Source organism: Lissotriton helveticus, chromosome 6, assembly GCF_964261635.1.
Source record: "Lissotriton helveticus chromosome 6, aLisHel1.1, whole genome shotgun sequence".
NCBI lineage: Eukaryota > Metazoa > Chordata > Amphibia > Caudata > Salamandridae > Lissotriton > Lissotriton helveticus.
Window position 1 is genome coordinate 620,024,736 of NC_136067.1, and position 72,089 is coordinate 620,096,824.

Here is a 72,089-nt window from a genome sequence, read left to right on the forward strand (position 1 = left end):
CTCTCCCCACAGGATAGTTCAGGTTTTTGCGCCAGGTACCTGGGAGTCTTGAAGTGGATGGCTTTGTGCGCCAGAACTGCAATCTTTAGCTGAATTTGTGCTTCAAAGGGTAGCCAATTGAGAGATTTTAAGACTGGGGATATGTGCTCGTTTTGTTTGGAACCTGTAACCAGTCTAGCCGGGGTGTTCAGAGAGGCCCTTAGTGGATCCAGGGCGTATTCGGGAAGGCTATTGAGGATAGCACTGCATAGTCTAGCCTCAGCAAGACAAGCGCTTGGACCACCTGCTTAAAATCACTCTGTGGAACAAAAGGTTTGATATTTCTGAAAGTCCTCATCAAGTGGTTTGCTCCTTTACATATATTGCTGATATGAATATTCATATTCATGTGCTTGTCCAAGGTAACTCCGAGAGATTTGGCTGAGTCTATGATGATCGGCATGCAGTTAAAGGCAGTGAGGTGAGTCAACTAGAGATCTAGCTTGGGAGGTGGTTCAGAGGGGAGATGAACAGGAACTCCGTTTTGGAGGAGTTGAGAAGGAGGTGGTTCTCGGTTAACCAATTTTGAGTAGACGTTAGGATAGTGTTGAGTAAGATCATGTTATCCGGGGATGAGATTTTTAAGTATAGCTGTGTGTCGTCAGCATACATGTGGAAGAGAATGTTTGTGGAGTTTAGTGAGTTAGCAAGAGGTTCCAAGAAGAGGTTGAATAGGATAGGAGAAAGGGCGGATCCTTGGGGACCCCCATGAGAACTGAAGAGGGCTGGGAGAGAGAGTGGCTTGCCTTGACTCTTTGTGTTCTGTGATGAAGGAAGGATGAGAACCATTGTAGCACAGATCGGAGAAACCCATTCTCCTTTGCAGGATGAATAGGAGATTGACATGATTAACCGTGTCGAAAGCTGAGGACAGGTCAAGGAGGATAAGAAGACAGGATTCATTTTGGTCGAGCATTTTCAGAATGTCATCCATAATGTGTGAGAGGGCCGATTCAGTACTGTGCCCCTTCCGAAAACCAGATTGATGCTAGTCTAGAAGTTGATAATTCTCTATGTGAGAACATAGGTGGGATTATACACATTTTTCTAGGAGTTTCGCTAGCGTGGGGAAGTTGGAGATGGGATGGAAATTATTGAGATTGGATTTATCGGCATTGTTTCTTTTTAACATAATTGATACCTGCGCTGCTTTTAGGCAGTCAGGGCTCATGCCATGAGATAAGAAAGCATTTACAATCCTAGTCCAGGTGGGGATGAGAGCATCCTTGATCTCTTTGAAGATGGCCGGAGGCAGCGGGTCACCAAAGTGGACGGACGGGTTGATAGTCTGAAGAATTTTGTGAATGTCTTTTTCACTAAATGGGGTAAAGGAGCCCCATGACGCATTGTTTTTGGTGTTCGCGAAGGTCATGTTGCACTTTTCAATGGTTCAGCAAGTGTGGCAGCAATAGAGGAGGGTAATAGGGCCTTCTTGGAAGCAAGGTCAGTGGAGATGAGTCAAGATGTCTCCATGAAGAAAGCATCAAATTCTTCGCAGGAGGGAGTGTTGCCACCCTGTTTTGAGAGGTTTGGACCAATAACTGTTTACTGTTTGACCAATTGGAAAAGTTTCTTGGGGTGGTTTGACGCTTGGTCTTAGTGTAATCTGAAATAGTCCACCTTGGCTTTCTTGATCTGCTTGTTGTAGAGGCTTCTGATATCTCTAAGGAGTTTTAGTTGGTCTGAGGAGAGGTTTGATCGCCAGGAGCGTTCAGCTGCCCTAAGGTTGCGGCGTTCAGTGTTTAAGTTATCAATATACCACGGTTTGGATATTTTTGAAGCAGCATTTTTAAGTTGGAGTGGAGAAATTTCATCCATGATGTTGACTATGGTCACATTGTAGGCGTCAGTGAGTGTTTGCACCTCAACCAAGTCAGTTTGGGAGGAGAGGACAGATTTAAAGTGGGCAGCAAGATCATTGTGGTTTATAGATCTGAGGTCCCTTTTCCATATCTTTGATTTCAGAGATTGAGCCTTCTTCAACTCCACCTTCAACTCCACCTCCCTGTTAATATAAAAGAGGATGCTGTGGTGGTTGAACCAGTCACACAGTGTTATGGACTCCAAGGTGATGGTCTGTTCCTTGGAGATGATGAGGTCTAGAGTTTCTTCTTTAGTATGAATTAGTTGGTCACAGTGTTGAGTCAATTCCAGATCATACAGAAAAGATTTAAGGCAAGAGACCGTGGGGTCATTGGGATTAGACTAGTGCAAGTTGAAGTCATCAAGGAAGATTTGTGGCACAGCTGAGTCGACATTGCTGGAGATGATTTCCATTAATTGCTCAATGAAAGGGAGATTGTCTCCCGGGGGTGGTAAAAGGTGTGTAGTTTGCGGATTGGTAGGTTCTCACTTGAGATGCTAAGGCAAAGGTATTCACAGGAAGAAGGGGAAGAGGACTCCAAGTGAGAGATTAAGAGAGTATTCCTAAAGATACAGGCTAGGCCCCCACCCAACTTCAAGGCTCTGTCTAGCCCGATTATATCATGAGTGAGGGGTACTAGGAGGTCTAGGATAGGAGTGGAAGTGGGATTAAGCCAAGTTTCTGTGAGGATGATAATATCTAAATCATTGTGTTGGATGAGGTTGAAGATATTTGAGGTGTGCTTACTGGTAGATCTGCAATTTAGAAGAACACATTTGAGAGGTAGTATATTAGGGGGAAGGAGTCTGGGTGACGTTCTCCCTGATGAGGTTGACAGTATTGCTGCATCTCAGATTGCTGGAAGGTTCTCTGTAAGGTTTGGAAAGGACAGAATGATTTTGCCTCAACAAGGTTGTGTAATTTTAGACCAGGTAGTGCTAGAGTTGGGACGGTCATGGAGATCAGTGGACGCCGGGTGGGTCCCACTACTTTTGGGGCTGGGTGGGGACTTTAGAGAGGAAAGATATTTCGAGATGGGGTTGGGAGGGAAGATAGGAGAGGGAATCGAATGTTAAAAGGAAGGGGCTAACAACTGACCACTGTGCTCGCTATCACAAGTAGCAGTTCTGGGCCAGTTTGTAGAGGTGAGGAGAGAGCTGATCAAGGGAAAGAGATCATTTGAGAGGGGTTTCAGATCATACAGCTCCAAAGTGAGTTGGCTCAGCTGTAGAGATATATCATCTAGGCACGCCACCAGGTCTGAGTGTTGGACGAGGGGTGTAAGGTGTGAAGGAGAGGCTACCAGCGAAGGGGGGAGTCAGGGAAAGCCTGAGAGGTCTGGGATGGTGGTGGGTAATTCATGAGGGGGAAGATGAGCAGTAAGTATTAGAGGGTCTTGTAATGGTGAGGAAGGAACCTTAGCCAGGGGGGAGAGGTCAATGAGCTGAGGGTTGGTTAGAATAGGGGCTTCATAAGGGGAATTTGTTGCTGCTGGTGCTTTTAATTTTAAAGACATAAAACCTGCCAACTGTTTTCCACTATCTCTCTGCTCGTCCCTGTAAGATATAGCGTCATCACAATTGCCGGGACTATAGATAAACACATTTTTCAGTGCAGGTGTAGATAGAGGCAATTCGGCTTCAAAATTGCCTTCACGTTGGACACTATCTACAGAGATCCAAATTCAAAAGTCTCTGTATTGTGCACAAGGCTGTACATGGCTCAGCTGCGAGCTACATCAATGGCCGTTTGACTAATTACTGCCCGAGTAGGGTCCTCCAGTCGGCTGATGCCGCTTACCTGGCCTGCCCTCGGTACAATCGCTCGTCGGGCAAGCTTTCTCGACGGTTGCGCCTCAGGCATGGAACCGTCTTCCCACTGAACTTCGTAAGGAAACAAACCTCCGCTTTAGGAAGAGTCTGAAAACTGTTTTGTTTTTAGAGGCTTGGGGTCCGCTTTGAACAGTCCACTTTGTTTCAACCAAACCTTTGTTGTCTGATGTCCGCTGATAGCGCTTAGAGACCTCTGGGTGATAATGCGCTCTATAAATCCACAGTAACATAACATAACATAACTATCTTTCTGATTAACCACTTCCATGCTAATGACAAGGTCAGCTCGTCATGCAGTTTACTGGAGCTGTGCTTATGATGAGTTGACCTTGTCATGAACAATGGGAATTCATGAAGTTTAGCACCCAGCGGGAATTGCCTTAGCAGGCAAGGTGTTAAATAAGTCCTTTATACTTGGCTGGGAAAAATGGGCAACACTGCCCCCTTCCCCGGCAGAGGCTTGATTGTAAATTCCCCCCACGTCTCTCTACGCACCCCCTGGACTTGATAAAGGCCCATCTACGGCCGGCAAGTCCTCAAGATCTATATCGTTTGCCTGTGAGGTATCCTTTTGGGAGCGGGTTTGAGTTTTCCTTGCAGCTTTGCGCCTTTTTTGTAGTTGACCTTGGAACGAAAGTTGCACTTGCCCCCTTGTGCAACCTGACCTCATGATGTGGGCCTAGTTACTCCGAGGATGGCACAGGGTACAAGGAGGGTAATATCAGAACAGCAGACTCTTATTAAGGACCAACGCCTCACCTCTAAGTGTTTCTCCAATCCCATTTGCCTCACTATTCTATTGTTCCTCTTGCAGGCGCCCACGCCTTAATGTGGCTCACAGGCAGGCAGGCTTGCTGGTTTGTTGGTTGGCTCGTTGGCAAGTTAGCTGCCCAGATGACTTGCTGATAGTGGGCATGGGACAGAGCCCCCATATGTCATGTCAGGGATATCCACACAGAGGCCACAGCATGTTGAATCTTTGAGTCAAAGAACACTGAGAGACTCTGGGGAACTCAGGGAGCGGTGCTCTCCCAACACACCTGCAAGCCGCACCCGCACCTACACTGACCGCTTCCGCCGGCTGCCAGGGACTTCTTATGTGGCTGACTACGGCCCGCCTTACTCACTCCTACCCGCTCTCCACCGCAACTGCTGCAACAGCCGGCACCCCTGGCGATTTCGGTAGGCGTTGGCCGCATGGTCCCCCTGGATCTCTCCCAAGATATATTTTAATTACCTCCAGTCCTCTTGGTGTGTCTGACTACCTTCTGTGCACCAATGAGGCTGGGCAGCATCAGGCAGTGGAGAAGTCTTGGCTGCCGAGAAATGGCAGGCGGCTGTGGGGGTGGCTGTGGAGACAAGAACCAGAGCAGCTGGGGGCAGACGCAGAAGGAAAAGCTGCTAAACACCCGTTTCCAGGTCCACTTTTGATATGATAAGGTTCTTGGGGTCTATGATTTTCAAAAAGGGATTCGGATTTCAATCATAGTTTAATCTGGCATTTCAGTGCCGGTTGGCGATCTCTAAGCTACTTAGGGATAAGTTGTCTTTTCTGGGACGTTGCTCTCATTTGTGAGCGGGAACAGTGTCCTGTTTGATTTACACTAAGGAAGACTGCTTGTTGCAAAGAAAAAAGTCTTACATGCAATCATGCCATGCCGCATCTGTGGAATTAACTATTTTCGTATGAAAGAACTGTGTATAAGAACTTCTGGGAATGAGGTGGTTTTTTTAGATTTTTCCAGCATGCTTTTCCATTCTATTAGGGATTCTGTTTGATTCTTTTATGATTTTGCTGGTCATTTGGGACTCACAATAATTTCTGATTCTTGGCTACTGTGTAATCATTCTGCATTTTGAGCCTTCCTGGCATTTATTCTGTACCATTTCATTTTGAGATTTCTGTCATAAAACTCTTTATCTTATCTCAATGATCTGTAACTCAGTTATTGAATGCCCCAGTTACCATCTTTAATACTTTGCTAAACTGAGAGTGAGGAGAGTGGCTTTTTACTCTATTGTTTTCTGTGGGAGAGATTTCTGGGTTTCTAAATTATGGGGTGTCCTAAAATATTGGGGTACAGTTTATGCTTCACACAAGCACACTTCAAAGAAATAAGGAAATGCATTTCCTGCAATAAATCCAGCACTCTAGAAACAATTACAATGCAGTTGGCTTGTTGGTTGGGGTCTAAACTGTAATCTACTGCTGCGGTTCAAATGACGCATTGGGATGCGTGCGGTCTGAAGCAGCATACAGAGGGCCCAACTGACGCCTTCTGATGGGCTCATGGAGCCTGCCGGTTGGTCAGAAACTCTTCAAAATCCCTTAAGGATGGCATTTCGGTCATTGAGATTATGAGGTTGGTTTCCGACAGCCTGTCCATGTTGGCCTTTCCAACATGGAAAGGCTGCCAAAAAGCAAGATTGGGGGCACTAGGGGCCCTGCTCCACACTGGCCTTCTGCATCTTGGCATAGCGGGGCACCATAGGTGCCCCCTGTAAATCCCTGCACTGTGTGGTGCCTTGCACAAAGTGCAGGGATTTTCACAAACTCCTATTTCTGAATGGGAGCTTGGGCTGTGGGCAGTGTCTGCCCACCGCACGAGCTCCCCTTGAGAAATGGTAGTTTCTGACCGCACTATGTACGGTTGGATTGTAATTCAGTGTGCGGAACCGCCAATCTATGGTCAGGTGATTCCTCCAACAAAACGGTGTCGGTCGGAGGCAACTCTGACAGACATCGTAATCAGGGCCTTTGTCAAGACATAAACACGTCTGTATTAGGGTATACATAATAAAGCTACTGCAAAGCAGGCACATCGAAGCAGCATGGAGATGTACCACTGCTCATGGGGCAGGTTGAAATTGTACTGTGCATAGGCAGAAGGATATTCTGTTGCACTAGGTGAAGTGTTGACTTGTCTCATTGTTTAAGTTAAAACTTTCATCACAAGAACGTTCCTTTCAAAAAATTATCATCATTGTACATGTTTTTAATTTCTAAAGCTGACAATTGAGGTGTCCGAAAGTGCAATCAATGAAGCAGAATTTGACAGTTGAATGCTCTTGAGGTTGTCAGTAAAATGCAAAACATTGTTCCTTTACATGTTTTCCTGATGCTGAATGTAGATTAACTTGTCTCTACATGTAGAGTTGTTATATTCATTGCCAGTATGTGGGCTTCTTGAATGCATGCTCCAGGGATAATTTAGCTCACAAGACGAAGGATATCCATCCAAGCAGTGTGTAATTTGAGCACCGTGGTTGAAGGCGGGTCTACCAGCAATCATTGTTGGGGCTCAGCTGTTTTTTTCCTCATCAAAATTTGACTTAGAGCAGGAGAGAAGAAAAACACAAAAGAGGGGGAGCAGCAAGAGAATAACAGAAAACAGTGACAGCAAAAGATATGAAGGATGGAAAAGAACCTGGAAGAGTGGGACAAAAGAGCAGATAGTGTCTGGTGGTGGATGAAAGAGGCATGAGGTGAAATCAAGAATATGCACCCTTGGTATTCGGCATTCGATAGTGCGGCCACACTGTCACTGTCACTGCACTGCATAAAAACAGTAAGTTAATATACTGAACGGTTGGCAGTGTTGGAGTTCTAAAGCACAATATCGAGCTGTCTTTGGAAATTAAATCATGAAAGCAGGACTTGCCAGTGAAGTAAACGCTGCATACATTTCTAGTAACTGTGTTCCTTTGTCTTTGTGCCTGATCTTGAAGGTGGAAGAGCACACCTGTATATGATGTTTTTCTACCTTCAACTCTATTTTGTGGTTTTCGTGTAAACTGTTCTCAAAGGGGCTTCTTGCATATATGCGTCCTAGAAAACTTCATCCGAGATAACAGTAGCTGCGTACCTCCTTTCCTGTGCCTCAAATTCCCCCTCAACAGTAGGGTAGGGAAGGGGAAATATAGGATACAAATGGCACATGGCTCACTGAGCTGATGACACCTACTTGAAAACATGCAGTGCACTGTATTTGAGGACTTTGGAACCATTTGAGACAGGTTTAGCAATCCATGTAGGTAAATAAATTGTTACAATAATTTGGGTAGTCTCATTATCTATTATTTAAAACACTATACAAGTGGTGTGTGAAGCCCAATAAAACCACAAGCCATTGCTATTACAAAGTCTAGGGAAGTGACTTATTTTTTCTGATCACAAATTGTATTCATCTGCTCAGTAAGTGATCAAAAACATGATAGACATATTAAACAACCAATGCCTAGAGAGGCCTGACCCAAAAGTGAGGCAATTCCTTAAAAGTTGTGCCAAAGCTCATTTTGTTATTCGAGTCATGAACATAAGATGATACTTGCACTAAAATCCAACAGTTTCGAAAAACAAATGAAACAAAGGGAAAATGAAACTCTGCAACTAAAGGGTTGTGAATACAAAAGGCATACACCATTAGCTGAAAGAACTGATGACGAACAGCGGCGGCTGGTGACATTTGAAGGTGGTGAGGCATGGAGGTCCGGGTTGCCCGGTGGTGGGAGGGGGAGGGGGTTCGGGAGGGTTCTGCCCCTGAAAATGTTTTAAAAATTGCACTGCCACTTACCTGTTGTCGTACGACTCGCACCCCAGCCTGTCAGTAGTCTTCTGCAGAGCTGTCTGCTGTGCTGTGTCTGCTGAGAAGTGGTTCGGCCCGGGCGTAGACAGCATGCCAGCCGGGCAGTGAGTCATGTAGGATGAGTGCTCTGAATGAGCCGCTGTGTGCTACCGGTTTGCTTGAACAGAGTCAGACCCTCCGATGTTAAAAGCATGTGCGCTTAGCCGCTTAGGGACACCAGTTGTCACCTTTCCATAGGCCTTAAGAGAGGCGCCTGAGTCAGAGCTGCATGGCGGTCCGCAGGCTCTTCCGCAATCCGTGGCCCCCTCCCACACCTTCCATTGTAGAATCAGGTGGTCTGGGTCAAGCGCGATTGGCAAGGGAGTGCTCAGGTTGTTCCACCAACTGCCCTGCCCCTTGCCATTCATTTCAGTGGCACGCTGCTGAAGTCGCGTGGGCCTCAGCGTAGGCGCCCAATGTGAAACCAGCCATTTTCCACTTTCTCTGGCCACGCCCTTCGGGATGACATCACTCCTCTCGCATGTGCTTCGAGGGCGAGGAATAGTCCTGGCCCCGGCCAGCACATGCGCAGAAGGTGTCTCTCTGACCCGGTGACCTCATCATAGTCCCTTTATAGTTAAAAACAAAACACACAAAAACAGCAGCAATTTGATTTGTGTTCGATAACATCGAGTCCAACACGGGGCAGCAGTGAGCACTTAGTTTCAGGCTGCTGCATTGCGTGTGGTCATTTCTCTCTCTCTTGTGCAGTCTAGTGAGGCAAAGCCCCTTTCGCCCCTTATGCACCAGCCGCCACTGATGACGCAGGGATTATTTACAAGTGAACAGCAAATTGTGGTTCTTGCACAAATACTTGCTTGTTCAAGTGGTACGATGTTTATTGCACACCAATTATCAAGATAGAATTCACATAATCCATTATATTTTGACAGGTCAAACACGCCTCAGTTAAACAAAGGGGAAAGGGTTGTTATTTAAAGGGACGTGCGGATTTTGGTGAGGTAAACCAAACTCCAAATGGTTATTCACCAAAATGTTGGCATAAACAAGAATTATCACACTTGATAAATTCCCAATACATTAGTGTCAGATTTTATGGCACACAATAATTATTGAATCCAACAAGGCTCGCTTGCGAAATATGCCCAAGTGGGAATGGGCTGTCTTCAACGACACTGGAATCACTCCCTTTATACATGTAAGTATTACAGATAATTGGAAAAGGTATGATTCAATATAGTAATATGGCTCTCAGTGTAATTATATGTGAAATTTGAATGATAACTCCAAATACAGAATCCAATTGCGACCCACTAAAAATCACAGGCATTACTGGGATGGTGGCCTGCTGGGGTCAGCAGACGACTATGCCTGTGATTGCTTTTAAATAAAGCAATTCATTTTTGATGTTTGAATGCAACCTGTGTTTTTAATGGAAACAGAATGTGTTAAGAAAAAACGTTTAGGTAAAAACTTTTAAGGTTCAACAGTGTTCATGGAATCACTGCCTACATGTAAAAAATGGTCTTGTCAACTTTCACAAAGGAGTTCTTGGGGATCCCTTCACATTTGTGAATGGATAACCACTACGTTTGTAGTCAGTACAGAATCCATGTTTTGCGAAGGGATTTCAGTAGCAAGACATTAATACCTACCAATCTGATTCGGTATTTGGAAGGAATGCCCTAAACACGCCTCTTACAAAAACCAAATCTTTATTTGGTCACAAGCTCAAACTGGGATTCAGTAACATGTTACCGAATCATAATTTGGATTCTGTATATCCCTAAATGCCTTTTTTTGCGATCAAAAACGGCCGAACTCTCTGCAAAGCGGGTCATTTGCATGTGCAAAAACACTTGAGGCATCTGGCCCACAGATACTTTCTTCCATTGTGGGCTTGGAGGGTGTTGGGAGAAAAACTTTGGGCTATATTATTTCTTCGATGCTTCAAAGTGTCTTCAGAAAAATCTACTTAAGTGTGTTTCTTTAATTAACTGAAATGTCATATTTTGTGGGTTATTGTCAGTGAAAACCGTTATGCCTTGCCATTGAGCTTATTTAAACGATAATCTTACTTTGATGTGTTTTGGTTTGAGGAACGTTTGCTTAATTATTTAAAGTTTGCTGTAGTTCTATTTATTAAGAATTATATGTCATAGGTTAACTTTCTCAGATTACTTTTGTTTTTTAATCATATTGAAATGGGGACTCTGTTTTTTATTGTTATTGCACGAGGAGTTTATGTGTTCTTTATTTTTTTTAACACATGTTTATTTGTGCTTTTTGTTTATAATATTGTCCTTTTTGGATTACTAGTAAGTCACTGTTTATTGTGATGTTGATTTTTGCTAGTTAGGTGTTCGTAAATGTCGAAAGGGGATGTGTTGTATAACTTAAGTGATAAGGGTCTGATGCTCACGTGACAAGGCCTGAAGGCAACACGACTGGTCCTGAATGTCAGGAGAGGAGCTAGAAAATTACTTTTAGGTGGCTTCCATGTGTAGGCACAGCCGCAATACCAAGAGATTCGTAAGTGGCTACAAGAGGGAAGGCTCCCCTTATATATAAACTTCTTCACTGTGAGTTTTCTACATGGCACCTAATAAGCGTTTATTTGCCAAGGCTAGATCAGAAGTGTGAAATAAGGGCCAGCTTTTGGTTATCAGGGGCCATTGTGGCTCTTCTGAATTACATATTATGCTGTCACTAGAGGACATACTTTCCCTTCAATCCCACCTGAGACCCATAGGTCAGAAAAGAAGGAGAGGGTGGAGAAAAAAGAGAACCCTAGTTTTTAACTTGGATACAGCTAATGGCATCACTTTCAACATCACAGGCCATCACAAAGTTATGCAGCCCTACTACCCGACAATAGCCCCAAGTGTGTAGGATCAAGTTGTTGAAGTCCCAGTGGTGGCATGATATGACCTCTTGAACGATCTGTGGTATAGACCTACGACCTGTTTCTTCAATTTTATATTTGCATTTTTGGTGTTAGATTTCAATTGATCATGATAGGAACAACATCATTTACCACACAGCTCCTGATATATCACCAGTAATGTTCACATTACAGATTTCAGCAATTTATCAATTAACCACAAAGGGCTGACAGTCAGTCTGGCAACGAGCCTTGCATGAAAAATAAGCACCAAACCTGTCTATGTGTGGTCACTATATCAGACACTGAAAAGGTTCTTTCAGCCTTAGGTTGGTCTTCGTCCACTGTTTTGATTTCCTTTTTTATTTTTGCTGATCTCATTTTTGCTGGCTTTAGGATTCTGCACCCTTTACCACTGCTAACCAGTGCCTAAGTTCATATGCTTACTCCTTAAAACATGGTGGCATTGGCTTATCCCAAATTGGCATATTTACTTGTGAGTCCCTAGTGAAGTGGCAATACCTGTCCCCAGGGCCTGTAAATTAAAGGCTACTAGTGGTACTGCAGCACTGATTGTGCAACCCACTTAAGTAGCCTTATAAACAAGTCTCCAGCACGCCTTTACAGCCCATGTCTCCAGTTTTAAACTGCAATTTCAACCTGGCAAAATAAACCTTTAGCCAGGCTCAAACCTGCCTTTATAATACATATTAGTGACCCCTAAGGTAGGCCCCAAACAGCTCACAGGGCAAGGTGCAATGTTCTTAAGAAGTTCGCACATTTAATATTAAGTTTTCAATTTCCTGGTAGTGAAAAACTCCTAATTCGTTTTTCACTACTGCTAGGCCTACCTCTCTTTAGGATAAAATAGGAGTTAACTTCTTACATTTAATAATCTTTCATTTCCAAATTGGAACAGGTAACAAGTTCATGTTTAGTGTCTTTGGAATTGTAATGAAACATCCTCTCTTATGGTAAAGTCATATTATAAATTACAATCTTTAAAATGACACTTTTAGGAAGTTGAAATGTTCTTGCCATAGCCATTTAGGGGCACATGCATCATTCTAAATACTGGTTGCAAAGGTATTTTTGCATTTGGGATGCAGCAATCAAAATGCAAATTCACAATTTAAGTAATCGCACAAATTGTGATTACTTAAATTGCGAATGCATTTAGGGAATAGCGATTCCTTAAATGCAATGCATGATGCAATTTTAAATTGTGATTTAGCAATTAGGAATCGCAAATTACCATCAATTTAAAGTTGATGGTAATTTGCGAAAACTTTGAGAAATGCACTAAAGTGCAATTTTCAAAGTTCCATGTTACACACACACATGCCCTTGGAGCATGTGTGTGCGCAACATGTGGTCACATGGCAATTTCAGGGGTGCATCAGGGTGTGCTTTTAGCATCCTTGAACAATTGACATTGCTTGCTCAATTTGCAAGTACATATTTCCAATTAAGGAATATGTAGGAATCACAATTTTCTTAGAGATCTGCCAAATTTACTTTCACTGCTGCAGAGGCATATCTCAGGCCCCCAAGCAACGAAACAAGTGAGAGAGGGATCATTGGAAAGGGAAAGATCTCCCCTTCCCAATGTTACCTTTCTCTAGGGAATCATTTCTTGGGGATCGCCAAAGGTGGGCAATCTCCAAGTAGGGATCCCCTCCACTAGCCACAGTGAGTTTTCTTTAGTTGGAGGTAGTGGGAAGGGCTACTGCCCAATATTGGGAATTTATTTCGGCCATTTCCTGCACCCCCGTAGTAGACTGGCCATATTTGTAGGCTAATCTTCCCCAAAGCGGGTAGAAAACCACTAGCTAACAGGGATTTGTATTTGAGATATCGAGGTGCAGCTGCTTGGGGAATGTTCGCACCCAATCATTTGAGGCAGTATATTGCCCTTTTTTCCTCCCTGGGAGCAGATCGGCAATAAAACCACTAGCTATCAGGGATTTTTATTTTAGATGTCAGTGAGAGGCCCCTTGACAAGGGTCACTCTCCATCATTGGGGGCAGTGTTTTGGCTGTTTTCTGCCCACGCCGTGGGTAGATCGGCCATAGTTTCAAGCCACCAGCCACCAGGGAGTTATATTTTACATGTTGGGGAGTGGCCCCCTTGGGCAAAGCTCACTCCCCATTATTGGAGGCAGTATTTTGGCAAAAGCCAGGTCTTTTTGTAATAGATAATTTTGATTTCTCCACAATACGTTTGGGCTCTTCCCTGTCGTTGGCTCTTGGCCCACTAACACAAGTCAGGTACTATTTTATCGGAGGACCTGGGAGAACGCTGGGTGGTAGGAAATTTGTGCTGGTCCAGTAATCTCACAACTTTCCGATGCAGAAATGTGATTAAGATGTGAAGTTGTATCCAAATTTGAGGTTTGCAGAGGGTTTTGGGTAAGAAAATGTTGGGGGATCCATGCAAGACACAACTCACTGGACCCTCCGGGTGTCAAGATTTCAGAAATGTCTGAGTTTGGTAGATTTACCTAGATGGACTAAAATTGCAAAGCCCCCCTTGAAAAACCAGGTCATTTTGTAATAGATAATTTTGACGTCTTCAACAAAACGGTTTGGGCCCTTCCCTGTCATGGGCACTTGCCCGACCCACAAAAGTGGAGTAACATTTTTCTCAGAAGAATTGGAGGAATGGTGGGTGCTAGGAAATTGGTAGTTCTATGCAGAGTCCAGGATTTTTCCTGACAGAAATGTCAAGGAAAAGGGTTTTGTAGGCAAAGTTTGACCTTTTAATTGGATTCAGGGTGAAACAACTGGTATGAGCCGTGTAAGTCACCTCACTCTAGACTCCCCCTGGGTGTCTAGTTTTAAAAAATGTGATGGTTCCCTAGGTGCCGGCTGAGCTAGGACCCAAAATCCACAGTGAGGCACATTGTAAGAAATGAGTCAGTTTTCGTTGGAAAAAAGTGTATGCATTTTTAACTGTTTCCTGTCACAGGCACTAGATCAACCCTTAAAAGTGAAGTGACATTTTTATCAGAAGACCTAGGGAAAATCTGGGTGATAAAAGGTTTTTGGAAAGTTTGAGGTTTGCAATTTGTTCTGGGTAAAACAATCTACTGAGAGCCACATAAGTAACACAATACTAGATTTGCCTTGGAGTGTAGTTTAAAAAGATTTACAGGTTTGCTAGGTTTCTCTAGGTGCCAGCTGAACTAGGGCCAAAATTCAACAGAAACACACAAGTGAGGTATCATTTTTATCAGAAGACTTAGGGAAATGCTAGCTGAAAGAAAGTTTATGGTGCCCCACATATTTTAGAACTTTCCATCCCAAAAATATCAGGAAAATGTGTTTCTTTAGTCAATGTTTGAGGTTTTTCAGGGATTCTGGGTAAAACAACCTAATGAGAACCACACAAGTCACCCCAATCTGAATTCCCCATGGTGTGTAGTTTTAAAAAATGTACAGGTTTGCTAGGCATCCCTAGGTGTCGGCTGAACTAGGGCCCGAAATCCACCACTATTCACATTGCAAAAAAGGGTCAGTTTCAGTGTAAAAATGCGATGTGTCCACTCTGCATTTTGGGGTCTTTCCTGTCGTGGGTACAAGCCACACCCACACAAGTGAGGGGCCATTTTATTGGGAGACATAGGGGAATAGAGAATAGTAGAACAGGTGTTGTTACCGATTACATTTCTCTGCATTGATGCATTTCAAATGTAAGTCAGTGTGTAGGAAAGAATTCGCATGATAGTATGGGAACCCACAAATTTGGGGATGTGCAAATAACCACTGCCCCTAAACTCCATATCTTGTGCCCAATTTGGAAATCCATAGTTTTTCTTTTATGCTATGGGAATTGCTCTATACTTACAATACACACATTGCATAGTGCAGCTCAGTTATTGGCCGTGGGTGCCTCGAGTGGTAAATGCCCAAAATATCGGATTCGAAATATCAACAGGGCAGAATATCAACTCCAAAATATAGAGAGGGCAGAATATCGAATTACCAAAATATAATTGGTCAGAATATCGAAATTGAGGTAGGAAATATAAAATTCCATAATATCAAATTTAAAACATCGTTTTCCATAACATCAATTTTTTTTTAGTGTTATGTATGATAGTATATGTGTTAAAATTATTATTTTTGTAATCTATGTTTAATTTTTTTAAAGTAATGAATGGTAGGTAATTTCATTTTTTGCGTAATTTAATTCTGTAGCGGGTTGTGGGTTTATAGGGGATAGGGCGGGAAGTAATTTAGTTAAAGTAAATTAGATATTAATTTTAATGAATCAATAAATATTTTTAATGAGATTTTGTGCTTTAGTTCTGTAGCGGGTTTTGGGTTTATAGGGAAAAAGGGTGGGAAGTAATTTAATTGTAATAAAGTAAAAACAAAAAAATATTTATATATATTTATTACTAATTGATTGATAACTAATTATTAATTGGTAATTTATTTTTATTAATTGATTAATTGACAATTATGTTAATTGTATTAATGTATTATTTGGAGCAGGTTGTGGGTTTATAGGGGAATAGGGTGGGAAGTAATTTAATTGTAATTAAGTAAGTATTTATTTTTATTTCTATTTTGTGATAATTAATTTATTGTTAAATAAATATCAATTGGTAATTAATTTTGATTAATTTATTAATTGATAATTATGTTAATTGTATTAATTTATTTGGAGCAGGTTGTGGGTTTATAGGGGAATAGGGTGGGAAGTAATTTAATTGTAATTAAGTAAATATTTATTTTTATTTCTGTTTATTGATAATTCAATAATTGTTAATTAAATATTAATTGGTAATTAATTTGTATTAATTGGAAAATAATTTATATACATTTTTATTGGTATTGCTAATTAATGTATTCTTATTTTAATATTAAATCATTACTTTCAGTACTGTTGCACTCTCTGGAGTAGGAATAGTAGTTTTTACCCCTACGCTATGCAACGCTTTCCCTACTGTTGCACTCACTGGAGTGGGATGAGTACATTTTAACCACCCACTATCCAACGCTTTCCCTTCTGTTGCACTCTCTGGAGTGGGAATATTAATTTTTACCCTCCCGCTATCCAACGCTTTCCCTACTGTTGCAATCTCTGGAGTGGGAATAGTAATTTTTACCCTCCCGCTATCCAACGCTTTCCCTACTGTTGCACTCACGGGAGTGGGAATAGTCATTTTTACCCAGCCGCTATCCAACGCTTTCCCTACTGTTGCAATCTCTGGAGTGGGAATAGTAATTTTTACCCCTACGCTATCCAACGCTTTCCCTACTGTTGCACTCTTTGGAGTGGGAATAGTAATTTTTACCCTCTCACTATCCATCAAATTCTCTATTTTTGCATTTGTTGGCTAGTGAATACTAATTTTATTTCCTTAGCTATGTAATGTTTTTAATTTTGTTATATTTAATGTAGTGTAAATTATTACTTAATATAAACAGTATTACTTTCATTATTTTAATTATTATATATTATTTATTTTATATTTATATAATAGGTTTATTCATATATATGTAAATATATTTTAATAATGTATGTTTTATTTAATTGTGTATAATATTTAATGACTTTATATTATTTTTAATACATTTAAAAAATTAGATATTTTAGTTAACTATTTTTTAACTATCGATATTTTGTACTCAATATTTTAGTACTTACCTGTTTGTATATAGGGATTCTATATTCTGTACTTCGATATTTTGGAGTCGATATTTTGGGCATTCCATATTATGTCCCTCGATATTTAGTCACTGAACCGCCTCGAGTTATTGGAAAACCCACAAAACATATATATTTCCACAACCAGAAGGATCTAGCACATGTAATGGTATAGTGCTTATGTAAATTTACCACAGTGACAAGAAGTTAGAAATAAAACTGTTGTCACAAATGGTAGTTTTTCCTACTAATTTTCAATTTTGTTTAATTTCAAAAACTTAGGGGCCCATTAGGATGGCGGGCGGACTTTTCCCACCTGCCACCCTCACGGTACTTGGGACCGCCTGCCATAAGGGCGGGGGTCCCGTGGGGGGTATTAGGATGCGCCCGCCACAGTGGCAGGCGCATCCTGCATTTTTAACATTGTGGCGGGCGGTGCTCTCAGCACCGCCTGCCACAATGCTAATAATGCATGTATGCATTTGCATACACAAAGTGGCAGGCACCATGTGCACCCCCACCTCTCCTTTACTCCAGGGGCGTAAAGACTGCATGCCTTTCCGTGGCAGCATCACCGCCACAGAAAGGCATCTGCAGAGGCCCATCCTAATATGGCTGGCGGTGTCTATTAGACACTGCCACCATATTAAACCTTTTCCGCTCCGTTCGCAAGGCGACCAGGGCGGAAAAGCAGTGGACGGTCTTCCTGTCTGCCGCGGTCCCCCCTGCCACACTAATATGGCGGGGGGTCATTTAGGTGAGGATGGCAGGCGGTTTGCACCGCCAGGCTAAAGTCCCCAGGTTGTTAGGAAAAAAGGATGCAAATTTGGTGCAGATAGCTTATGCGGACAAAAAGGTATGGAGGCCTAAACACAATCTGCCCCAAGAAAAGGGTTAGCCCGCTGTGGGGGGGGAGAAGCCTTGCAGCTAAAAGGATACATTTTAGTTGCTGTGTTGTCCTCAGATCCACCACCATATGTGACACCCAGAACCGGTACAACAGGTTTTATAATCACTTGTGCCACAGTGGCTAGATTTCCTGTTGACCTGAATATAAGCCAGATTGAGTGATCCCTTCCAGTACTTTTGATTGCAACTGCACCTGTCCAAGCAGCCCTACAGTGATTGTTCCAGGTATTACTGCTTTCAGCCGTGCTTGGTAGTGGGAGTACCTGCCGGGTGGTGACGTGGGGACGGGAAGGGGCAGGGAGGGGGGGTAGTAAACTATGCATTACGGATATTAACAGGTTACTAAACATATAAATAAATAAAACAAATTTCGTTGCGTGCACTACATCCCGAAATGTGATGCAGTGCGCGCATTAAATTCGGGTAATTTATTTATATCACTAATACTGTAGTGATAAGCAAGAGATGAAGCAGAACAGGCATAAACAAAAATGAATGTTGGCCCAGACTATGCTGGCTCAGAAGCAGTTTCATGATCAATCATATGTAGGGAATGCTGGTGGTTTCGAGAATGGAGAACAAATAGCCCAAGGTGGAGTGGGTGCTTCTCAGGGTAGAGGTCTAGGTGTTTCGGTTGATCCAAATTCAGGGGTAGATATTGCAATAATGAAGAAATTAACTCCTTGTCACTATTGCATCAGGCTTGGGCATTGGAAGAGGGAATATAGACAGATTATTAATCAAGAAGGTAGTGACAGGAAACAAATATAAAGTGTAAACCAAGCACAAATGCAAAATGTTCCAGCTCAGGTTCCAGTCCATCAAATGCAAATGTCAAAACTGTCACTAGTTCCTATGATGCAGGTCCCACAAGCTCCAATGGCTCCAAAGAATATGGTTAACACAGAATCAATATGTATCAAGTACCAAGAGCAAGTTCAAATCTTTGGAAAAATAAGAACCCATTTCAACAGTTTCCCATGTTGGAGAACAAGAGTTTTAATTATTTTCCCAATTCCCAATATTGGTGCCTGAGGGGGAAGGAAGATTGCATACTAGGGGAGTCATTAGGATAGCGGGCGGAAAACCACCCCGACCGCCATGAGGGCGGAAACCAACTGCCCGCCTGCACTGCGGATACACCGGCAGCCACATTAGGATCAACCACCACTGAAGACCGACCGCGGCGGTAGCGGGCCAAGCAAAGCCGTCGGACGTGGGCGGTGATGGTCAAAAACCGACAGCAGCGGTCGGAAAAGCTGCGGAAAAGCAACAACCCGCCTCAAGGACAGCGGACATACCGCACGGGAAATTAGGATATCCCGAGGGTGTCGCGTTCGGAACCGCTGATACCGACCGCCGCGGACGTACACAGGAGTGAATGGGAGAAATAGCGGAAGAGCTGCAGCATAGCCAATGCCGCGGACGGGACATGAAAAACATGGCGGACGATGCCAAAACACCACAGTGATGCCAAACATTGCACAAATAAAATTAGCCATGCCCCCCAAATACATAACACACATAACACACATACAAATAAAACAAATAAATGCAAATAAAAATAAAACAGCACAGGACAACTCCCACAACACAACACACTTGACACCAAAATTCCACTTGGACACACTCACACAGCTGAGTATAAAGCCACCCCTTCACTAACCTTCACTAACCACAATCCTTTGCTACACTCCAGAAGAGAGGGCCATACACCACATCTAACAGGAGAGGCAAAAGAGCACAGCACATACACACAACCACCACTACCAACACCACCACCATTACACCAGCACAAACAACCCCCAGAACACAACACACCGCACACCTCTACACCACACCCCTGCACCCACAAACATCTCAACCACCACACACCATGACAGCACAAAAAATGCCCAAATTCACCGAAAGTGAGTTGACAGTCATGGTCCATGAGATTGCGAGAGTAGAGCCACAACTGTTTGGTAGCCTGGTCCAACAGACACCATTAGCCACGAGGACACAAATGTGGGAAAGGATAGTCCAAAGGGTGAATGCAGTAGGGACCACCCCAAGATCCAAGAAGGAGATGATGAAGCGGTGGCATGATCTCAAGAGGGTTGTCAAGGAGAGGAGGAGCAAGAACTGGACGCTGGTGAACGTGACCGGCAGTGGCCCTCCCATCCCACCAAAAACATTCACACCATGGGAGGAGAAGGTGCTTGCCATACTGCTTCCTGAGAGTCTCACAGGAGTAGCCAGGGGAGCGGAGGCTGGTAAGTACAAACAAATGCCAAACAACACACTGAGAAGTACTTCCTTGCAATACCTAAACACCATTACACTGTCCACCCTCACCCAACAGGTAGCTAGCCATCTTGCTTAGGAGGCCTATATGGGGGAGGGAGGGAGGCCTGAACTACCACTCCCACCATGCCCCCTGGCCTACAGCTGAGCAGGATGCAAGCCTCCCCCACCCAGGAGCAAGTGTCAGCCATTGCACAGTTCAACAAACAGACTTACAAGTAGGTAGCCATCTTGTATTGGAGCACTGTTTGGGGGTGGGAGGCCTGTATCACTACTCCCAGCATGCCCCCTGGTCCACACTCCAGCAGCATGGAGGCCTCACCCACCCAGGAGCTTGTGTCAGCAATTGCACTCTTCATCCTCACCTAACAGGTAGGTAGCTATCTTGCTTGTGATGTCTGTCTGCTGGAGGGAGCCCTGCACTACCACTCCCACCATGCCTCCTGTCCCACAGCTGAGCAGGATACAGGCCTCCCCCACCCAGGAGCAAGTGTCAGCCATTGCACAGTTCAGCAAACAGACGTACAGGTAGGTGACCATCTTGTATTGGAGCACTGTTTGGGGTTGGGAGGCCTGTATCACTACTCCCAGCATGCCCCCTGGCCCACACTCCAGCAGCATGGAGGCCTCCCCCACCCAGGAGCAAGTGTCAGCCATTGCACAGTTCAACAAATAGACTTACAGGTAGGTAGCCATCTTGTATTGGAGCACTGTTTGGGAGTGGGAGGCCTGTATCACTACTCCTAGCATGCCCCCTGGCCCACACTCCAGCAGCATGGAGCCTCCCCTACCCAGGAGCAAGTGTCAGCCATTGCACAGTTCAACAAACAGACTTACAGGTAGGTAGCCATCTTGTCTTAGAGCACTGTTTGGGGGTGGGAGGCCTGCATCACTACTCCCAGCATGCCCCCTGGCCCACACTCCAGCAGCATGGAGGCCTCCCCCACCGAGGAGCAAGTGTCAGCCATTGCACAGTTCAACAAACAGACTTACAGGTAGGTAGCCATCTTGTATTGGAGCACTGTTTGGGGGGTGGGAGGCCTGTATCACTACTCCCAGCATGCCACCTGGCCCACACTCCAGCAGCATGGAGGCCTCCCCCACCCAGGAGCAAGTGTCAGCCATTGCACAGTTCAACAAACAGACATACAGGTAGGTAGCCATCTTGTATTGGAGCACTGTTTGGGGGTGGGAGGCCTGTATCACTATTCCCAGCATGCCCCCTGGCCCACACTCCAGCAGCATGGAGGCCTCCCCCACCCAGGAGCATGTGTCAGCCATTGCACTCTTCACCCTCACCTAACAGGTAGGTAGCTATCTTGCCTGTGATGTCTGTCTGTTGGAGGGAGCCCTGCACTACCACTCCCACCATGCCCCCTGGCCCACAGCTGAGCAGGATACAGGCCACCCCCACCCATGTGCATGTGCCAGCCATTGCACTCTCCACCCTCACCTAAAATGGTAGGTAGCTATCTTAACTCTTCCTCATGTGTGTGTGTGTGGTAGACCTGCATCCCTAAACGCAACAACAATTGCATGCTTTGCATTGACATTGAATATGTATGAGTAAATGATGTTCCTCTGCACTATGATATTACACACAGTGTTGTCATGAATTGTACTACTGGTAACTTCATAATTGTGTAGTGTACAGACAGTCGGTGATACGCAGATGACACAATACTTGCACAGTGCCCAACACTGACCATTCCCCATCTACTCCACAGGTGATGAAGAACTCACTGCTGAGGACCACCCCAATGACCAGCAGAGCCAGTCTCTACCCCCGGCACATGGACTCTCAGATGTGGACTCCCAGGACAGTTTGGATGATGAGCTCCGGCCCATCTGGTGTGCCACAGACCCAGAGGTCCCAGGCCTCCATCCTCCCCACCACCACGTCTGCTGCAACAACAGCGCAGCAGACCCCTGCTGTCACGGCCTCTGCCTTCACCGCAGCCACTACCACCACCACCTCCACCGCCACTACCACTAGTACCACCAGTACCACCTGCAGCACCCTCCCTGTCCCAGGGGATTACCAGCCCACAGCAACAACTGTGGAGGGCAGGGAGAGAGTGCGTGGACCCACAGTGGCGATGCAAGAAGTCGGTGGCAGCAGAGCAGGTGGGAGGGCCAGGGTCACCACCAGACCTCGGGAGGAGTGGACACCATTCCTGGACCACTTCACCAGAGTAGTGCAGGCCTACCAAGAGGTCCAGGGACAAAGTGGCCGGTCCGATGAACTATTAAGGGAGCAGATCCTGCTGATGAGGTCCATCGATAACCGCCTTGGACAGATGGTGGAGCTCATGGGCCAGCAAATGGCGTTGCAGAGGGACAGGCCTGTGTCCCAACCACCACCTCCGTCTCCTCCTGTTGTGACACAGGATGACAGTGCACTATCCTCCCCTGCGCCAACAGAGAGGGGCGAGTCCTCTGACGCCGCTGGCCATTCAGCAGGCCCCCCACCGCCAAAAAGATCTAGGGGGCATCAAAGAAGAGCCTGGGAGTCTCTGGAGGCAAAGCACCTGCCACACGCCAGTCACGGAGCCAGCCGTGAAGACAACCCTCTTCCCCACTGCATTCACTGTTTGGACTGTCTTTCCCCACATTGCCTTGGCAATGGCACCTGTCTGTTGGACTGGGTCACCACATCCATGTGGTGTCTACTCTTGCATCTCATCGACCATGACTGTCAACTCACTGCTCATTCCCCACCTTCATGTAAATATTCCAGCACAACTCACATGTCCACTTTCAAAATAAAATACCTGACGCACCTGATTTTGTGCATTATCGTTTTTAGTGCAATATTTACAGTGTTGACAATGTCCATGATGTGTCCAAATGATGTACAGTATGTAGGGCAGTATTCTTCTGTAGCACCAAGGGAGCCACAACAGAACAACAGTCACTGGTCTCATTGTGGCATCACAGGCAGAACACTACACAAAACATACACAAGACACAACAGGCATACTAGACAATGGGCTGCAGGTGTGAACAAATAGGGTCCAGCATACGTCCCCATATGGAACGTCAATCTCACATTTACCACACACAGGTGACTGAACGTGTGCCTGTCGGTTACATCCGTGCATAGCCCTTCACAACAACAGCAACCACACCAGACAATGTACACGTTGTACCTTGTCACCCACCTTCAAGTGAAGTAGCGGTCGATGAGCTGCTGGCGCAGGTCTACTCCTTCCTCCTCTCCACTGTCCTTATCACTGGACTCAGGTCCTTGAGCAGGTAGTGGACTTGGTTCCACACCATCGTCCAGGAGCAGGGGGTCCCCCTTCTGGATGGCCAGGTTGTGCAGCTTACAGCATGCCACAACGATCTTGCACACCTTCCCAGGTGAGTATGCCAGTGCACCTCCAGTCCTGTAAAGGCAGCGGAATCTTGACTTCAGCAGCCAAAAGTCCGTTCGATTACCTGTCGGGTCCTGCCATGGGCCTCATTGTAGCGTATGTCAGCCAGGGTCCTGGGATTCCTGAGGGGGCTCAACAGCCATGGCCTACTGGGATATGCTGAGTCACCTGTGAATGACAAACACCCATTGCAATGTAGCACAGCCAGAGTGCATCAGGTAACACACAGCACGCCATATCAGTAGGCATACTCACCCACAATCCAAGCATGCTCGGGATGCAGATTCTCCATCATCCGTGGCACCATGCTGTTCCTCATGATGTATGAATCATGCGCTGAGCCTGGATACTTCGCACACACATGAGACATGGTCATGTCCGCAAGGCACACCACCTGCACATTGATGGAATGATAATGTTTGCGGTTCCTATAAATGTGCTCCGTCACCTGTGGTGCCACCAGACCTACATGGGTGCAATCGATGGCACCAAAAACATGTGGGATGCGCCCAAGGGGATAGAAGTCCCCCTTCACGGCAGCCAATTCTCCTACCCTAGGGAAATGGATGTAGCGATTCCGATACAGCATCATGGCTGCAAGAACACCCCTCAGCACCATGCTGAACATGGGCCTCGACATCCCTCCAGCGCTAGCCACGGTCTCCTGGAAGGTACCTGTTGCAAAAAAGTGGAGTGCTGCCATCACCTTTTATGTGGGTGTGAATGCCGTTGGATAGTGACGGCGAGGCTGCAGGTGGGGCTCCAATAGATCACACAGGATCTTCAGTGTTGGTCTATCCAGGCGGAATTTCCGTATTATTGCCTCATTCTCCATGTCCTCCCGCACTGTCAGGTGACGTAGGAGATTTGGCCTCCTCCTAGTTGAGATGTAAAATTGAAAATGTCAGTGACAACCATCATGAGATGGCCACAGCACATACCATTAATGAGGTCATGGGAAAACAAAGACTGCCTGAGAGATGCATGGCACACCAGGTTACATGGGTGGCCTTTTGATACACACAGAGGGCACACCTCTCCACTGACAATACACAAGTGCCACAAACACATCAGGGAATGTGAATGCGCACATACTGGAGAACACAATTCACATCTGCAGGCAAGGTGCTGCAACATCCGCCAATGTCTTTGAAATTACCATGTCTGTATCATACCCATCTGCTGCACCTGTCACACCTCAATGCATCATGTAAACTCTGCACACATCCATCAACACAATGATCCCATTATAAGGAAAACTTTCAGTTGTGTGCATGAGCTGTTGTGAATGCACCAGTCTGATACGATACAATGCAGTGACACAAGCCTTGTCAAGGTCATCACTGACCAACAACAAATTGATTTGTACTACATCATTAACACCAGCTCAAGAGTGTCAAGCATCAGCCATCAAATGCATAACTAACATGGCAGGGACCACAGACCAAAGTGTGTCACACTGAACGTGCGTCAACCTGTGAATGACATGGAAGTATGGCATTGTGTGTACAATGATGTGCCCTTCACAATGTTGTTGCTGTGTACTGATACACTCTTCAGGATTAACATAGCCATTAATGGTCATGAAAATAGCGGTACCTACCGCCTGTCCCCGGCAGTGTGACGCCAGCGCTACCCCCTTCACAAGTGCGGTAGCCATTGGCATATGGGCATGTGTACATGGCGGTGGGCATGCTCTGCCGCATGCCTCGCGGTACCTACCGCCTGTCCCTGGCGGTGTGACGCCAGCACCACCCCCTTCACAAGTGCGGTAGCCTTTGGCATATGGGCATGTGTACATGGCGGTGGGCAGGCTCCGCCGCATGCATCGCGGTACCTACGCCTGTCCCCGGCGGTGTGACGCCAGAACCACCCCCTTCACAAGTGCGGTAGTCATTGGCATATGGGCATGTGTACATGGCAGTCGGCATGCTCCGCCACTGTGAAGGTGGTCATTGGATACTTTTGAATGATGCACCATTGCGGTAGCGCACCCTGGGCACCCGCGGTACATCACCGCCATGGAGCAGTGCCTACAGCCAATGGGAGCGATGATCGCGGTGGCATGATGCAGATTTGAAAGTCGCGGAAGGTGTGCTCCGCCACCGCAGAGGCGGTCATTGGATACTTTTGAATGATGCACCATCGCGGTAGCGCGCCTCGGGCACCCGCGGTGCATCACCACCATGGAGCATTGCCTACAGCCAATGGGAGCGATGAACGCGGTGGCATGATGCAGATTTGAAAGTCGCGGAAGGTGTGCTCCGCCACCGCGGAGGCGGTCATTGGTTACTTTTGAAATAGGCAGACCTAGACAACTAATTGTTGCTGCTTTGCAGCTTCCAAACAACCCCAGGGGGCTATAAATCTGTGGGAGTGAGCCTCATATTTTCACTGCTCACAGAGCCTGCTGCTTGGGACCCTCTACTGCTGCTGTCTGAAGAGCCTGCTGCCTGGGACCCTCTCCTGCTGCTGCCTGAAGAGCCTGCTGCCTGGGACCCTCTCCTGCTGCTGCCTGAAGAGCCTGCTGCCTGGGACCCTCTCCTGCTGCTGCCTGAAGAGCCTGCTGCCTGGGACCCTCTCCTGCTGCTGCCTGGGACCCTCTCCTGCTGCTGACTGAAGAGCCTGCTGCCTGGGACCCTCTCCTGCTGCTGCCTGAAGAGCCTGCTGCCTGGGACCCTCTCCTGCTGCTGCCTGAAGAGCCTGCTGTCTGAGACCATCTCCTGCTGCTGCCTGGGCCCCTCTACTGCTGCTGCCTGAAGAGCCTGCTGCCTGGGACCCTCTCCTGCTGCTGCCTGAAGAGCCTACTGCCTGGGATACCTCACCACTCACTACCACCACAGGTGTTACATGTCCACAGGGATGGCAAGGACAGAGAAGATCCGTGCCAGTCCATTCACAAGTGAGGAGCTGGAGGTCCTTGTGGACGAGGTGCTGGCACAGTACCCAAGGCTGTTTGGTGGTCCCAATGTAGTGGTAAGTCAACATGAAGGTAGCTGCAGGGCAGGGGGGTGTCAGACGTGTAGTTGCACAGCTGCAGTATATGCCTGGTGGCGTGATGTTGTGTGAAACACTGACAGACAAGCTGTCTCCAGGGCAAGGGAGTGTGTGTGTCACAATGTCACTCTTTTATATGCCTGGACTTGTATGTGTGTGTGTTGTGTGTTACGTTGTCAGACATACAGAGCAAAAGGTTGATAGCCATGTAGGTGCCAGGACAGTATTTGCATGTGTGAATATTTTTGTGTGCACCTGTAGTCTGAGTCAGTGTGACCCAGAGAGTAGATTTAGTGCCTGCCCACCAAAACGATTATACATCACCAAACTTACATGCTCCTTGCTACAGTTCCTTCACACTGAATAGGAGATATGCAAAATCTATGCCCTGGATTACTGCAGACCTACACACTTCTGTCGATGCATATTGTGATGTGGCATCATGCATTTGTGGGAATATCATGGAGCATATACGCCCCAATGTGTGCATGCAATCACAAATATCTGGGCCATGCATAGTGCCCTTGTGAGGGGTCCCCCAGTTTTGGAGGGAGGGAGGTTACAATTAGTCATGAGTCTGTGTCTTGCTACTGTTCTGATAGATGTTGGTATCTGACATTGTGTAACTGGACATTTACCCTTCTTTTCTCTCATACCTGCAGCTCAAGGTACACCAGCGTAAGGCCTTGTGGAGGGCCATTGCAGAAAAGGTGCGAGCCCTGGGGGTTTCAAACAGACAACGCACTCACTGTCAGAAGAGGTGGGACGACATCAGCCGGCTGGCAAAGCAAGTGGCAGAGATGACCTTGGGGATGCTACCACGCACTGGGCGTTTGCACGGCACAGAATGACTTCACTGATGGCCCGCATCTTGGCAGTGACTCATCCAGACCTGGATGCACGTCTGAGGAAGCATCGGCAGCAAGGCAGGGGTGGTGAGTATCTGGGGAGGGTGACATTTCCTGGGAGTGGATGCATGTGTACAGGGTCTGTGACACCAGAGACCCATGTGATGTGCGTGCGGTGCTGTGATGTGCTGTGTAATGTGAGTGGCTGCTGTGATGTGTCGTTCTATCAGGCATTGGCCCACCCTGGCCTTACTGAGCTGATAATCCCTGATGTACTTTCGCATTGCCAGATGGGTTAGGCTCCACGTGGTCATTCTTCATTGGGATAGTGTGGGGAATCCATAATGGGGTGAACTGCAGTGTCAAATTTCTGAGTGTGACTTCAGGTATGCCTGCTTTGCATGCACCATGATCGTTGAGGCCCACACATCAGACAACAAAATGCCCCAGGTTACCACATGGTGCTTGCTATGGCCTACTTGGCATTGTGGACTGTAATGACCTAATAGATGTGTGTGTTGTCCCCTCCTGTTCCCTGAAGGTCTGACATTGGTAATAAGTGTTGTATCCACATCATGTCCCTAGGGCAGGGAGAGTTGGGGGGTGGGGCACTCCATCTACGGGCAGGGAGTAGTGCTGTGTTGCATGAACATGGCTAATTCATGGCATAATTTGTGTGTTACAGGCACTGTTGTGGTCTATGTAGTGTGTTGCTGCACAGTGATTGCAGGGTGTAGCGGTTACCATGTAGATTTGGACATCTCCTATACTGCATTGCTTGTAATACGGGTGACCAGATGATTACACTTACACAACCCTGTATATCTCTCTCATGCAGATTCGCAAGAGACCACGGAGGAGCATGAGCCAGAAACCAGTGGTGGAGAGAGTAGCACTGCAGCTGCAGCAGAGGCCAGTGGCACAGAGCCCACCAGCGCATCCGAGGGGGTCAGAAGTATGCAGGAGGAATCTGTGCCAGAGACACAGAGTACCACATCATCAGATGCCAGTGGGGATGCATCCATGTTGGCAGGCACAGGGGATGGGGAGTCTGCATCATCATCTACCACCCAGCGGTCAGTCCCCAGCCTCCCATCCACTTCCTCTGGTGCTGCCCGTATCCGTGTCACTAAGAGGGGACGAGTCACATTCACACCTGGCACCGCTGCCCCTGCACCTGTCTCCCCTGCTGCCCTCAGCGCAGAGTGTGTTGAGCTCCTGCGCCAGCTTTGTGTGGGCCAGACCGCCCTGCTCAATGCCTTCAGTGACCATGAAAAGAAATTAGGCCAGGTGGTTGCATACATGGAGGGCATACACTCAGACGTGGGTGGGCTACACCGGACAGTCCAGGCGTTGTCATCCACAGTCACATCAGCCCTTTAACAGGCACATGCTCCCATTGCAGCTCAGGTGCCTTTGTCCACCCCCCAGTCAGTGGCCACATCAGATGACAGTGTGCACGGTTCGCCTGCGTCAAAGAAAGACACAACCCAAACACTCACGCCCACAGACACCATCCCCACTGAAGAGCATGGCCACCCCAGAATGCACAGACAAGAGTCAGTCAGGGAAGGGAAAGGCCAGAAGAGCAATGAGGCAGACATCAGCCTCACATGCTGCAGAGGCATCACCAGCATAAGACTCTCCTGTCCGTAGTACATCACACAAACCTACACATGCAGTGTCTGTGGCCACTGAGGAGGTCTTGCATATCAGGGGTACACCTAGGAAGAGCACAGGGACACATCCACCAAAAACATCTACCCCAATTCCACGTTCATTGATGCAGGTGGAGGAGGGCAGTGTAGAGACCACCCCTGGCAAGAAGGCAAAGGAGGGCACTGTAGGGGGTACACCTGGCAAGCAGGCAAAGGAGGGCAGTGTAGAGACCACCCCTGGCAAGAAGGCAAAGGAGAGCAGTGTAGAGACCACCCCTGGTAAGAAGGCAAAGGAGGGCACTGTAGGGGGTACACCTGGCAAGAAGGCAAAGGAGGGCACTGTAGGGGGTACACCTTACAAAGAGGGAAAGGTGGTCCAGAGACGTAGCCAGACCAAGCCTTCCGCGGGTTCCAGCACATCACCAGAGGTAGTGCCAGTGTCTGCACCTGATGTGGGACAGTTGGGGGGTGTGCCTGTTGTGTTATCACCACTTCCCATCAACCCCAAACAGAGAAGCCATTTCATATTCCCACAAAGTGGAAAGGCACCCTGCCAACCTCACCCACCCACACTGTGTAAGAGGTCTGCATGACTCCACCTCCATGGGCCACTATGCCACTGTTAGCCCCACAGCACCTGGGGCTCTGTCACCACAGTCAAGTGAGCCTGCTGTCCCCGACACACAGCCAGGTACAAGTCCGCATGACAACAAGGAGTGAGTTGACCTCACCCTCATACTACTGTGCATCATACAGGTTTGCTAGTCTTGTACATTGTTTGGAACATGGGTGTGTTGCTGGCCCTGTTGCTCTGCTGGGCTGTACTCTCACCTGCCATGGACACTGGCCCTGTTGCTCTGCTGTGTTGGCCTCTCCCCTGCCATGGACACTGGCCCTGTTGCTCTGCTGTGCTGTACTCTCACCTGCCATGGACACTGGCCCTGTTGCTCTGCTGTGCTGTACTCTCACCTGCCATGGACACTGGCCCTGTTGCTCTGCTGTGCTGTACTCTCACCTGCCATGGACACTGGCCCTGTTGCTCTGCTGTGCTTTGCTCTCACCTGCCATGGACACTGGCCCTGTTGCTCTGCTGTGCTGTACTCTCACCTGCCATGGACACTGGCCCTGTTGCTCTGCTGTGCTGTACTCTCACCTGCCATGGACACTGGCCCTGTTGCTCTGCTGTGTTGGCCTCTCCCCTGCCAAGGACACTGGGCCTGTTGCTCTGCTGTGTTGGCCTCTCCCCTGCCATGGACACTGGCCCTGTTGCTCTGCTGTGCTGTACTCTCACCTGCCATGGACACTGGCCCTGTTGCTCTGCTGTGCTGTACTCTCACCTGCCATGGACACTGGCCCTGTTGCTCTGCTGTGTTGGCCTCTCCTCTGCCATGGACACTGGCCCTGTTTCCCTGCTGTGTTGGCCTCTCTCCTGCCATGGACACTGGCCCTGTTGCTCTGCTGTGCTGTACTCTCACCTGCCATGGCCACTGGCCCTGTTGCTCTACTGTGCTGTACTCTCACCTGCCATGGACACTGGCCCTGTTGCTCTGCTGTGTTGGCCTCTCCCCTGCCACGGACACTGGTCCTGTTGCTCTGCTGTGTTGGCCTCACGTATCTCTTGTGCTATGGACACTGGCCCTGTTGCTCAACTGTGCTGTACTCTTACCTGCCATGGACACTGGCCCTGTTGCTCTGCTGTGTTGGCCTCTCCCCTGTGCTATGGACACTGGCCTTCCTGTTTGTGTTTCACCTGTGTATGGTATCTAGCATTTGTACCTAATTTTGAGCCTTGCTGTTGTCTACAATTGTTGTACCGCTACATCTGTGCAATCTGTGAATAAATACAGTTACTTCTGTTGTGTCTTTTGTCCTTGCTGATTAAAGTTCTGTTTCTGTTCGCATTTGATTGCCTGTGCACCATGCTCCATGTATAACTTCAACATTGCAAGGTTCTTTGCAGGCATCATATTTTTGGACAGGGGTGACAGGGTCTTCAGTCCATTCTGACCCTGAAAATGTTGTCATGTGTGATGGCTATTTTAGCTGCCATGCAGCCATCTTGATAGTGATTTGCTACTGTTGCCTACACTGTGCAAATGTTTAGGAGCTGGCTGGGATATGTCATGAAGTATGTGTGTGGTTTCCTTTCTGTGTGCCCAGACTTGTATGTGTATGGTCATCTTGTGTTGGCCCTTGGTCCTGGTACCATGGCCTACATGAGATGTGTGGTCTTGGGTGTAGCAGAGGTGTGCAGTGTGAAGAGTGTCAGTTTGTAGTGGATGTATGTGTGCACCTGTATTGTGGGGGACACACATGTGTCACCCAGGAGTTGTACTCCTGTTGTTTGTTTTGTCTTGACCTGTGTAGAGGATTGTATGCACTTGTGTGAGCTGTTTGTAGTGCACTGTGCTGTGTGTTGGTGTATCCATGGTGTTGTGTGTGACTCCTCCTTGTTGTGTTTGTAAGTTTGAAGTGTGCAAAGTGTGTGAGTTGCACATCAGTGTTGTGTTTGATTGATCATCAATTTGTTTTGTGTGTTTTTGTGTAAACTGTGTGGGCCTGCTGCTCCACACTGGCATTGTGATTGTCATGCATTGCAGGCACTTGTTGTTTTTTCCTCTCCTGTATGGCATGGTGTGTGTCGTTTTGGTCCATCCCCTATGTGTGCCACTTGTGCCTGGCCATTGTGGGTGTTCCCTCCCTCTATTTGTGTTTGGTACACCCCTTACATGTTTGCTACTGACATGCAGGCTGTTTCACTTTGATGTGAGCTGTCCCCTTGGTTTCCATGTGTGTGTGCCTCCACATCACTTCATTTGTGGGCTTGTGGTTTGTGGTGCAGTTCTTGGGCCACGTGTGTTATTCCACTCTGGACATTGCCCCAATGGTTTATGTGTGCTGTCCTTGTGCTGTTGGTCATTCTGTAGTGGTCATGTGCACTTCAGGAGTGTGTGCTGGCCAGTGCTCTGGTGGAGGTGGCTGGGCTCTTTTATCCCAGAATGGTCCATGTGTAGTTGTTGTGTTGGATGTGTGGATGTTGGCTGTGGTATTGCTTGAGTTCCTGGGTGTGCTGTTGTATTTGTGCAGTGCAGTTTTGTGGTGTGTGTGATGCGGTTGTGTCAATCATGTGTGTATGTGGCTGTTGTGCTTGTTATGCACACACTGCTTGTTGTGCATGCAGTGCTGTGTGTATGTGGCCTTGGCATTACCTGATGTGCATCCCCTGATGTCTTGTGGTGTTTGTTGATTGGGGTTTCATGTGCATCTATGGTCGGTTTGGTGTGGCAGTGTGTGTTTGTCCAGATGCACTTCTTGTGTGATTAGTGTTATGGCATGTGTGTTTTGTTCCTGAGTGATGTTGTTGTGTACTCCTGTTGTGTCTGTGCTCCCATTGCTTTTCCCCAGTGTGGCTGACAGGGTATGTCTGTTTCTGTTGGACTTCAGTATGCGTTCCTGTAGTGTTTGTATGTTGTTCTTGTGCAGGCATCTGTTGGGGCATCCCTGTGTGTGTGTTGTGTTTGTGGCTACACCCAGGGTGTGTCTTTGTTTGTGTATGTAATGGGAGGGATTGTGAGCCTTCAGTGTGTGTGTGGCACTGGTTTTGTGTGTTCCTTGTCAGCCACTCTTGCAGTGACTGTGTCCCTGATTGTGTGTTGTGTGGTGCAGAGGGTGTGCATTGTGCTTGTTGTTGCAGTGCTTGTTGGTGTGCCTGGGTGGTGCACGGGATGGACACCTGGCCTGTGACTTGTGGTGTGTTGATGTGTGATTGGGGGTGGTGTGTCCCTATGGTGTTTGGGCCCTGCCCATGCCTTGGAGTGGCCCTGCCTTCTGCATAGTGCGCGTGTGTTTACCCCGGCGGTGACGTGACCGGGACCGGGACGTTGCAGCTGGTTGGCAGACGATGTGTGTTCCAGATGCAGAGGGGTGCCTTGTTGTCAGGTGGGTGATGTGTGGGTGCCCGTGTGGATGTGTTGTGTCCCCGAGCAGGGTGTCTGTGTGGTGCTTGGGCCCTGTGTCGGCATGTGTGTTGCATATGTGTAGTTGCGTACCTGCGGCGTCGTCCGCGGCAGCCCATGTGGCGGTAGTGTTGTAGCAGGTACATCACCGGATGCATATAGAGGGCTGGGTCCATGGCGTTTATGACCGGGTCTCGGCGTTCGCGCTCCGCTGTCGACTTTCCGCCTGCTCAGGCTGGGAGGTGTCTCCGCTGCGGTGCGTCAGCTTGTTTGGGCCATCCTAATTTGTCGAGCGGGGCGGACGTCATTCGGCATGGCGGAGAGTCTTGATTGGCTCCCGCCGCCGCGGTGGCGGGCGCACTTTGATAGCGGTGCGCGTCGCTCCGCGGCGGACGGGAATTGACCTATGTTTTGTTATCCTAATGTGGCGGACGTGAGTATCGCTGCTCGCGGGCGGAAAAAGCTGGTTTTCCGCCCCGCCACCACCGCGGTGGTGCCACCACCCGACATCCTAATGGACCCCGTGGTGTGGTCTTGGAGGTAGACCATTTGTAGAAGGAGATGTAAATGGCCACCAAGTGTCATTTCTCATTGACACAGGTGCCACCTGTTCCACTCTTAAACCAGCAGAAGCCCCAGTCCCACCCCTCTCGAGAAAGAAGATCTAAGTAATAGGAGTCACAAATAGGCAATTTAAAAGAAAGTCCTTGTAAAATGGGTTCATTTGAGGAAGATCACCAAATTGTAATATGGAATTCAAGTCATGTGAATCTGTTAGGAAGGGATCTTTTGTGCAAGCTAAATTGCATTATTTAATGCACACCGGATAATGTAGAATTTCAGACACATAGTGAAAATGTTGAATTCAAAATGGTCCAACAGGACACAGGTCTAGGACTGTATCCCTTAAGAGTTTAAGAGAATTTACCTCCTGGTTTGTGAGATTTTAGCTTTCTAGAACACTAAACATATTTTATATGAAAAAAAAACTAAATTCTTCATTAAATACAGTATCCTCTATAGAAATACTCTCAGTTTTACAGCTTTGGTTCCATTAAGATAGTGTTTGGACATACAATACATTTGACATAAATTCAGAATGTTAGCTCTCTTATTGCTCATCAGAACTTTGTGGTAAAACTGCAGTTGACGACTAGAAATTTAACAAACAGGCTGCTTCTGGGCGTTGAAAGTAAAGATCTCAGTCTGCATATCAGAATGTTTTACTGTAATAGTTGAGGAAGCTTTCTAGCACACTAAAAGTAATTTCTATGACCAAAAGATCCCTTCACTTTGTCAATTTCTAATCCAAATGTACTGCTTTGATTACATCATGATGGCTTCTGGCGTGCTACAGTTTTGTCATAAATACAAAGTGGTAGTGCACTATTTTCTGTTAGTACTTTGTTAAGCTGGAGTAGAGCATTGGGGGATAAATTGATACTGTACTACTACGTTTGGAAGTACAGTTATACTCAGAATATCAAACTTTGTTCTCACATGGCTGAGGAAGATATAAAACATGCTCCCATTTTATCTTAAGGAGCACCTCTCTCAAACATGGTTCATCAAATTCTAGCAGAGGATCAGTATTTTTTACACAGTGAAATCACCTTAGAACATATCACAATACCTAAATGTTCATGGTACCGCAGATAATATTCCACATTTGAATTCATATATATGCCATGGACCTATTGCGTTTGAAACAAAATTGTTTTGATGTGTTTTACTGTGTTTATCTGGCTGATGCTAATCTGGGGCTCAGTAAGGAACTGACTCCACCTTTGCTATAAATTGCTGCAATATCATGATGTCTAGTGTATGTTTATATTTCTTGTTTGATAGCACACGCAGCATGGTGTGAATTTTGTATGACATATTGTACTGGTAAAACTTACCATAGGAAGCCTTTATGCTACTTTCCAAGGCTCTCCCTGCAAGCATAATGTACTGCATGTATTACTGATTGTTTTATTTTTTTCAGACCCTCCGAATGCAATTAATCCAGTAGGGGCAAATCAACATTATTGTAGTGTGCTACTGATATTATGGTAGGTTTATATTATGTTTTCGAGTATTGCAGGAGGATTTGATCAAATAATTAAACTTTTGCTCACACCTTGCTGACTTTGTAGTTTCCTTCATTTTCTGTGCAGAAATTGGTGGCTATATAATGCCTGGATTTGAAGGTGAACCAACTACTTAGGGTTTTTGCTAGAGATGCTGTACAGTATTTGATTGATTTTCTGCACACTTGAGACTTGGACCTTTTGTTATGTTTTGCTTAATATTGGATTATTTCTCCATCAGATAGCCTTCATGGCAATTGATTTCTATTTCTCTTTATTGATTTAATGAGATTGCCACTGCATTTGCATTTTCTATTTTCAGTATTGCACTTTAGATTTTAAAAAACATTCATGATTTTTCAAATGTTTGCTCTCGATCTCCCTTTTTGAGTCAATTCATTCTTATTGATGGTATTTTAAAATGCTGATTTAAATCTTGATTTAAATCTTGTCTCTAGGGAAACATTCCCTCCTAGTTCTTGAGGGCAATACCGTCCCTGAATCCCCACAATCTAGACACCACTATCATGCAGATTATTGAAGTGATAGTGCACCCACAGTGCCACTAACAGATAATTTATTTTTTTACTAAAATATGTAATCACCATGTATATGTGCTCCTTTATGTGACCCTTATAACAGGTTTTCCCTTTATGCATTTCAAAGAGGACCATGCACTCAAGTTCTGTAATGGCTTCCTCAACAGGTTGTCCATGTTAGCTAAACAAGGGGGTTCCCTGTCGAATTCCCCACATGCTGCTGAGAGTCAGGTCAGGTATGGCTATGCTAACCCTCTCACCTTATATTTTTTAATTCATTTTCAGAATCCAGGAATCATGTCCCTGACTCATGTAATGGATGCCACACCATGTTGTTCAGGTTTGTACAGCTAGTCAGGATTGACTACTCCCTTTTAAAGTTGCCAACCAAAGCATATCTGGACTGATGTATGTGAATTGAAGGAGAAATGCAAATAAATCCAAAATGTAAGGAAACATTTTAAAAGAAACAATAACTTTCTGTTACATTAAATTAGATGGAGTTTAACAGTTGTGACAGTTTTTTGGGTTCAGAGATGGGTGATGTTCAGGGGTGATGGTTTTTGTTTTAGGGTTCAGGGATGGGTGGATTTCAGGGATAGGAAGATGTTTTAGGGTTCAAGGATATGTGCAGTTTAGAAGAAGTAAATAGTGTTTATGGTTTAGGATTGGGTGGTGTTTTATTATAATAAAGGTTCTTAGGGGTCAGGAATGGCTGGAGTTTATCAGCAGAAAGACCTTTAGGGTTCTGTAATAAGTGGCAAAGGGCAGTTAGGAGTTTTAAGGGTTCATATATGGATGGAGTTTAGATGTATAACGGGTTTTTTAAGGTTAAGGTATTGGTGGAGTTTAGAGAAAGAAAGGACTTTTAGGGATCAGGAGGGGTTGAGTTTTGGGGTGATGAGAGTTTTTGAGGATCTTGCGTGGATGGCGTTCAGGGGTGGTGAAGGGTAAGGGTGCCTTGTGTTTAGGAGTAGTGAGGGTTTTGGTTTTCAGGGATAGGTTGAGTTTAGGCAAAGAAAAGGTTTGTTAGGATTGAGGAATAAGTGGATTTTAAGGGTAGAGAGATGGGTGGAGTTTAGGGGTACAAAGGGCTTTTAGGATCAGGAATTGATGGAGTTTAGCAAAAGGGAGAAGGGTAGCGTTTAGAGATGGAATAGGATTTTAGGGTTTGTTGGCAGGTGGTTTATTAGTAGGTGTAGGTAGAGACCTACCAGTAGAAATAAGGCCACAATCACAAGATAAGGTCAAGTCAATGTCTCAATAAATGATTCCCTTGCTCAACTCTAGGAAGCTGGCAGCAAGCAGGCAGGCTTAACTTAGGAGACAGGTGTAAACAGGTTGTAAACACCAATGCATTGAATAAGTAAGACAACACACAATACAAATCCAAAACCAAATGATAAAAATAGGAAATATTTATAGGATTAAAATGACATCAAAGAGCAAAAAAGCTATGTAGGGAACCATATATATATATTTTTAAAGAATTACCACTTTCTAGTGTCTAAAAGCCAAAAGTCTCACTTGGGGGACATCTGGTCGTGCTGGTCAAGGACAAAGTCAAGGTTTCAGGCTGACTGTGATAAAGTGTGGGTCAGATACACCTTTTCTCTCAATGTTGAGTGAGACACCTCGTCAGGCCGGGTTTTGAGTCGGAGATGAAAGTTTGGCTCGGCGCGAGGGCTCAGTGAAATTCTGGAAGTCTTGAGCTCCGGAGCTTACAGCAGGACAAACCTGAAATCCATGCTGGCTCTCATTGATGGGTCGGTCACCTTATTGAGCTTTTCACAAAAATTGCTCCAAGCTTCCAGAGGGTCCTCTTTGGGTCTCCAAGTGTTCACAATAAAAATCCGAGGGTCTAGAAGATCTGAGATGGCCTTTGGGATGTTGGAACTACGTTTCCCAGAATCCACCTCGTCAATTTCTTAAAAGTCCTCTGGATGCTGTCCAGCTGTTTTTTTTTGGTGGAGATGAAGCATGTGGCGCTCTTTGACCGGTTGCTTTCAGAGAGTTCACTCCTTCACTTCTTGAAGCAAGGCAAAGCCCTTCATCCTGTTATTCCAGTGTGCAACAGGTGCAGTCATTTAGAGTGCAATCCTATGGGGTGCAGGTCAGGGTTCCAGCAGTGCAGTCCTACTTCTCCTTGTAGTTCCAGGCAGGGGTCTGAGTTTATGGACAGATCTCCCATATTTATCCAGTGTTCTTGGGTAACAAAGGTGGTGCACCTCTGACCAATGGGATAGAAGGTGATACCCAGGAGTATGATATCTTCCTCCAAAGTGCAGCACATTCTAGTCCCAGAAAGTACTATGGTTTCTCTTCTGGAGGTTAGGATCTGACTAAGCCAACTAATGGGTGTGGCTAAGTTTCCCTAACACTCCACTTCCATCCCCTCTGCTAATTTAATTACTGGGACTCCAGCCTGAATGTCGTTCTGGATGTGGGGGTGAGCATGTTTCTGTCCAAACTGTTATCTCTCTTTGAAGGACAGATAAATTACTCCACACCAATTCTGCCTTTTTTTCTCTGCAGCTGCATTCTCCTCCTACCAGATTCTTCCTTTGTCTATGTGCCGGCCACTTCACACCTCATCAGAGAAGTTTGGCTCAGCCTGCCAGAGGCTGGCCAATCAGGTGAGGATGCTTGAAGGCTGGATTTTAGTTCATCAGAAAATAAAGTTCTATAACTTTTTTTCTGTGATAGTTATAATACATCCATCCTCAGCAAGTTGATAGATTCATTCTACCTATCATTTTGATACTTTAAAGTATATATTTAGCTGTCACCTGTCAATATTTATTCTTTAATAAACTATCCAATTTTAGTTTATGTAGCCATTGGGCTACAATGGGCAAAACCGAAATTGGCAGTTTCTACCTCAACAGAGCATATATAACATATTTTATAATGTCTCTGCTTATTCTTACAAGGTCCTCTATCCATGGGGCACCTAGGGGAGACATTAAGGGTGGTATATGTACAAATAAGGATATTGTAGAATTTGGAAGTACCTTTAATGCTAAGGTCAAATTTGCCTATAATTAGCTTTTAAAAGCAGCCTGCAAATCAGGGCTGCCTTTAAAAGGACATCAGGCAACAGAGCAGTGAACACTTAAGTGTATTAAATCTCGTGGGCATACAAACTAAGCCCGAGCAGTGAACTTCGCTGTGTTTGCTGAGTTTGCAGAGTTTTCCACACTCCACGGAGCACATGGAGTTTCGAAAAACTCCAGAGGTCTTTTCTTGCTTGCGCTCCCCAGCATCAAGTTGCCGAGCGTGAGTGAGAAAAATACACCTCTCGTCGAGATTCCACAAGGCGGACGGTTGTGGATGACCGCTCACATGGGGAATCTTTCTGTTTGCATTTAGAAAGTTGCCCTTTGAGTAGAAAGTCCACTCAAGTGGCAGAAAATAAGCAGGACCCTCTTGCGCTGTGCATGGTGCATTCACATTGATTTCCAAGCTCAGGAGAAACACCCAACATGGAAAATCAATGCAAACAGACATGAACAAGCGCACTCTGCTGCTTGCGGAACTCCATGTAGCGCAACAGTATTTCTTTGTCTCTTTGCGGAGGTCCGCGTTGCCCTATCTCTGCACACAGGCTTACTTTAAACCGACATACCCTACCATATACTAGGGGCGTACGGGTAGGTTAACATACCAATTGTAATTGCACCTAATTTTCATGTACCTTTTACACATATCACTGGCCCTGGGTCTGGTTAGCAGAGCCCAGGGCACAATCAGAGTCAGTTACTACCAGCGTGAATAAACAAATGGGGTGGTCAGGGCTATAAAGATGACTTACTCACAGAGTTTAGGAATGGTTGGAGATTAAGGGCCAGGAGCAGGTGTAGTTTAGACATGATGAGGGGTTTTTAGGTTTCAGAGATGGGTGGAGTTTAAAGGTAGAAAGATATCCTACTATTCATGGTTGGAGAGAGTTTATGGGTTGGCAATAGGTGAGGTTTAAGCATGATGGAGAATTTTAGGGGTGAGGATAAATGGTATATAAATGTTCTGAGGGGCTAGGAGATGGTTGATCTTTAGGGGCTGTGAAGGGTCAGTGTCCTAAAACATCCAAAGTAATTGTTTGACAATGTAAAAGATATGAATCTGAAGTAATGTCCCTTCAAGTAATGTTCTGAAATAAATACTTCCGACAAAAATGTTTCTAAAATGAAGACCTGCAACTATTGCATTTACACCTTAAAAATGAAGCATGCAGAACTGGTTTCTATGAAATGACAAAGGCCATTCAAACTATAAGTGTCCTTTAAACAGTTTAGGTAAAAGGGTTTCTCAGTGATGGTATTCCAGGAAATAATTTTTCTATTAAATGACATACAGCATATTTCAACATCAACAGTCCAGCTATTCCTAACTTTTTAACCCCTTCCTGCCCAACCCAATTCCTTCTTTAAACACTCATTTCTAAAAAACAATTGTACAGATTTTCTCTACATCATAAAATGCAAGATTTCTGGGCAAAGTTCTAACTTTTTACCAAATTTGATATATACCTCTTCTGACATTGTTTCTGTATTGGCAAACTAACATGGGAAATCAACATTGTGGGACCTCCTTCTTTTCCTTGGCCACTGTTTTACTGATCAGTGCAAACATTATTATGGGAGTCAACACGGACCCTTTTGCTCCCACAGGACCCCAAAAAATTGTTCAAAAAAGAAATAATCTGGGGTGGGAGTCTGTGGGTGGTTGCCTATTAATGAGAGCTTAACCATCAACAGGGGAAGGATGCAGGACCTGACTACAGTTAAGGCTCTGCAGATTATGCTATATATGCACAGCTGAAGGCTGTGCGAAGCGCAGGGTCGGCTACCTGTGGGTTTAAGTGCAGGGCCTAGCCACAGGTCAAACCCTGCAGCCAACCCCACACTGCAGATTGCCAAAGGTTGTGTGTGGGGAGGGGTTGGGCACCTGCTGGGATTGGACCATAGAAACCATAGAAATGCATTAAAAAAAACAAAGGTTAAAGTGAAGATATACTTAAGTAAGGTAGCAAAATTTGATTTTATGTTAAAAAAACTTTGAACTACATTGAAAAAAAAGCCAAGTTTAACCCCTTCCCTGCGGGGCACATTCCCCCGCTGTGCGGTGCGGAGGAGGGGGCACGCACAGCGCCCCCGTGCTCATGACGAGCTCAGCTCCTCATGCAGCATGGTGGTCGTGTGCTCATGACGAGCTGAGCTTGTCATGACCACACCAGTTTCTTTACAACGGTCGCACAGCAGGGGAATTAGCCCAGCGTACGAGCGTTCTAACTGTCATGACGAGCTGAGCTCGTCATGAGCACATAAGCACCGTGGCTCATGACGAGCTGAGCTCGTCATGAGCGTCGAAGCAGTTAAAGTGGAGTTATATGAAGGTCTTATACTAATTAAAAATCGTCAGTTTTAAAGCCCAAAAAAAGTTGCCCGTTATACGCAATTGACATAAGTATAATTTGTGTAGGAAGGTGGAATCTGACTATATGGTTACCCCAACATTTTTCCTGGTGTTTTACTGGTTTACGACTTATTTGGCCTGGGACCCTGCTATTCAGGGCCCCAGACTATCTGCTTTCTCTGTAAAATGGATTCCATGTAATTTAGGTACATACCAGATTGGTTACTGGGTCACCCTTGTGAGCCCCTGTATAGTGTACCATGGGTACCCAGGGCATAGGTGCACCCTAGGCCTACCAGGAGCTACAGCATGTATTGTGCCACCCCTGGTTTGCCTTCCAAACGGACACCACAGGTCTGTTCAGACAGCCTGGGTAAGGTGGTGTAATCACCCCTTTCTTAAATATAGTATACCTATATCTACCTTTACAGATAGACACGTATACACTTATAAGCCACTCCTATGGTAGGCCTCGACAATCCTGGAAGCAGAGGGCTTGCTTTTATGTGAGAGAGTGCCCTAGCATGAGCTGAGCCCCTCTGTAGCTTTCGGAACCATCTCCTTATAGCTGTTCTATGATATAGCCATACCATATACTCTTAAGTGCATTATAATCCTCGCGGTTAATGCTAACTTTGGTTTGGCTTTATCAAAACATGTTGTGTAAGTGTCAAACACTTTGAAATACTACCCCTGCCAATTCTGGCGGCGGGGGTAGCATTCCACCCTTCTCGAGGGAAAAGACATGTAAGTTACTGCTTTACCCGGTTAAAGTTAAACAGAGCCTCAGCATCACAAAATGGATGCTGCTGCCACAGACACAAGTCTGACCTCCTGTTGCTAGGGGAAACTCCAGCAAGGGTGGCCTGGACAATAGGTTTCCTGTCCAGGGAGGTGCCAGCACCTCCCCAGACAGGGGTTTTGTGTATTGGGGCAGGGAGGGCTGCATTCAGTGAATGCATCTAGACACTGTCTGGGGCACACAAGGTGCTCCATGCATAGCCCGGTTCAAACCAGTTGCTGGGGCACTTAAGCCCCAGCTCTGGTGTGAAAGTGGACAAAGGGAAAGGGGTGTAACCACCCCCTTCTCAGGTCCAACCATAGGAGGGACCTAGTCAGGTAATCCAGCCCCATTCTTAGTATACGTATAGGAGCTGTGTCCCCAGGATTTTAGATTATCCTGGACGAATCTTTGTAAAACATATCTTGGACCTTCAACATTCCATTCCGACTGGAAGACAGAAGACATCTCCCTTGTGGTCAAGGAGTGACCACCTTGTTCAAACAGGCACCAACAGCAACTTTGCCGGTCTGCAGTTTCAAGGCTCCTGTTGGAACCCGAAGACGCTGGTACTCAAGAACTAGACTTCCAGACTTTTCTGTCCCCTATCCACGTCCACAGCAAAGCTGAGACCCGTGGCGGACACAAGAGACGTGGGACCGGACATCTTGGATATCCTGCATTTTGCTACCTGCACTCCTTTCCTGAAGCCTCAATAAGTTGTGCATTGGGGTAGAATAAGCTCCATCCCCAGGCATTATTTGAACTGAAGCTCCGGCCCCCACACTCTGCGACTGTCCCGTGGGCCCTGCCTTTACATTTGTGCTTGATGCATCTTCCCAGTTCCTTGCCTGTTGGCTAGTGAGCCCCCTGAAGATGCCATCTTGAATCTAACTTGTGATCCTGGTAGCCCCCGGCGTCCTCCAGCTTCCCTAAATAGGAGAAGTGCCACAGACCTTGCTGGTCTGCAACAGAGCCAATCTTGACATCCTGAGTGGGTTGCATTTGCCAAGGCTTGTTGGGTCCAATCTGGATACCAATGCTGCAGTCATCTAGAACCATTCTGGGACAGCTCGAATCCAGCTCCTGGTCATTGTCGATGCCTCCTGGACTTCGTGGCTGAAGAGGCAAACTCACCTTCTTCACCTCAACAACTTGCGTGCTCGTGACGGAACCATTCCGTCACGACCCTCGGGTGGGCTGTGCTAGTGATGAAACGGTTCCATCACGGCCCGCTCGCCGCACCTGTGCAGTGCGAATTCCGGGCCTGCGCTCAGCGTTCTATTAGGCGGGCGGGGCCGTGACGGAACCGTACCGTCATGAGCACAGCTCACCCGAGGGCCATGACGGAGCGGTTCCATCATGAGTACGCGAGTGCCGCATGGCCCCCTCTCCCCCTTAGCACTGCGGCGGTATAGCCGCCACAGCTAAGGGGTTAAAGCACCCGACATCGCCTGGTTCCTTCCTGGTCACTGGCTAGTGACCCAGACTCTGTCCCCTCTGCTTTCAGGTTCTTCACATCTCCGATCCACCCTTGGATCCACCCGCACACTTTTCCTCTGGTCGCCTGCAGCACTTCTTTGCCGCTCTCCATAGAAAACGACGGCGAAACCCGACACGAAAAGACACCTATGCACCCGGCTTCCCTGGGTGAGGTAACACGAGTACTCCAGTGCTCCCGTGGGACTTGACTCTCAAAGTGTCCTAGTTTAAAAGGGTTCCATCCTAGTCCATCCGGAAGTGTCCTTAAATTGTAACTTTGTATCTTTTACGAACTCCATAGAAAGTCAATGGGAACCCGCGCCTGTGTTTAGACACTGCACGCGCCTCCCGTAGGTCTCCTACTTCCTAACCTTTGGTTGTTTAGTGTAGCCCCAGCGATTCTACAGGCCCTAGGCTTGCTTTCTAACTCTCACGTGGTACTTATACCACTTTCTTAGTATATGGTTTGTGAGGCCCCTAGGGCATAACAAATACTGTTCAACTCATCGTATATATTAACGGTGTGACTTGTATTGTATTTTTACCTCTGACCTCATAAAGAGTGCAGAGGGGCTGTGTTTAGATTAAATACATATATATTTGATATATACCTTGTGTGGTGTCCTTTCATTTGGTATTCAAGGGATTATATATGGTAAAACAACTTGCTTAACTCGCCTACTGAAGTCTTAGCCTGAAGACTGCTGGTTCATGCTACCACTAGGATAGCTTTCTATAAGGTTGACTTTACAACCACCATCAATAAGGGTCGATTAGACTGGTGCAAGGTGCCCACTAGAACTAGTGGACATCATATGCCAGGCTAACTTCTCACAATTTGCACAACTATGATGTACGTCTTATGGCTGCACATAGTATCACTGACAATGTCTGAAATCTAAGTCAGTGCAAGTGCACCAAATTTTGCAAAAGCCTATCTTTTGGTCCAGGAAATGTGCTTTGTGATTGAATGTAAATTTATTGTAAATCAATTCAATAGTTTTCAAGAAATGAAGGTTCAAAATGTATGTATATATAATGCACAATATCAACAAAAGTGTGACAACAGTTTTTTTATGACTTGAGGACTCAGTCCCGTATCCTAGAAAAAGACTAAATGTAACATACGGAAGGGTAGTGACACCTAGATCCGCTAGGCATGGTGGGGGCTCCCTCCACCCTCTGGGGCCAAAAGCAGTTTTGTTTTTAGCAGGATGACTGGACCCATTGTGGCAGAATGATAATATCTCTAAGGTAGCCACACACCTAGTGAAGCACTGCATTATTTGTCTGAAACATAATCCTGGGAAAGGCACTCCTACACCAGCAGGTCACTTTGCACCGCCATCCTTCCCCTTTTGAGGTTCTCCAGATGGATTTCATCGAAATGGCACGAGTTCATAATTTGAAGTAACTGCTAGTAGTGATTTGTGCCTTCACTAAATGGTTTGAGGCTTACCCCACTAAGGAGAATACGGACATTGGGATGGCTAAGGCACTCTTAAAAGAGTTCTTCCTGCGCTATGGATTGCCACTTGTGATCTGGAGTGACAACGGTAGTCACTTCAATTCAAAAGTCATTGAATTGGTGTGCAGAGGCTTGCATATTAAGCAGAAGTTTCATGTAGTGAACCACCACCAGTCAGCAGGCTTGGTTGAGAAGTACAATGGTACTCTCAAACTGAAATTAGCAAAGATTCAAGAAAGTACAGGTTTGCGATGGCCTGATGCTCTACCTTTGGCTTTGTTGTCTACCAGAGAGACAGCGCATTCTAGAACAGAGTTGTCCCCGTATGAGGCGGTCTTTGGACACCCCTCCAACGTCTGGGGCATCCCAAGACCCATGCTCTTCTCCAAGATAGAGTTCCCCCTGCTTGTAAACTATCTGTACGAGTTAACTAAAGATCTCCGTTCTATCCACCAACAGATTCACGCCACGCTGCAACAAGTACCAGAGGGGCCCGGGCATCAGCTACAGCCCGGCGACTTTGTTTTGGTGAAATATTTTTAAAGGAAGAACTGCCTGGAGCCGATGTGGAAGGGGCTACTGCTTGTCTTGCTCACAAGGCCAGAAGCACTGGATGTATGGATCGAACATCAAAAGGATCCTGACTTTGATCATGTGGGGTACCCCGATCTGCCCGACCGACCGGACGCAACCCTGACCCTGCAACCCACTTGCGGATCAGTCGAGTCACATTGCTGGGTCCCTGTTCAGGTGCCAACTGAGGGAAGTGGCCCTTAGGGGCCACTCGGGTTACTTACAACCACCAGCTATGCCTTGCCAAGAATGAAGAGTCGGTCAGACAGTAGAGAATACAAACACGCTTTTATTAGCAATACTCTGCAGAGAAGGCCAATCTGACCTGCACCCTAAGATGTCTGCCGAGGGACTGGCCCACCAACAGTCTGCAACACGTAATGATTCTTCCCAAGAGCCTCCAGCCACGCCCACAGTGGAAAGTTATCAGCACAGGAAGATGGGCTACCACCTGTCAGATGGGTACATGCTATCAGTATATCAAGGTTACCACGCTGAGTCTCAGAGTCTCCTAACGTGGGAGCAGAACTGCACACTCAGATAGGTTTTCAAGGGCAGAATGGCCTATTCATTAGTAAGTCGGGAAGCAGCCTTGAACAGAAAAGAAAATCATAACGAAGTACAGTGATCTGCTAAGGCAAGCAATATGAATAATGAGGCCTAGTTCCGGCACATCCTAAGCAGCCCAATAAGGATTACGAAATGCTAAATGGAGTCACACTCGCTAACTGAAGCCTGCACATTACGGGGATAACTCAGTGGGTTGCATAACCTGAATACAAATGGTGTCAATTTAGCCGCACACTCCTAACCTAATATATCATGAAACTAGTGCATTTCAGGAATGGGATTTTCAAACCTAGCAAGCACCCAGGCTAATGTGCTGCATAGCTAAATACATATAAAGTCCCAAAGGCGAGACCGATTGCATTGCAAATGCTTATTTTAAAAGTCTCTGCAGAGCAAAATGTGGCGCTTCTCAGCTGGAGCAGTGTATTTAAAATGGGTGTCTACTCCACTCAATTCACATTAACTGTTCTTTATAAAAAAAAAAATAATATGGTGAGAGGGCATCCACCTCCCTGTACACTCAACATTTCATTGTGCTGGAACTACATCCCCTGGGCCGAATTTGTTCTTTTAATGGGGTTGGGAGGCATGCGGTGTCCCTCCCTGAGTCTTCTATGTGCCCTGGGAACAGCATCTCCCAGGGCTGAATATTGCTTTTTGGGTAGGGGGTCCCCCCCTCCTAAGCCACATAAGGGCTTCAGTGGACCCTAACCCCGAAGGCCGAAAGCCATGCATGACAGAGGTTGGTCACTGCAACAGGGGAGTGGATGCAGAGCCTGATTCCATATATAACTTTATTTTTCAAAAACCCTAGACATTCGCAGAAAAAAACAAAGGATAAAATGACATTATAGTTAAGTATGTTAATAACATCTTACTTTGCACTTAAAAAAAAGTCTCCGAAATTCACTGAAAAAAAAAACGTTAATATTTTAGTTAGCTGAAAATGTCAGTTTGTACTAACATTTCAACAACAAAAAAAACACTGACATTCACCAGTTACCGTTATATGAAGTAATTATAACTCGTGCCCTTCCCTTGCTTCCGTATATAACTTTATTTTTCAAAAACCCTAGACATTCGCAGAAAAAAACAAAGGATAAAATGACATTATAGTTAAGTATGTTAATAACATCTTACTTTGCACTTAAAAAAAAGTCTCCGAAATTCACTGAAAAAAAAACGTTAATATTTTAGTTAGCTGAAAATGTCAGTTTGTACTAACATTTCAACAACAAAAAAAACACTGACATTCACCAGTTACCGTTATATGAAGTAATTATAACTCGTGCCCTTCCCTTGCTTCCGTAGCAACATGGAGCGTTAGAGGATCTTCTACCATACTTGAGTGCCCAAGAGACATTCTACAAAACGTTTCCGTTCCCACTCCAATCATAAAGTACACTAGCAATCGCAAGGTATCCTTTTAACTTGAAACAGGCGATGGATCAAATATCACAGTGCAAATTCTAACGCAAAATCAATCTTTTGCTAATGGATTTCGCAAGCGTTCAGTTCTTCTAAAATCAAGACGAGGGCACTTAATGAAGAGAAATAATACACCAGTCCTGATGCCTTCTGGCATAAATACAGAGAACAAAGAGGCCATTTTAAAGATGCTTGCCCTTTTTCTGATGAGAGCTATCTTGAGCTCTCGCGTGTACATTAATATGCATGATCTGCGGTAATGTGTGCCTCGCTTGTCATCCCCCTGCCGATTTGGAACAAAGCCTGTTGTTTAAGGATGAATCGTGCTGCTCCCAGACACCACTTTTAAAAAGTACTGAGGGATGCCACATAGTTTCTTTGCACTGCTAAGCTGATAGTAAAAGGATTTCATTAGCCTTAGTAAACTGTTTTCTTCTTTAAAGGCTTTTGAAACTGAAGTAAAATTCAACATCCCAAATGCGATGTCGGACACTTGATTATCAAAGACCTTCATATTTTAAAAGGTAGTACGTGCAAATAGTGTGCTCATAGAAGGAGACTGTTATTCAGCAAAGGCCACTAAAATACTCAAGCAATGAAAACGTTGCTACTTCAACGAAAGTGCAGTGCTGAATTATTTTCATGATGAGCCCTCCTTAATCTTAACCTCCCCAACTCCTTTAGGGAAGACTAATATCTCTCCTTACAGTAGACCAAGCAGGGCCAAGTTAATGAAAGAATTCTTTTGTAGGAGTCCTGGTTCCAAAACAGACTATTTGATAGACTTCACCAAAGGCAGTGTATAATGTATACAAGAAAAGGTGCCAGAGATGAAAGTTTTTCTCAGGAGCCCTCATCTGGTGTTGTCTAATGTCGGATATGCCAAAAACCATGGCTGTCTATCCTTGAATCCAACATCATGCCTCTTTTTTCAACCACCATACAATCCCTGCCCATGTATCTCACTTTTACACGTTTTTCACCGTAATGCCAGGGGTAGCAAAAGTGACATTGATGGAGCAAGGATTCGCACGAACAACAACTTGCTTGAACTCATGAACCTCGAATAACTCTAATTATGTAATCAACATGTTTGTCTTATTAATTTGTCCCTTTTTCATCAATATATGGTATCCGAGTGAAGCTTGCTTATGTGTTTACTAATCCTAATACGCTTGCATTTAAAATGACTGCTGCTACGCGGGAATTTGTACTGCGCATGCGTCTGCCATACCCATGTGACCTGACGTACTCGCAGCTTTGGAGGGAATCTGTTGCTTCTGCGCACTAGGGCTAATATGGCTGCTCTATGTTCTCACATGCAAGAAGCTTGCGCTGCTCAAAAATGAATTAAAAACACATGAACACACAAGTTGTGTTCATGTGTTTTTAATTCATTTTTTTGTACCCATGTACATTTCTAAGTACATTTTTATATTTTATATTGTTCTTAACTGGCATTATATATCAATTTCTGTATACTGTGAATTAAATATTGTACAATGATCTAAATCTTGTGTTTTGAATTGTGTTTTGGAATTTTCCCTCAATATTTGTGATTTATTTTTCATGTGGTTTTGGCACACAGGGGCTAATTGCCCTTCCCCCCCCACCTCCCACCTCATCATTCTTTTTAGCGAGGATATTCTCCTTCTCTGCCTAATCCTTAGGCTAGCTAGGGACTACTCTGTACTTTACTGTTGTCAATAGAATATCCATTGTTAAGTAAAATGAAGACGTCATGTGAAAGTAAATTGATGGGGCGGGAACGGAAAATTAATATTCAACACTGAAGTAAAAGAAATTGGGGTGGTGTGACGACCTGTCCTACTCTTTTGTCCAATCGAAATTGGGGATCCTTACACTTGCAACATTGGGGGGTGGTTCACTGACCTGGAAAATAGTATAACTAGCCTAGGTTTAGCTAGAGAAATTGTCTAACTTGTCCGAAGAGCTGACCTGTCACTGACCCAATGCACTCAATAGGTGACTGAGAGCAGAGGGCTGCGGAGCACTCTGTCAGATGATTTGCTGACCCAATCGGGGTCCGGGAAGCTGAAGTGCTGGCGGAGCACTTTGTCAGTGAAATCGTTAACCCAATCGGGGTTCTGACTGTTAGCTGCAGAGAGGGAGTAGCGCAGGCGTTGCAACTGAACTGCGGGTGCTGGTCTTAACCTTTGGTGGTCCGGTCCTGATCCAAATCTGGTTTATCCTGTCCTGATTCTGATCTGATTAGTGGAGGAGTGTGGCTTAATGGCTCAATGGTTAGAGCGGCAGACCTTGATGCAGAGTTCTGGGCCGGGACCAGGGTTCAATTCCCGCCTCGTGGGTCTTGGGCTCAATTTCCTCGGACCTGACAATTCTCGCCTCGGTGCCTATTCTAATCATGGGCCCCACGCTGCAACTCTGGGCAATAGCTTGCTTAACCTCCACACCGGCCCCAACAGCGCTAGGATGCCTGGCTTCACCCTGGGGGTGCCCAGGAGTGGACACTTCACAGGGAAAGCCAGGAAGGGTTCCACAGCCGTTTGAGTAATAGCGCCAGGAAACCGCTTGGTGGCAGTGCGCTCTACAAACACCTTGACATTTACATTTACCTGCTGGCCTACTGTCCTTAACTGACCCGTGGCCAGGGTTGGTCTTCACACCATTCTAGGTAAATATATATCTGTGTGGGTAATTGTCATTATACTTTGCGTCCTTTTCTTTGCCCTCCCTAAATCGATAAAAGCTTTGATTGCATATGTTCCTTTTTCTTACCCTTCCCTTTTGAATGAACAAAATCGTTATTTGTTTAATTAGCATGTTCCTTTTCTTACCCTCCTATAGATTATGCTGAAATGTTCTTATGATTGCATAGTATATGTTTCTTGATCCCTTTTTCCAACCCTCCCTTTAGAAAATACTAAAAGTTTGGTCATTTGATTAAATAGTGTGTTCCAATTTCTTACCTTCCCTTTAGTCATATGCTAAAATTGTTTTCGTGATTGTATTTTGTGTCCCTTTATCTTACCCACCCTTAAATAATTCCCTAAAGTTGTGATATGTAGTATTGTCCCATTTCTTTCCCACCCGTAGACAAATTTGGGCAAGTCTGTTTTAGTTTTCAATTGCATGTTCCCTGTTGTTACCTTCCCTTTATATTGCTAAATGATTGGCATAATACTTCTTTTGCATAGCTATACACTGTTTCTAATGTTGGTTATTGATAGTCTGATAGCATTTAACCTCTGGATCATGACCTTTGATGAAATTTAGATAAAGAGTTTAAAACGTTCCCGAGTCTGTGGTTATTACATGAGTGCAAAGTTATTTGGTATTTGACTGCCTTCTTTACAACTAACTTCCTGATCCTTTGTGGTCATAGGTACCAGTGACAAGGATGGGTAAGTCAATGGTATAGGAATTAGTGGAATAAAATAGACTGGTAGTAGGGTTTGGGTTGCCTGATTGAGTAACTGCGAAAATTGAATTATGGGCCCAGGTGAGTATTGGTAAAATTGTAGTCGGGTCACAGCCCTTTGACTTTCATTTACACTCACAAACACATGCTTACACAGACATACACAGTCACACATACACACACTTTCTCTCACAAAAAAACACTCACTCAAGCATGAGCACAACATACATTTTAAAAGGACATTTTTTTACTTACCTTAGCTGCCTGGAAAGGTGCTAGTCCGGCTATTTGTACTCCATATTTTATCACACTAATAGTGAGTAATGTGACAATATGTACTACTAGTGTTATAAAATAATTGACAGAAAGCAAGGAGATTGAAGCCCAAACCCATATCCATTAGGACAAGCTACAGCTGTGTTCATTGTACTGATTTTGCCACCTCTGAGGCCAGGGGAAGTAAATATAGTGCCCGAGGTTGCAAGGGCCAAGCTAGAGGTCGTGTCCCCTAAATGACGTTCATTTTTTTTTCTTCACTGCATTCACAATTTCACTATTTTCCATCCTTCTTTCTTGTTATGTATGAAAAGTTGGTGATAAATAAATATGTGCAGGTACCCTTAAAATAGTGAGCCCGCTTTGGCAGTAATTGGCTCACATTAGGCACAAATTTAGCACTGATCAAAGGCTGTTAAACACATAGTTTGCAACCACAAATCAATTCCCACATCAGACCACAGATTTCTTTGTTAGTGTTTTTGTTTCTGAAATGCAATAGCAAAGGTTCCTGATGCGCAGGCAGTTTAAACAACTGGGCTGTCAACTTGAAAGATTATGGCCTTGGTCTAAAACAAAGTTATAAAGGTTTGCTTGTGAAAGACCCTGCTGAATAGACAAAAAATGTTATTGCGCCAAAATGGAGACATACCCTAACAAGTTAATATGGCGTGATCCTGTAGCTAAGATTATTTCACATTTTTACGGACCTAACATGTAACACCATCTATGCTAGTTTGCTAAAAATATTGTTATAAGTGCAGTTTTTATTTCAAACAAACTTTTGCTAATTTGCATGCTAAAATTAATACAAAACTAGTCTGGCATTAAAATAACTGTGAGCTTAAAATGTATTAATATTTACTTTGTATACTCAAGGAAAAGTACGAAAACTGATCGGCAATTTGGAGACCCAATCCCAGGGCCGGCTTTAGGGCACTGGCGCTGACCTGTGAAGGTGGCTTGACCTCAGGGGGGCACTGTGTTTACCAATAACTTATGATTAGAGAGACGAGGGGTACTTTAGCCCAGTGATAGTGAGAGAATCCGAGGAGGCGGTTATGGGGTGTGGGGGTGCCAAAAATGACTGTCACAAGGGGCTCCAAGAAGCGCTAAAGCTGGCCTTGCCCAATCCTTCCAGAAATTATCGTTTTGCTGTTGCATTGTTCACGAATACGAAATCTTTATCAGGGACTATTTCCCATTACATTAACTCTTTCCTACAGCGACATGTCTATTGCACTCTTTTTGAGAGAGTCATATTGACATTTTCAGTAAAAAAGAAAAAATGTACAGCAGGGTGCCCCGGAATTAATGGGCGATATCTACCGTTGAATTTTTTTCATTAATATGACAGCAGCATTAATATCTACAGGGCAACAGAAGAATTATCGCAAGAAGAGGCTGATTCTTTCTGATGTTCAGTCTCTGTCAGGGCCTTTGAAAAGGATGACATTTCTGTTCTGGACATCAGAGAATAGATATTATGGTCGCAATACAACGGATCCCCAGGAGCTATAAGCTTAGCTGTATTTATTAGACTATTCCATGGCATTTGATGTTGTGGACTTTAAGCGGCTCTGTGAGGGAGTGGAGTTGGATGTACGAGTGAGGACTGCATCCTCTCATTTTAGTGGCCAAGGATTGTATTAAATAAAGTGCCCCAGGACGCCACAGGCTTATGTGCCTACTTTTTGTACCCCTGGAGCTCTTCTGTATTACATAAGGGGCCCCAGATGCTCAGGTTGCTCCTTTTGTAATGCATTATGCATTGGCACACATATAGGACAATAATACGGGTGTCCCCATGTTAATGAGGGATACACTTTGCCACGGTGCATGCACCATTTTATGAATGAAAATGCAAAGGCAAACAGGGACAGTGTGCCCTTTCATAATGTGGACCCTCGTCTAAAACACCTATGGGTTTCTGGCTGCCACTTTGAAGAATTTTTCTTAACTTACAATACAAACAAAAGAATTACATTCTACCAGTTACCCTGAATGAGTCTCTACTAGAGAAAGCTCTGTTACATTTGGTTGTAAGCTGCTCCAGACGGCAGGAGTTGTGCCTCAGAATGTGTTACATTCAATTCTCTGTTGTATTACTTTCTTTAACGGTTTAATTTCTAACCTTTCTGGTGCAAGGACTTAGTTCAATTCTCCAACACGAATTAGAAATTCAGTTGGACTGGGACCCTTCAGAACCCACTATGCAATATTGTGCGGGTGGCATTGACTGGTCAGGATTAGTCTCTCTGGATGAATTCAGGGACACAACGAAACTCCAAACCCTCATTAATGAACAACACACTCAAAAATAGCAGTAAGAATTACAATCCAGATCTTTATAAAAAATATAAGTAGTAACTACACATAATAAGAACGTAAATATATACAATGTATGAAATGGTCAGTGAGTACAATGTGAACAGTCCTAACATTGTTAGTACATTCATAGCATCCTATTACCCTATCACTACTTCTAAGTGCTATGATACATTTTAGCAGACGCAGTAAATTGCAAGCCTAGGAATTGAGGGGTATATTCACAAGAACGCAGACTGGAGGTGGGGGCCCAGCGCCACAGCTCGAGCTGGATGACATGGAGGAGCTGGTGTCGACAGTCATCAGTGTGGAGACTGTGGCCGGAGTCGGGGGATTGGACACTGCTCGACAGGACACAACACGACCGCAACAGGGTGAGTGACCACCAGGTACAGGGGGGACGGGTGGAGATGAGCACAATGTCACACATGCACAATCAAGCAGAGCACAGTGCACACCCACCATGACTCAGGGTCCTTGCCCAGATCTACAGACTGTCACAATGTACAATGCCATGCTTTCTGAATGTCAATATCTACCATGCGGCTACATACATGTGGACACATTGGAATACATCATCTCCCCTTCACATCGCAGGGGCACAGTCAACACCTCCTGCTGAGCAGTCCCAGCCACTCTTTATTGATGACAAGGAGGACAACACCAGCATCGACACCCAAGCCATCAAGACATCATTGACCTTATCTGCACTCACCTCCAGGATCAGGGAAGCCCAGCTACATCGAGGAAACCTCACCCACTACCCAAAGCACCTAGCAGGGGGCACCCAAAACCCCGGCACTCCCCCAAGAGCCCCAGGAACAACACATGGCCTTCCAACGCCATGTGTTGGAGTGCCGGAGGTAGACCACAGAACAGGTTTGGTTGGGCTTCGGCAACATGACAGCCAAACTTGACGCCATACTTGGGTTTGTAGCCCTACTCCATGGTCTCCAACAAGCCCTGACTGACATCGCTGAAGTCAGGACGTGGAGAGAAGAACACCTGTTCGCTCAGAGTGGCTCCAGCGATACCAGCCGTGAGCTGCCACACATGCGGAGGCTCATGGAGGACATGGTGTGGATGGAGATGGAAAGGATGGCTGCGATCACTGCACATCAGCGGAATGTAGCTGGGATATACCATGCCCTGCAGATCCTCATCATAGCATTGCTGCTACAAGGCATGGTGATGTTAAATGCTGCTGCCCCCACACCATCCACATCTCCACCCCCTGGTGTGTCTATGCCTCCCTGTGCGGCAGGCCTAACCACTGCGGCACCTGATGTGTCAGTGGCACACATGTGGCCGACAATCCACCTCCGGCACCTGATGTGTCAGTGGCACACAGTGCGGCCGACAATACACCTCCGGCACTTGAGGTGTCAGTGGCACACAGTGCGGCCGAAAATCCACCTCCGGCACCCGAGGTGTCAGTGGCACACAGCGCCACAGCCAGTACCGCAACACCCACAGGTGGGGCAGGGCACACATCCGGGGACAAGGACGTGGATGGGCTTGTGATCAGAAGGACTCAGTAGCCACCTGGCCTGTTCCTGGTTGGTCCCGCACATGGCCTCATGACCTTCTACTAACCCCTGATTCACTCAGATGCACTCACCTTGGAAAGCGTCATGGACCACCATATCCTGCTTGATGACCAATGACACAGCGACCAGATTCTGGACGGCCCCCCTCCTCTTCCGCAGTACTTGTCTTCCAACGATGGACTATGGCTGGCCCTCCATGGGCACATATTGTGTAGTGTGCTCGGAATTGCCATGTACCGCTCCAGCTGTGGAACTGCACTGGATGTGCAATAAACATCCAGTGCCGCACTGCTGTGTCATGTCTTTCATCATGTATGTATGTGTGGATGAATGTAGGGACAGTGATTTCCCTTGCGTCAATGATGCTCATCCTGTGGGATGCCTATCAGAGCGTGATACATAGCAATTTGTGTAACGGGTCCTGTGGATATCACAACAGGGACACACGCATCAGCCACTTCCTTGTCCGGACATGGACTGAACCACACCAGGTGCCCAAGAGTCATTTTTGCAAGACCTGCGCTGTTCCGGCATACTGCAGGCCTGACCACTCCGCTAACGCTCCGAGGGGGGGGCATCATTGCTACCCATCACAGGCGCACTCTGGTGGTGTGCAGGTCACTGGCCTAGTTGTCAGCATGTCACAGTCACTACCTGAGGGCAGGTTTGCATGCACACCCACTCACCCGGCACAGGCTTCACAGGCCATGTGACCCCACCAATATAAGGGGCCGACAACATCACATACCCCTCTGCTGGTGGTGACTGGATGATGGACCTGAGGCGTTGAGGCCAGCACGGGCCTACCACCATGTGGCGTTGAGTGGGGTTGAACAGGGTTTGTGGCACACACTGCATTGCGGCCTGCACAGGCCTAACACCCCACCACATGGCGCTGACTGGGGTTGAACAGGGTTTTTGCACAAGGTGCATTGTGGCCTGAACGGGCCTAACACCCCACCACGTGACGCTGACTAGGGTTGAATAGGGTTTGTAGCACACACTGAATTGCAGCCGGGACAGACACCCCGCCATGGGACGGTGACTTTGGGTGCACTGAGTCCTTGGTACCTTGAGCTGCTGAGCGGGTGTGCAGCCTACGATGATGCCCCATCCCGGTGGTCTGAAAAGCCACGTGGCCTGGCTTCTGGGTTCACAGAGTTAGTGGCATCCATTGGGCTGAGAGGCTGTGCAGGCTGCGATATTGCCGGGTGCCCTGGTTTGTCCTATGCCATAGTGTAATCAAGTACCAGCACCAGACGTGTGACCTGGTGGCCTGCGCAGCGTGGATGCATGGTGTGGAGGGTGCAATGCCTGCGGGCCCCAGGCTTGTGGCTTGCAGCGGCATGTGGTGGGACCTGCAGTCTACATGCCAGTGGTGGAAGGTGAGCAGTGAGGCCCAGGTGTGCATGGGTGGGCATGCTCCTCTGGGCAGCGGGAGGGGCTGGGATGCTTCTGCCTGGGTGTGCATGGGCAGGCATGCTCCAATGGGCAGCGGGAGGGGCTGGGATGCCTCTGCCTGAGTGTGCATGAGTGGGCATGCTCCAATGGGCAGCGGGAGGGGCTGGGATGCCTCTGCCTGAGTGTGCATGAGTGGACATGCTCCGATGGGTAGCAGGAGGGGCTGGGAGGCCTCTGCCTGGGTGTGCATGTGCGGGCATGCTCCGATGGGTGGCGGGAGGGACTGGGATGCCTCTGCCTGGGTGTGCATGGGCTCCGGGGCGATGTTGTCTTGTGCAAGTGTATGTACTGTGCCAGTCATGTCTCTGGAGTCTGTTTCAGATGACGGCTCTGTCTCAGATGTGCTTTACGTACCGGCAAGTGGTTGGAGACACACCGGTGGCAGCAGGTGAGCTTTGTGGCCTGGGTGTGCAAGGTTGGCTCCCTCTCTCTGCCCTTCTCTTCTTCTCTCTCTTTCCCCTCTCTTCTTCTCGCTCTCGCTCACCCATCTCTTCTTCTCTCTCTCTCCTACCCCTCTCTCCTTCTCTCTCTCCACCTCTCTTCTTCCTTCTCTCTCTCCCCCTCTCTTATTCTCTCTCTCTCTCTCCCTCTCTTCTTCTCTCTCTCTCTCTCTACCCCTCTCTTCTTCTCTCTCTCTCGTTTGCTCTCTTTCTGTCCTTTGATGTGCGAAGGACACACCATCTCATCATGTTTTTTGTCTTTCAGGCTGTGACCATTGGATTGTGTTGAGGGGAGCCACCATGTGTCTTCATTTAATTTATGTGTTAATTTCAATAAAGTGTCATTATTTGCTTCAAAAGTGAATGTGTGATGCTTATTTATGTGAAGACACATGCATGTCACCAATTGTGATAGTGTGACATCAGGCGGAATATTTCGTACATGTTTCGCTGTGGCTGATGTGGCATGTCTTTGGTCGGGGGTGGCAGGGAGGGGTGGTCCTAGGGGGTAGTGTCGGTGGGTGTTGTGCCTCTCTTGGGTGTCCGTGCTGCATGTTGAGTTGCTCCATGGCATCTGTTGCCCTTCTGATGACGCCCTGGGCTGAGATCCCTATTGTGGTGCAGGCTGCCGTCCGACTTTACACCAGATAAGAGCAGGTGTAAATTTCCTGCTGCTAAAGCACCTTATCTCGTGTTTTATGCTCTAATCGCTGATCTGTCTGGTAGTTGTGAATGTTGAGGTGTGGTGTTGTCAGGGATTTTTTCATGGGAATGCCTACTCTGCATCTCATTAGTGATAGTTGCGGGGGTCCTCTGTGGTGATGTTTTTTGTGGCTGCTATCGCAGGAAAACTAGTGCTGTGGGCTGTTAGCATCAGCTTGTGAATTGGGAGGTAAATTTATCACACCTTTGGCTGCGATAATGTGCTGTTAATTCAGCGATAGCTCCTCGTGAATATGCACCTGAGTTTCTTATGAAGTATCATACAGAGGACCTTCCTTAGATAGAAAATTCTGTTTAGCTATTCTCTATCATACCACCTGGCCTGGGAACGATAAGAAATGCTGGGCTGAAGATCACTTCTCCACACCGTTCTCGGAGCACCAGAGCAATCCTGACTTGGGATTGATCTGCAGCAAACTGGATTGAAAGTTCCACTGCAAAGCTTCTACAAACTACAGCCAACTACATGGGTTTCAATAGCGCCTGATCAACGATTTTTATCTCATGGTCATAAATTTGGTGACACTAAATTACTAATAAGACAAAATAATTCTGACTTTGCATCATTTCAATTCATATGTTAACATTTGAGCCTCCACTGTAAGCATCCATCTTAACGTGGCAGTGACTGTAATGTAAATTATGAAAATATGGCAGCCTAGACAGGAGGCAGACATGATTCTAACACTTTTGCACATGTCTAATACTTGACATTCTATAAAAGAAACAGACAAAAGTGTTTGCAAGCCAGCATATGATAAATATAGACGTTAAATCAGGCTCTGCTATAGTGTTCATGACATTGATAGCATGATTTACTAATTGTATTATTTTGTATTATTCTGTACTTTGTCATTTTGGAATGCTATTTTAAATGTGCCATGAATTTTGATGTGTAACATTGCGTGCCTTGTAAATCAAACAAATATATTTTTTCTTTTTCCTGCTCTTGTCCACTATTGTGGGCATGGGGTTTCTAGTGAGGATAATGCATACTGGAAGGGCCATCTTAAATAGGACACATATTCCACCATACAGAAACAGTCATGTGGTGGCTGGACATCAGGTCAAAGATGTCTAATGCCAGAGCCAGCAGAGGCTTCACAGCCAGACCCCTGAAGACCCCAATTCTGTATGAGGTGAATAAAAAGTAAATAAGGCGAGATGAGTGGACTGTGCTTTAGTCTGATTCCCAAGTTTTATTACTTTAAGACATTTGGTTACTGGCTGAGGAGGGGGTGAAACCCTACTCAAGCAGCAACCATGATCTTTGGCAGGGTGAGGCACAAGCAGACCATAAATTAACCTGTGCTCAACTCTCTGGTAGCTTGGCACAGAGCAGTAAGGCTTAACTTAAAGGCAATGTGTAATGTATTTGTGCAACACTTCAAACAGAAAAAAATGAAAGCTAACCACAAAATGGATCCCACAACAGACTGACAAAATATAGTAGATTTTAATAAATAAAACTAGACCAAGCTGACAAAAAGCCATTCAGTAAAACCAGAGATCTGCAATTGTAAATGTAATTGAAGATAGCACCAAAAAGCCTAAAGCATCTTTTGCGGGTAGCTGGTCATGCGAAACCTGGAGAAAGCTAGCCTCAATAGAGCACTGGTTGAATACAGTGGCCAAGTTTGTCCTGCTGGAATTTACGTTCTTAGTCGAGGGCATAGTGTCGTGGTTGTGGTGGAGAACTCATGTCAGCAACCTTGGAATAATCATCAACAACAAACTGGAAATGACTGCATAAGTCAGCGCCATCACTGCATCCTGCTTCCAGACCCTGGAATATATTTTACCAGCTGAAATAGAACTACTATAGTCTTTGTAATGAAGACCATTGTCACCCTCACAGTTCCACTGCAGGGATGTCTGAATTTCGATGCTGCACCATCACATCTCCATTGAACTCTGACAGGGCTAAGAATGCATTCATGAGGAAACAAGGGGAAAGCGAATTAGGAAAGACACACATCACTATATAGCACCCTATCTTGGAATGGATTCATCTCATAGATCTGAGTCCTCAAGAGAATAAATAAACAACAATTATTAAATTATTAGCATCACATTAATATGTGATGCTAGCATAAAGTCTAACTCTTCTGTGGTGTGATGATGCACGGTTGCAGATTCTAATCCCTCAGTTACCTTGAATAATATTGAAAACATTTTAAATACTTTCAGAAAATCAAATCAAATATGTGGTTCAAAGTCTTTAGCTGGGATGGCAGATTGTACTCTAACAACAATCAGTTTCACTGACGAAATTCAGCTAATAATATGAAGAGGATTTTACATATATGTTTAAAGAGATAATTGTAGCACAGTTCAATCTTCAAACTGAGCAAAACACAAGCAGATGAAAAAAGATGTTAGGGAAACTAGGGTCTCTAAAGTAAGCACATTATATAGTAGAGTTCAAAGATGGCTGCCACATTCTAGCTCAAATGTATTTGTACCCTCACTATATAGAAGCCATCTTGGTCTAAGAAGGATCCACCATGTAGAAAACATTTTCGCTTCCATCTTAGATGTATAGAATGTTACTTAAATCTACATTCAAGATTGAAGATGTGAAAATAGTATTCAAAAGATCGATAAGGAACCATACATTTACCTAATGCCTATATTCACCTCCTTAACAAATCCCCTCTTACTATGATCACGAGGAATGCATACTGTGTTGATGTTCCTGACATCCAGAGCTTGTGTTTTCAGTGAGCTAGCTATCGATGACATGCCTCGTAATACCAGTCAGGAGCGCAGTGTGAAAAGAAGTGAAGGATCTCGGAGGGTTTCTACGACACACAGAAGAACACAATGCTGCACAATGAGCCCAAAAACCAGTAAACATTTAGGATACCATTATAACATTGAGACATCAAATATCTGCCTGAAGAGACACCATTCAAGCCTGCTATGCTATGTGTATTTGTAATGCACATCCGTGAGTGTTTGCTGGTGCTAAGCAGGTGTGTGCTCCTAGCCCGGCAATGGAGTTTGGTTAATTAAAAAGACAGGCCTTCAGCTTCTTGTGGATTTCCAGAAGAGAGGGGGAGTCTCTGATTCAGAGTTAAAGGCCAGTCAATGCTTTAGGAGTGATGTAAGGAAACAAGCATCCTCCTGATCTGGTTCTGCATATGCATGTGTGAGTAGGAGTCCTATGAAAGGGAGGTGTCTGGTGGGCTGTTTGAAGGAGATCATGTTGGTGGGGCATGAGATGTGTAGTGCCTTCAATGTCTGTGTGAGGCATTTGAATTGAGCGTGTCTGTTTATCATGAGCCAGTGTGGCTCTCTGAGGTGTGGTGTGATATGAGTTCTGTGTGAGATGTTGAGGATAGTTTGCAGTCATCTAGTTTTGTTATCTGGTGATCCTGGTGTTGATGGGGTTCACATAGTCAAACTTGCTGTTGACTAGGCAAGTGTGTGACCATTTTTCTAGAGTTGCTTGGAAGCAATTTGTAGATCTTACTCGTTTGATTGATCGGCTTTATTTCGATATAAAAATACCATAAAAGCTTGTACAACAAATACAAAATACAACATAACTAGCATCACATTCTAGTTGCGTACAAAAAGTTAAAACAACAAGAAAATATTAAAAACCGTTAAGACCGAATTAAATTGACAGAGAAAGCCTTCTTGCACGAATCAACCATCATCTTCAGGGTCTGGAAGCAGGATGCAGTGATAGCGCTGACTTATGCAGTCATTTCCAGTTTGTTGTTGATGTATTATTCCAAGGTTGCTGACATGAGTTCTGGGTGTGGGCCCAAGTTCAGACGGCCACTAATTGGAGTCCCATGGTGAGGTGCTCTTGCCAAAGATCACTACTTCTGTCTTGTAGGTGTTGAGCATCAGACAGTTGTCATTCCTCCAGCTAGCGACATTGGTCATGCAGGCAGTGAACTTGTTTCTTGTGTTGGAGTCTTGTCCGAGAGGGAGAGTATAAGTTGTATGTTGTCTGCAAATGACATTGTATAGACATTCTCAATCTAGGTCATCTGATAGAAGTGGGAACATCTGTCTAAAATAACTTGATTTGTCTGGGAGAGCCTGAGGAATAATTTATCTCTCTCATCAGCAATTCCATGATTAACAGAAAGGCCAATGATTAACTGCCAAAAAAAATTACAATAGGGTGAAGATAACCTGTTATCATGTCAGTGACAGAACACCAACACTAATGAACCCAAAGTGAGCCCTGCTGTTCAAATGTTACAAATCTACTTCTTCATACCAGCAATTATAACCTGTTAATTTCATAATTATGTTTAACCTAACTTTATAACTCGTAATTACCCTAGTGTATTATTAATGATCTCTATCTTTACCCCATGTAATAATCATTCATTGTTTTCTTTAATTTGAATAATTATACAAACACAGGCTCTTTACACATTTTAATACATTTACTTGCTTTTTATTGTATTAAATAAATATGGTAAATTTACATTTATCAGTTATTAATGGCACTTAAAATACATTTAAAAAAATTCAAATTGCAAGTATAATAAATAGAAACCATAATCTTCGGAGTTTTGAACTATAAAGATAGAGACTAGCCCCCAGATTCATCAAGAACACATTTTGCTAATCCTTAATAGCGAAAAATACCGAATCGCTATTAAGGAATAGCAAAATGCTATGCATCAAGAAATCACTAATAATATAGCGATTTCTAATAATTCCTTAATTGCGACTCACAAATTGCGAGTCGCAATTAAGGAATATCTCTCCATTCATTCCTATGGGCCTAGAGGGCCATAGGAATGAATGGGAAGACAATCTCAATTTGCTAATTGCAATTAGCGATTCGCAAATTGAGATTGAGATTTCAAGGGTGCAGGGGTGTCCAAAGGACACCCTGTTGCATCCCTGAAATGATGTGTGCACATATGTTGCGCACACACATGCCCTTAGGGCATGTGTGTGCGCAACATGAAGTTTTTGCAAATTACCATGAAGTTGTACTTCATGGTAATTTGCGTGCCCTAATAGAGAAATCACTATTTTTTTCACTTTCATGCATTTCATTTAAGGAATCTCAATTTGAGATTCCTTAAATGCAAAGAATCGCAATTTAGCGAATTCTCAATTAGCGATTTTTGCATTTGGGATGATGCATCCCAAATGCAAAAATACCGCTCGCAAAGGGCCAGATTCTCAGAATCTGGCCCTTTGCGAGCGGATTTTCGTTTGATGAATCTGGCTGATAGTTCTGCAGGAGACATGTCACCAGAGGGCTCTGCTCACAGATAATGAAGAGATAATTTTTATCCCCGATTACATTCCCTATGTCCACAAGATGAGGAGATCATTAAAGGCAGTGAATGGAGTTTGCCAAGACCAATAGGTGAAGTACATGATGTTCCTTCTGGCCAGGTTAAAGATTGTGCATGATAACAACTTCAACTTTTTCACGCATCTGCAACAAGCTTGGAAATGGTTAGAAACAATGAACAAACAAATCGGTACAGGGGGTCAAAATATGGCTGATAGCTCTCCAAGATCTCACGAAGAAGCTCAAGCCCTGGAAAATTCACTTGGATCCTGAATACAGCCTACGGATGCTGTTGTGCTCTCTGATCGTGCTTTGGGCCAGGTGGTATCACCTGGCTGACTGGTTTTTAGGCCTGTCCCCTAGGTCACGCCAGGGACTTCTGGCTACCACTGGTATTGTATGACACTGTTGTGGAGGGAGGGTGCAGTTGACTTGTTAGCTGTTTGACAGTTCTTATTGAATTTGGATTTCCAGTGCCTCAGGTGACATGCCTTTTGGTGGTGGATTGTCAAGACTAAGAGTAAGTTCTTACTACTGACTTGCACAGGAACAGATGATGCTAGTTCCCAACTCCCTCTCAAGAAAGCATTAGAGTCCGATTATGATCTAGACCCTAGAAGACCCCTAAGGGGAAGGGGCAGTGGATAAAATAACAAAGAACAGAAGAGACTGGTTCTGGAACTGTTCTTTCAGCTTCTCTTGTCTTTCATCCGTCCCGCAGACTCAGAATCCGAGAAGTCCTGGTATGGATAAAGAGAGATATTAATGTACTTCCTACTCTACTCTAAGCTAATTCTATTTAACAATCTTAACTCTACCAAATACCTAAGGTTACAGATATCTAGCTTCTCTTCTTTCTCTCTTTTCTGGTATTTGGTAACAGTTCTCTAGAACCTTTAAATCTATCAAGCAAGAATTGAATTATTATGTTTTCTATTCAGTTCTTTCTATAACTATTTAATGTTATTCTAATGTCTTACCTATCTTCCTGTTGAGACTGTCTTTTATTCTCTTAGTCTTATTTATTATTATTCGTGTGGGAAAAAATGTTTAACAATTATTTAGTCCTTATCTGTACATTATTCCTACTATTGACATTTACCTTCTCTCTGCTTCTTATTTACAGCATTTGTGATAATTCAACAAGGTAAGTCTCTCTGTCCTTATCCTTTGTTTTATTATTTTCTAGTTTGTAATAATTTTAGTAAGAAAAAATGCAAACACTTATCTCTCTTTTGTTGAATACAGGGAGGGAACAGCAGTTAAATCGTTGATTGAACAAGCTTGTCCGGGATTCCAGATAGGAGGGGCGTCGAGAGAAGGAACGCCTCCACAAGTCCCTTTTCCTTAGATGTCGACATCTGTAAACTGCTCAACAAGACAAGGAAACAGACTTCTGATGAGGAATACACTGGCGTTGCAAAATGGGAGAAAACCGAGCGCGGTTTTCGTCAAGGAACAAGAATCAATAAGGAGCGCGAAACTCTAGGTACTACTTCTGGAAATATCTCTGGTGTAGTGCACATTTGTTATTGAGCATGCCCTTCACCTTAGTTTTAGGCACCTGTGGGAAAATAAACTAGACCACAAAGGCATCTTTTGAATCGATAGACATCTTAGAATTCCGCTCGCAACACAGCATTTTCCAATAGTTGCTCTTGGGGTTATTTCTTCTCTCAATCCGATTTCTTTTAGTCCCTAATGCACTCACTGCGTGTGCTAGTTGGTCCAGAGGTCACACATGGATCTGCCTCTTGGTGTGTGCATAGATCACTACCGATTGGCATGGGCACCTATGCTTTTTCAATGATTTAGTATGAATACCACAAAGAAACTGCATCGTGACACAGGGGAGTATGATTGTTGTTTAATTACAGATGGCATAGAGACCAGAATGGGCATCAGAAATGGAAGACCAACTTAAAATGCTCACCTGGAATGTCCAGGGTCCAAATAACTATGTGAAATGAGCCAAAATGGGAAATAATTAGCATGGCGTTGGGATACAGGTGGCTTGCCTCTAGGAGACATATTTACCCGCTGAAGCGGTGGGAAAATGTGAGAAATAAATGGAAGGGGATGTTTAATCATGCTCACTACAGCGTACACACCAGTGGGGTTGGGAAATGGTTTGCACTCCAGAGGCCATTTGAGGTAATTTCTATTGATGGTGACACAGTGTCTCCTGAGGCGGAAAGCCAGGGGAAGTGTTTTTCTGCTTTCTTTGCTTCTAAGTGCGTATTGTGTGATGTGTTTTTAAATGGGCTGCTAATTTTAATTCTTCTGCGATTGGGATATTCCCGAGACTTATTGCACACAAATCTTAGCTGCTATTCCATTTTTTAAATTGAAATTGTGTTTTTAAATTACCTTCCCTTCCTTTTTCTGTTACACTGTGCTAGGGATACCATACCCCTCTTCTTACCTGACTCAGCCGATTTAGGTGCTGGGTAGGAACGACGGCAAGAACCCCGTAGGTGGCCTGGGGAGCGGGTGGACATCTTGAGGGAAAAGAAGGGTGGCGGGCTAGTTGTCGGAACGCTGACAACATAAATGAACGTGTCTGTGCGCTCGCGCATTCCTAGTATCTCCTGAGGCGGAAAGCTGGGAGAAGTGTTTTTCTGCTTTCTTTGCTGCTAAGTGCGTATTGTGTGATGTGTTTTTAAATGGGCTGCTAATTTTACTTCTTCTGCGATTGGGATATTCCCGAGACTTTTTGCACACAAATCTTAGCTGCTGTTCCATTATTTAAATTGAAATTGTGTTTTTAAATTACCTTCCCTTCCTTTTTCCCTAACACTGTACTAGGGATACCATACCAGTCTACTTACCTGACTCAGCTGATTTAGGTGCTGGGTAGGAACGATGGCAAGAACCCCGGAGGTGGCCTGGGAAACGGGTGGACATCTTGAGGGAAAAGAAGGGTGGCGGGCTAGTTGGATGAGCGCTGACGACATAAATCAACGTGTCTGTGCACTCGCGCAGCGGACGCGCGCAGCGGGTGTGCCGTTGTCACGCCCGTCTGCGCCCATCCGCGCCCGACCGAGCCCAGAGGCCACAACCCCTGCAAAAATCGAGGTAACTCACTCCCCTTTCTCTCGCATTACCTACTCCAGTAAGGCACTAGGGAGGCTTAGGAAGAGAGAGTTAGGTAATCAGCAGATTTATCTATGCTGTCAGCAGAAGTTCCCAAGTATATTAGAGGGACCAGTGGCGTGCAGCTTTTACCAGTTTCAGGGTGTGTTGACGACTAGAGGCGCGGATATGGGAAAAAATGGTATAGACCAAAAGGCCAATGATCTCAGGGGTATCCTGTGCAATGTGAGATCACTGGCAAAGCATCTGTGTGAAATCTGGGATATGATATCATCACATACCCCAGATATATGTTTTCTCACAGAAACATGGCTGAACTCTACTAACTATCCATTGATTGAGGTGGCGATCCCGGAAGGCTATTCCCTTTTGCACCTAGACAGGGAAAGAAAGACAGGTGGTGGGATAGCGATAGCTTTTAAAAATCACCTCTCAATCACATGGATCACTACAGTTAGTAATGATAGTCTTTATTTCTAATCAAATCAAAGGTGCTGCTAATACCCCTAGAGCACTCTTCAAGATTGTAAAAGATTTTGTATACCCCCATGCCTGTAGGCAATTGTTCGTAGAAACAAAGGCGTTTTGTAGCCAAACAGCGAGTTTCTTTCAAGAAAAAATTAACAAAATATATGCTAATTTTCCTTTAAAAAGTTTACAAACCCCTGTTAGCCCTAACAGGCAGGTGAAGTTGGAAAAAAGGACTTTAAGTACTTTGGATTGCTTTAAACCGATTACCTTGGAGGTAGTTTCCAAAGCACTTGCCTCAGCCAAATCAGGTGCACCATCGGATCCCTGCCCACCTAAGACTATGGCTCTGCTAGCCAGCAGCTGTGCTACCACGATTCTCCAACTATATTCTTCCACACGATCGGGGGTTATTCCAAAAACCTGGAAGGAAGCCTTCGTGCGCCCCATCCTAAAAAAATCTACAGCTGACCCACAAGAATTCAGTAATTATCGCCCAATCTCCCTCCTATCGCCACTGGCTAAAACACTGGAGAGCCTGATTAGTAAACAACTTGGCCAATACCTGGAGTTGAACGATTCCTCCCAATCAGGATTTCGAAAGAGTTTCAGTACAGAAACTGCGATATTAGCAGTTACAGACTCGTTAAGAACACAAATGGATAAAGGGGGTGCGGCTATACTGATATTATTAGATCTCTCCGCAGCGTTTGATACTATATCTCATGAAATGCTCGTGGAGAGACTGGTATCGTGTGGTGTTCAGGGTTCTGCCTTAAAGTGGTTGCAAAATTTTAGGTCCGGACGAACGCAAACAGTTATTCTGGGCCCGCATCTGTCAGATTCTTTTAGCCTTGACAAGGGAGTACCTCAGGGCTCCTGCCTGAGCCCGACTCTATTTAATCTGTATATGGCTCCTTTGGCAGGGATAGCTGAACAATTAGGCTTTGAGATTATAGCCTACGCGGACGATACTCAGCTCCTATTTTCGATCGGCCCCGATTTAGGAGCTGAGAAAGCTCGCTTTGCCAGAGGAATGCTTGAGATCTCAAGTTGGATGACGCAGAACTGTCGCCACTTGACTCCCGGAAAGACTGAGCTAATGATCATGGGCAAAGCCTCTGACAGCTGGTCGGACGACTGGTGGCCTGCCCAACTGGGGGCGCCCCCTGTCCCCTCCCAATGTGTAAAAAACTTAGGGCTGAAATTGGACCAGTCCTTATCCATGAAAGATCATGTGGCCGCAACGACCAGTTCTTGTTTTTACAGTCTGCGACTGCTGCGGAAGAGTCTCCCATTCATGCCCACCTCCCATCGTAAAATCTTGGTCCAGGCCATGTTTATCAGTCACCTGGACTATGGTAATGCTTTGCTAGCAGGAGTAGGAGAGACCTTGCTGAGCAGACTGCAGGTTATTCAAAATACTGCAGCTAGGCTGGTACTGAATCGCACAGAGGGCCCTCCTTAGGCCCCTCTATTGATTGAACTTCATTGGCTAATAGTGAGGAAAAGATCTTTCTTTAAGATCTGCTGTCTTACTTTTACAGCACTTGGAGGTGGAGGCCCTAAATATCTACAGAAAAGACTCATTAAGTATGTTCCTAACAGACATCTTAGGTCAGGAGAAAAGGGTCTCCTACAAGTACCGCGGATCAAGCATTGCCGATCGGGAGGCAAATCCTTTTCATACCTAGCGCCAAGGTACTGGAATGAGTTACCCGAGTATTTGCGCAAAATGGAGACTTACAGTATCTTCAGGAAACAGCTAAAAGCCTTTTTGTTCTAAACAACTTTGACCTCTTCTCTCCTCCATCCCTCTGAGATATTGCTAGGTAAGCACTGAGATGCCCCCGGGGGAGTTTGTGCGCTATAAAAGAGCATTTAACATAACATAACATAACACAGAGGGGAGATATGTTGTACTGCGTGATCCGCTCAATGGTTGGGACACAATGCTGCTGGGTCTCTGTCCTCCCAATACCGATGATGCTGAACAATACTATGCCTTGGCCTTAAAGAAAGTAAATACTTGGGAGACCCTATGATTTGGCTGGGAAATTTCAATTGTGTCCTCGATAGTGCACTGGACTGCATGGCACAATCCTTGACATATAATGTAAAAATGAGGCACTCCCTGCACCATCTCCTTGCGATGTTAGACTTGGTAGAAAAGTGGGCGTTCAGCATCCCTTGGAGCATGTTGCACCTGGCCCTGACCCCCAAACCTTTTGTCTTACTTCCTCCACTTTTTTCCTGAATTCATTTGTATTGGCCTTAGGACTCTGTGCTAACCAGTACTCAAATGCTTGTGCCCACTCCCCTAAAACATGGTCTGATTGGCTTATACTAAATTGGCATATAGGGTAGAATGGTAGAACATATACCCAGGGCCTGTAAATTAAATGCTACTAGTAGGGCAGCAGCCCTTATTGTGCCACCCACTTAAGTAGCCCTCCAAAACTTTTCCCAGTCATGCCATTGCAGCCTGAATCCAGAGGGACACTGCCAAGTCGACTTAACATTTGAACCCCTTGCCAAGCCTTAAACTACCCTTTTATTACATGTAAGTCACCCCTAAGCTAGGCCTTATATAGCAGGGTGCTGTGTAAGTTCTTGGAGTGCAAAACTCCCCAATGTGTTTTTCATTACTATGAAACCTACCCCTGCCATGGGATAACAGTGGGGATTCCTTATTACATTTAATAGGCTGCAATTTCTAATTGAGATGTGGTAGCTATGTCATGTTTGGTAACTATGGAATTGTAATGATAACCCCTCTTTAATTGTTAAGTCAGATTTTTCATTACAATTTTGAAAATGCTACTTCTAGAAATTAGTATTTTCCTGCCCTTACCCCTTTTGTGCATGTAGCCTGGCCTAAATCACATTACTAGGTGTAACTGACAATAAGACCTTGTGAATTCCTCACAGACAGTCACACAATAGAGAGATTGTGTTACTGAATCTGCCATCTGCTGGCAGGATGGGGGGTGGAGCTGAGTACATCTCCACTTACACCTCTATAGCTTGGTCTATATTTGCACAAAGAACTTAATGACCATGCTTGTCACTGCATCCATCTTGGAGCCAGGTCAGGGGAGTCAGGAAAGTCTCTGCACTTAATGGAAACTTTCCAGTAGCTTTTTCCCACCTCCCAGAAGAAAGGCACCAGGTTATAAAAATAGGATCTTCAGACCCACTCTTCTGTTCACCACTGGACCTGCATAAGGACTCTCAGATGACTGCCTGCTGCTGTGACCTGCTGTGCACTCTCCCAGACTGCTCCTGTGCCTGAAAGACCTACATTGCTACCTATAGCCTGCCTTGAACCCTCAGAGGCCAGCCCTGCATCTACACTTGCAAACAGGACTACCAGACGTGACTCCAAGGGCTAGTTTGCTGGCTGTCTGTTCAGAGCCACAGAGACGTTACAGTCTCCTACTGTTTTGAACTCATACCTGGGCCCAGCCTGAGTGATACCTGTAGCCCCAAGAGGTGTCCCGTCAATTCTGGACCCTTAATTGTGGTTCTACGTGCCCAGATGGGCATTATCCAAAACTGAGGACTTTGGCCAAAATGTGTTCTGAGAACCAGGAGGAGACCGGGAACAACCTGCTTGCCTATCCTCCTAAGGTGTTTTGCTGGTCAGATTGACTTCACAACTTCTCCCACTACATTCATCTCCCCAGCAGCAAATCAATTTCTGCAGTCCTTTGCCAAAGAGGTATCCAAACTCATGGAGCTGTCTTCGGCTACAGTCTTGTGCCTCATACAACTGTCGTTTTTTACTCCCATTTTGGGTATTAAGTCTGAACGTAGAAATCTTCACAGCACACTGAAATTTACCTTCTCTGTGCGTGCCTTCTCGGTCGGCCTTAACTTTCGACTTTGAACCATCTCATGCAGCTAGATGTCTGCGTTTGGTGCCTTTATCTTTTAGGAGCTATTTTGAACCTTAAACTTTAAAAAATCATAACTCCAGTTCAACTGTTTGGAGATTTGCTGTTTTAGTGTCAAATAATTTATTAACATTCAATCTGTTTTTCTAAATTGGTTTGGGATTTTTCTTGTGTGTGTTTTCACATAACTGCTGTTTGAATGCTGCATAAATAATGTACATATTGCCTCTAAGTTAAGCCTTACTGCTTTTTGCGTCCAGCTACCCAGGGTTGATCACAGGCTAATCTAGTGGCTTTTTGTGGTTCATCTTGCAAGCAATTGTGGCTGTTGCATGCCAGGGCTCACACCCCAGTCAAAGACAACAACATTTCACACAGACCAGGTATACTCACATTACATGGGTGGAACACATATACACTGACTGGTTATATTTTAGCGACCAGAGAGGACTTCCACAAAATTAGACATATATGATCTACACCAACAGGGTCCTTCAGGATCATTCCCCATTGACCTTCACTTATCAATGACAGAACTGCCTGGACCGGACCACCAACATAACATCATTGTTAATCCTGCAGGATTCTGCACTTGCCCCCCGGCTACAAGAAAATATAACACACTATTTTGGACAAAATGATGACACTGCCACAGGCAGTGGCACTGAATGGGCAGCCATGAAAATGGCTATGAGAGACCTAGTGATATCTATGATCAGAACAGTGCTAGATAGGGATATTAACACTTTTAATTGGAGGCTTGAAGCAAAACAAGCAAGCCTGATCCCGGGAGCTTAGAAAAATAGGCAAGAACAGGAATTGCTGGTGGAACTACTAGTTAAAATAGCTGATAAATAGTTTCTACATAACATAATGTACAAATAATAGCTACACTAGGAGGGGGACAGGCCTGGGAGACTGCTAGCATGGCTCTTGCACAACAAGAGAGTCTTGGCCATAATCACAGCTCTACAAAACAACAAGGGGAACATGGTGAATACACAACGCTAAGCTTCTACTCATGATATATTGCACTTTACACACTGTCACTGATTCATCAAGAGGAAGATATATATCTGGTATTAAAAACACCACAGATCCATAGGCTTACACTGGCACAGCTGGAATTACTTGAGGTGCCAAACACACAAGGAGATATTAAGGCAGCAATACGAGATCTTTTTTTTTAAAACTTTATTTTGCAGTTTTTAGAAATACAAGCAAGGCACAGAGTTATTGATACTTCATAATAGATACATCTCGACCATGGCGGCTCCATATATTCTCCGCTACAACAAATAACAGCATAGTCTCGGCACAGTTCAACAGTTGCATTTCAATTAGGATATGGGCAGTAAACATAACCAGTGTTCAAACAGGACAGCTTCATTAATTCTCAAAAGTCTGTTAAGTTTCATATGTCATAATAATATTTTGTGTCCAAATATACCTTATGTTCATAAGCATAATCACGCTACACAATAACCCTCCCAGCCTATCCCCGCTGGCTCTTTACCCTGGCTCTGTTGTGTGGGCAGGGGTTGCTGTTGTGGGGACAGGAAGGCTCGTAATGGGCCCCAAATGTCTCTGGGCCTGGAAGACATCGGAACAGTACTAGCATACATATCGCTGTGTGTTGAGCAGGTGGCCATACTTTGCAACCCTCCCTTCTTTGTTGGCGCTCTTCTACCCCCCAAGCTATCGCCACCTCCCTCTTGCCAGGAGAAGGGAGATTGCGACAAATCTGCGGACTTTTAAGGGGAACTACGTAACCCAATAACGCAATCTCTGGTAGCGGTTCCAAGGGGATGTGAATCATTTTACTAAGGAGGTCATGGATTTCCACCCAAAAATCATGAACTTGCGGGCAACTCCAAGCCAGGTGCTCAAAGTCAGCGTGGGGTGCCTGGCAACGCTGACATGTGAC